At 35.4% G+C, this 72,089-nt stretch overlaps 1 protein-coding gene across 1 annotated transcript; it reads right to left on the reverse strand.

The window, feature by feature from the left end:
• Positions 1-27,405: 27,405 nt before the first annotated feature.
• LOC148948810 (protein CFDP2-like) lies at positions 27,406-27,933 on the reverse strand. The gene has a single exon (XM_089095024.1). The coding sequence runs from the start codon at positions 27,931-27,933 to the stop codon at positions 27,406-27,408; it is 528 nt and encodes a 175-aa protein (XP_088951150.1).
• Between the last annotated feature and the right edge of the window lie 44,156 nt (positions 27,934-72,089).

Genomic DNA, 72,089 nt, shown 5'->3' on the forward strand with positions numbered 1-72,089 from the left:
GAAAGACGCAATACCCTATTTATCCTGAAGCAGTTCAAGTCGTATGTTTACCAGGATATTTAATAAGTGCCATTTTTCACACCTCCCTCAGAACTTAATGTAAATAGAACTTTAAGTAAATACTTGCCTCCACCCCCTCCCCCCCCCAGAAAGTTTAGAAAGAAGCAAAATAGTGATTTCTTTGACAATCAACAAAAAAATTATATTCAGCTACCTCTGAGGGGAGCAGAGAAATTTAAAACAATGGTTGGGGCGGGAGGTTAATATTTTAATATCTCTGACACACACTCTTAGAGTGTTGAAAAAAATGGCGAAAAGAAAAGACAAAAAAATATTGGAAAGAAATAGGTAGATATTTCTTTAATAAGGTAGAAGGTAGAGGTAAAATACCTACATTTCTAAATTCAGACTGCACTTGTGTGCCTGAAGTTCCTGGCAATGCATGATGGGGGGTGGCCTCATGATCTTGAGTAGACGGGGCTGATGCATTATGAGAAGTCATCCACTCTCTTTTCATTTGTCTGCCAGGTTGTATAGAGGTTTGCGCAGAGCTGACACTGGCGTGAGAAGTTTCTGGTATTAAAAGTTGTTTGGTCATTAGATGTTTCAGGGCATGTGTAATGGAACCAGTATATATTATGATGGAAGGCCTTGTAGCTTGCATCGATGTGGCATAGTTACATCTCGCTCTCTTTTCAGGGGGAGAGTAATTGTAGGGATCCTCCTCCTCCTTAAAAAAGAAGAAAAATTTAGTATGGAAATAACAACCCCTCTTTTACAGATAAATTGCCCTCTTGAGTTGATTCTGATCTTTGTAGTGTTCTATCTATTAGTGCTTTAGAAATATTTAAAAAAGCTTCAAAAGTATAATTTTGTATATTTTTAGTTTGGGGGGAAGGGGGACTTCAAAAACATCTCCTCATAATGTAAATTACCCCCTAAAGTCGATTCTGATGTTTGTAACACTCTATGTCTTAGCGCTTTAGAAATATTTAAAAAGCTTCTAAAGTAAAATTTTGGAAAATTTGAGTTTTGGGGGAAGGGGAATTTCAAAAACATCTCCTTATAATATAAATTATCCTCTAAAGTCGATTCTGATATTTGTAGCGCTCTATGTCCTTTTTAAACAAAACTTAAATTTCTTCTCAAGAAAATATTTTGAATACGATTTGGATGTATATAAATTCCAAGTTTAGTGCACTATTCTTTTAGTTAACGATTTTAATAACAACTTTATCTCTATTTTCAATGTGTCTTGAATCAGACAAACACATGTGTTATTAATCTATGTGATAACACGAGCGTGCGAAGTCTGGTTCCAAAATCGACCCTTTTTGTAACACAGATGGTTCTATTTAAGCAGATAAAGAAAGCGCATTTTAATAGAATGAATGGGGAAACTGACATTTTCGAAGGAAAAGAACTATTTCTAATGAATTAAACTCGTAAACAGAGGAGGGGAGGGGGGATTAGGTTTACATAATAGAAAAAAGTGCGTATTTTACGTTTTCTAGCGACTATAATCTTCATATTGTAGGGTTTGTATTGTTGGGGGAAGGGCTATGCCCCCCTGAAATTTGAATTTACTGGAGAGATGGTAAAATTATTCTATTTGGAAATAAATTAAAAAATTTACTAAGCTGTACTCACATTATAAATCGAAGTGGGCATAACTTCAACATCAATAATATTTAGTGTATTATCCATGATATGTTAAAACATTATGGAAATTTAATCGTGATGCATGGCCATTATATACAAAATCTCAAGGACGAATGTAAATCACTTCTTTTTGTTTGAACCCAATCACCAATCAAGTTATCGTATATTGAGCAACCTCCGCTGTCTCTGATTGGCCCTAAAAACGGATGTTGCCTCAAAAACCACTCTGGTTGTGTTATATAATCTCGACTATACTCTCAAAACATGTTGGACCACTTTATAGGTTGCCAGCTTTTTTTAAAATGTGCATGTGAAACCGAAGTGTATATTCTTGTGCAATTGATATCAATAACAAAAAGCCAGTCTGGTTGTCTTATACAATCACAACCATACTCTCAAAGCGTTTTTGACCACTTTATAGGTAAAGGTTTGCCAGCTTATTTGCAATGTGCACGTGAAGCTATGCTGCATATTCTTGTACAGTTGATATCAATAACAAAAAGCCAGTGTGGTTGTCTTATACAATCACAACCATACTCTCAAAGCGTGTTTGACCACTTTATAGGTTTGCCAGCTTTTTTAAAATGTCCACGTGAAACTGTAGTGTCTCAGGCGTAGGTTTTCCTGTCCCGTTTCTTGTACCCTTTCATGTACCCCTCAAATCAGCACCTAGGTTACTACTATCGTATTGACTCAGCGGGCCTAGACTGTCGAGAGAGGGAAATGAAAGGCTCTAGTGCCCTTTCTAAGTGACACAAATAATTTGAGGGCAACTAGGCCACTCCCACACCACCTTTTTCCAAAACCGTCCGATCAAAATTCTGAGATAGTTTTTTTCTTCAGCATAGTTGAAAGGCCCAATAACTTGACTTTAAAGATAAAATGACCCCCTACAGCCCCCAGGGAAAGGTTTTTAAGCTATCAAATTTACACATTGTTTTATTTGCTATTGGGAATATGAATACGTTTTCGGGTGGGGAGGGGAGGAAGAATTTTTTGCTGGGAGGATTTTACACGGGGAGAATTTTCCATGGAGAGGGAAGTTTCCACGGGGTGAACTTTTCAGGGGAAATTTTACGCTTGGTAAATTTGCCAGAATTCCTATACGAAATTTCTTTAATTCTTGCTTTTTCTTTACCGATTCAATTTTAGGCGTGGAGATGTTAAGGGTATTTGTCCGGGTAAATTTTCGCCAGGATTGAATTGCTAAGAGGATATTTACGTGGGGAGGGAGTTTTTTGCGTGGAGGGCGGGCCAGGTATCCTGATGTTGTTAAAAAAACAATCAGATATCAAATTAAAAAACAAGTTTTTTTTCAACTGAAAGTAAGGTGCAACATTAAAACTTAATACGAACAGAAATTATTACGTATATAAGGGGATCGCCCCCTCCTCAACACCCCGCTCTTTACGCTAAAGTATAAATTTTGTCACAATTCTTTAAAAGCAGCTCCTGAAACACAAGGGTCGTTTAATTAGAACATTAAGTGACTTTTCTAAAGTGCCGAAAAACTGTAGCGTGAAGAGTAAAGTACTGAGGAGGGGACACCCCCCTTCATATACGTAATATTTTATTTTTTCGTTTTAAGTTTTAATGTTGCTCCTTACTTTCAGGCAAAAAAACTTTTTTTTTATTTAATGAAGCATAGAGACAAATATTTTTCTAAAGGCAATGTAAAAGTATGTCAATTAAAATAAAAGTGTATAAAAAAAAAAGTAAGTAACTACAAAAATTCATAAAACAATAGCCTACTTACAAAAACTAAGATATAAACTCCCAGCATTCAGTTCCATTGAGCAATGCCGAAGCGTTGGATGGATATTGTTTAACAATATCGACAGTTTTGAACTTAGTTATCAAACACCAAAATATTTAATGCCTTTACACTACTCAGTCTTTATAAAAAACCTTAATTGTTTATAAAAAAAATACTGAATTGTTTATAAAAAGTAACGCATTATCAAAGTAGTTTGTTCAAAGTAAAATATTAAAACTAAGATTAAGAAAGTCAAATAAAGATTTTTAATTTAATATTTTCAATTTAATTTTGAATACCACAAACCAATATATTTGACACCTTTATGCTTCATACCTGTAAAAAATTAAATATTTTTCAAATCGAAAACTAGATAGATAAAATCACTCCTGGAAAAACAAATAAATAATAATAAAATACAAAAAACGTATCCGTTCAGGAGGAAAATACTGAAATTCCCAATATTCCGTTCAGGGGAAACATTTCTGATGATAGTGGCTTCATAGATCAGCTCATGGGTACTCTGGCAATGCAAGCAAAAGTTGACGACATGTTTTTACCGAAATTGCCCCTTATTAATTTGTTTTCCTTGTGTTTTCTGTAATTATACGAACTTTCTTGTGTACTAATAACTGCACTAATTACTAATAAACACATACATATTTAGGATCACAATAAAAGCTGATTCTTTGATTGAATGTTATTAATAGTTAGGCTCTTACACAATAATTATAGGGTCAAAATCTGTTGGCAGGCAGTCAACAACAGTGGCGGACCCAGAGGGGGGCGAGGGGGCGCGCGCCCCTGAGCCTAGTCTAAAGTAGTGTAATTTACTTAATTAACTCAAGTTTGGGTTAATTAAACTTGCTCCTAGCACAAGTTTATGGGATCAACCTATTTTGCATCCCCCCCTAAGAAAATCCTGGATCTGCCCCTGGTCAACAACGGGGCAAAACACATTTTTCCCATGGTTTTTCCATATTATGCTTTTTTTCTTCTGGTTTCCTTATAATTACTTTATAGTCCCAAATTTCCAGAAGGCCATGGCCCCCTGCCACCCTGCCGGCACCCATGCACTAGCCCTTTCAATTTCCAATCAAATGAGCCGTTTTTGAAGTTTCTGCGACAACACTTTCTATGAAAACCTTATATGCACCCAGGTCATAACTTACAACCCTTGACATGAGGGCTCTGAGGGGGGTTATCATTCTCAAAACCTAATTTCCAAAACTTTCAACTACGTTGAAAAAATGGCTATCTCAAAATCTTGATTGGATGTGTTTGGGGAAATGGTTGGCGTGAGGGGGGGGGTTAATTGCCCACCAATTACTTTCAAATATTAAAAAGGGCACTAGCCATTTCATTTTCCAATCCAATAAGCCCTTTTTGAAGTTTCTAAGATAACGCTTTCTATAAAAACCTAACATGCCCTCAGAGCATAACTTACAACCCTTGCCCTGAAGGCCATGGGGGGGGGGGAGGGTTGTTATGCTCTAAGACCTAATTTCCAGAACTTTCAACTACGTTGAACAAATGGCTGTCTCAAAATTTTGATTGGATGTGTTTGGGGAAAAGGTGGGCGTGAGGGGGGGGGGCTAGTTGTCCTCCAATCAGTTTCGACTATCAAAAAGGGCACTAGCCATTTCAATTTCCAATTATTGAATGAGCCCATGTTGAAGTTTCTAAGACAACGCTTTTTATAAAAACCTTATATACCCCTAGGGCATAACTTATAACCCTTGCCCTGAGGGGTGTGTGAGGGGTTTGTCATCCTCAAAGACATCATTTTCAGAACTTTCAACTACGTTGAACAAAATGGCTATTTCAATATTTTGATTGGATGTGTTTGATGAAATGGTGGGCGTGAAGGGGGTTAGTTGCCCTCCAATCACTTTCGACTATTAAAAAGAGCACCAGCCCTTTCAATTTTCAGTTAACTGAGCCCTTTTGAAGTTTCTACGACAACGCTTTCTATAGAAACCTTATATACCCCCAGGGCCTAACTTAAAACCCTTTCCCTGAGGGTTGTGGGGGTGGGGGATGGTCATCCTCAAAGACCTAAATTCCAGAACTTTCAACTACGTTGAACAAAATATCGATCTCAAAATTTTTATTGGATGTGTTTGGGGAAAAGGTGGGCAGGAGAGGGGAGTTAGTTGCCCTCCAATCACTTTCGACTATTAAAAAGGACACTGGCCCTTTGAATTTCCAATCGAATGAGTTCTTTTTCAAGTTTCTACGACAAAGCTTTCAATAAAAACCTGATATGCCCCCAGGGTATAACTTACAACCTTTGCCCTGAAGACTGTGGGGAGAGGTTCCTTCGCAAAAACATAATTTCTAGATCTTTCAACTAAGTTGAACAAAATGGCTATCTCAGAGTTTTTATTGGATGTGTTTGGGGAAATGTTGGGCGTGGAAGAGGTGTTAGTTGTCTTCCAATCGCTTTCTGCTATTACAAAGGACACAAGCCCTTCCAATTTCCAATCGAATGAGCCCTTTTCGAAGTTTCTACGACAATTTTAGAAACGAAGTTTCTAAAACCAACTAAAAAAATAAATAAATAATGCATTGTGCCAACACCGTTCTTTACTTAGGCAGCGCTATTGCCCTGCCTATGATAATGGTCGAAACGACTTAATAAATGCACATGAAATTAAGTATTATACAAAAAGAAATCATAATTTGTCTGTTAAAAAGAAGTGGAATCAAATCTCATAGGGGTTAAATAAGAAAAACTTGGTTTTAGACGATTTTACACGAGAGAATGTTATTTAAGAGAATATTTCAAACGTAATTTCTAAGTTTTGTCTCGCGCATGCTGTTGGGGTTCCACCCCCTGTTTCTTTTCTTGTCAGATAAATGACCTGTTTTCGTCCCGTAACTACATTTGCTTAGATTGGCCTATAGTAAAATGACAATTTAAAGTCTCGTTGCCAAGCTATAGTTGTTTTGCAATAGGTAAGCTTTGAACCAAATTCTATTTTGGAATGGGTTTTGAATGGGGATTGAGAGGATTGGCTGGGCCAAGCGAAGGTCCATCCCTATGAACAGTTGCTGTAAAGAATATTATTTTTGAGTTAGTCTGCATTTAGATCCCGTTCGGGGAAGCATATATTTTTGGTTGTTATATGTGCCCGTTTGGAAGAATACAAGTAAGGCATTTTCTACAAACTGTGTACTAAATTTTCCCGGAACCCAGGCAGGGTGGGAATAGAGTTACGAGATACCGTCATTATTATATTGACAGGGGGGTTTGTTACCTCCAAGGAGAGAGTTGGAGATTTTCAGTGGTAACCCAGGGCGGGTACACTTGGCTTTAGAAAGTGGCCATTTGACCACTCGGTCACGTTTATCATACCCTGGGACAGGGTATACTGTAAATAGGGTAGCACCAAATCCGATATTTGCAGAACCAGTGTGGTAGACGCGGGCATCACATTATAATTTGGGGCCGGGGCCTTTCCCTCCAATAAGTGATGACACCCAAACATTACCATGCCAATACTGGTGGCGTTGTAGCTTACCACTATAACACTGGTGGCATCGTGGCCTACCGGTATAATATTGGTGGCTATCAACCCTAACACTGGTGGCAGCAGGAAAGGTCCCATCAGTAAACCTGATAGTAAAAGAATTCCGTGTTTTCGAGGAGACAAGTTGAGTTACCCTACATAGTAGCCTATTTTGGTTACGTATAAAAAAAATCGCAAAGAGAATTTTTTTATCTGGGCTGTGCCTAGTTGGGAAATAATAAGTAATAAAACTTAAGAATCAATAGATCACGCGAATAATTAACTTTTAAGATAAGGGAGGCTGCGCCGCCCTCGTAGAATCGACAAATTAAAAGGAAACAATTTTTAACGAAAAGATAAAAACAGACATTAGTAAAAGGATTTTTATTTGGATGGAAGACGTTAAGTAAACCTTGAAATAATGGTGGACAAACGGAGAATTCAGACAAGATCTACCGCGGTAAAACAAAAATCGAATTCAGACGCATCGCAATTATATGCGACTCCCACTTGAAATACCCTAAGAAAATCACCATCAGATAGAACCTTATATCACTCAGGGGGTGAAATAGACATTTCTGACACGTGTGAAGGGGAAATCTTCAAAACAAACACAATAATAGAGTAATCTCCGGTATAAACCGTGGAAGAAGAAAAGAGTTTAAGGCAGATTCAGAAGTAATTATTCCCATATAGAGAAACCCAGACAAAAGAACAAGTGGCGATAATACATGAAGAAAAATCATTACATGAAAGTAGGGGTAAAACCAAACCAACTCACTCTTCAGAGGAGGTACAAAAAGTAGGGGAGTTGCGGGTAAGAGAAAATATTATAGAACGAGCAGACGCAGAAAACGAGTATAGAGAATATAAAGACAGTGAGAATAATAGTAGGCCAAGTAGCAGGAGTAGTAGAAGCTCAATTTCCAGCAGGAGCTCGCGAAAAAGCACTCAAATAGATATGACACAACAACTATTAATATTTCATGGAGAAGGAGAGAATAGCCAGAGAACGAAAAGAGGAGGAAGATAGAAAAGAAAGAGAGAAAGAGAGGATAGCTAGAGAACGAAAGTAAGAGGCAGATAGGGAAGATAGAAGAAAACTAATGCAAATAATTGCAGGGAAAAACTACCAAGAGCAGCAAGGATCCTCCACAGTAAATTTAATGCATGCAATAAACTTTCAATCAATGAAAGAGAATAAAGATGTACATTTGTGCCTCTATCACTTTGAAAAAACCGCGGAATTAAATGGACTGCCAAGGAAATATTGGGTGACAAGAATACAGCCCCTCCTTAACTACAAAGCACAAATTGCATATAAAGCATTACCAATGCACTACTCGATGGATTTTGAAAGGGTAAAATAAGCCATTTTTGAAAAGTTTCAAGCCATTTTTGGAAAGATGCAAAGATTGTCAATTAGTCGCATACAAAAAACCAAATGAAAAAGTTCGAATGAAAAGAATGCCTATTTTCGGCAAACTGTTTGACAGAATTTCAATGTACATTGTAGGCCCACTCCCGAAATCCAGCGCGGAAAAGTAATTTATTCTAGTTTTTAATGATCTTGCTATAAGATACTAAGAAGCTATCGAAATGCGAATAAAAAAGTCACCCAAAATCGCAAAAGAATTAGCAAAATATGTCTTACGTCACGGAATCACAAAAGAGATTTTAAGAGAAAAAGAAACAAATTTCATAATAACATACATTCGAAAATTGCTCAAAACTCTCAGAATTAAGCATGCATTAGCTCCTTCATTCAATTCTCAGGCAAACGGAATTACAGAGAGTTTTACCAGAGCTCTAACTAGCAAGCTAAGACTTTTTGTAAAAGACGATGTAAACCAATGGGACAAAATGCTTCCTTATGTCCTTTTTGCATACAGAAAAACTCCACACCAAGCTACAGGGTTTTCGCCATTTGAATTACTATATGGGACAAACCCGAGGGTTGTGTTAGACATTTTAAAAGAATCATTGGAGAATGAGGAGAAAAACGAACAAACAGTGATAACCCACTTGCTATCAATACGAGAAAAACTGCATAAATACCATGAAATTGCCTAGCAAGCACAGGGGGAATATGCAAAAAAAAACGAAAATATGGTACGATAAATCCGCCCGAATACGCGAATTCGAGGAAGGGGATGAAGTCCTCATATTGCAACCGGACGGAAATAATAAATTGGAACTAAGATGAAAAGGACCATTCAAGGTGAAAAAGAAAATGAATGATGTAAATTATAGGCCTATGATAGAATTAGATGGAACAAGAAAAAAGGAAGAAGCTCACCATGTCAATTTATTGAGGAAATTTAATAGGGAGAATGAAAAGGGAAGCCACAAAGTTCCACAGAAGCGCTGCCTCATGATTTTGACCTCAGAAAATGACGAGGAAAGTGCACCCTTGGGTACAATAGACCCGGCGGAAACACATATAAATGCCATTGAAAGAGTTTCGTCGGAAACACATCTGAGCCAAATTCAGAAAGACCTATTAAAAAAATTATTCACGGAATTTTCAGATGTATTAACAGACCGAATCAGAAAAACAAAAATGTGGAACATAAAGTACCAGTAAAAGACAACAAACCAATAACACAATACCCGTACAGAATATCAGAAGCAAAAAGGAAAGAAATGAAAAAAGAAATAGACCGAATGCCCGATTTAGGGTTTATACAGCCATCCAATTGAAAATATGCAGCACCAGTTTTATTAGTCCCGAAGAAGGATGGCTCCATTTGCTTTAACGTGGACTGTAGAGAACTGAATGATATTTCCGAATTAGACGCATATCAAATACCCAGAATGAATGAAGTTCGAATTTCAAATGGCTCTACAAAATTTACATCAATTTTAGAGTTGAGAAGGGGATGTTGGCAGATAAAAATACACTCAGATGATTTAGCAAAAACAGATTTTATTACGCCTTTGGGGCTACACCAGTTAAGGTATATGTCTTGTTGACAAAAAGGGGCACCAGAAACATTACAAAGACTAGTAGATTGTATCTGAAAACCATTACCATACACAAAAGCCTACTTAGATGACATTATAGTATTTTCAAACTCGTTCAATAAACATATAACTCATGTGGAACAAGTGTTGAACAGACTGAGGAGAGCAGGATAGACTCTGAATGTAGACAAATGTAAGTTGGTAAAGTCAGAGACAGAATACCTGGGACACGAAATAGGGCACGGTACCATAACCCCATTAAGGGAAAAAACAGAAAAAAATAGAAACGCAGCGGTCCAAAATACAAAGAAAAAGGTTAGTAATTTTTGAGGTTGGTGGGATATTACCGAAAAATTATACCAAATTTTGTAAAAATTGCTACACCTTTGACGGAGTTAACAAGGAAGGGGTGCATTTGATACACTGAAAGATGCTCTTTGTAACGAAAGAATACTGAGAAATCCAGATTTTCCCTTACCATTTGTGCTACAAACTGACAGTTCAGATTACGGATTAGGGGCAGTTTTATCTCAAAATTTTGAAGATGGGGAACATCCAATCATATTTATATCCAGAAAATTTTCAAAAGCAGAATTAAATTATAGCACGATTGAAAAAGAATGTCTTGTAATATAATTAAAAATTAAAGAATACCTCGAAAGAAAAAAAAAGAAAATAAGAATTTCAGACTATATGAAAATGAGAGGAGGAGGTTTTCCCAACAAGAGGAAATATTATAAAATTTCAGGAAATCAGGAGTTAGTAGTAAAATTTGAAAAAAAAGATAATAAAAGACGTGGATGATGGAAAAGTGGGAGATCTAGAGGGGAGAATACTTGTGCTAATTGAAACATGTAATAGGTTTGTTAATACTTGAGGTTGCCGTTTTTTAGTAATAAATAATTAGTAAAATAAAAAAAATCCCAATAGCTTCAAAGAAAAACTTTTCCTCATTCTTACAAAGGGGGAGCAGATCAATTTATCGCACCTTTAGGGTTAGGGGGAAATCATGTATGGACATTCTCATTTTTAATAAGAAAAGTGCTTTGGTAGACCCAGGTGCGTTTATTTCACCTCCCATATTTCTAGGTAAAACAGGTGGGCAGACTTCCAGCGGAAACGATGGAATTTAGTGAAGCCCTATTCCAGCCATTTGCACTTCGCATGGAAGTGACCTTTCACATAGCATTTTTTGGTGTTAAGTTAGAATTTTCGTGTACTCTGTCAGCAACCAGACCGCTCTTTACTACTAATGGCTTGCGAGACCATGTTAAACCTTCAGGGAGTGTTAGGGAGGCCATGTGTACCTAAAAATTTGACTTATGGGGAAGAGGTGTAGGGGAAAGGTCTAAAGATTTTGGTCTCTATACTCTGTTTAAAAATATTGGCACTATGAGCTCTGTTAGACTGGAATCGATTTCCGGTAAAGCAGCAACGTATACAAAAAAAAATCATGTGTACTCAGAATTTCAAAATAATATTTCCGGATTATCTCAGGAGCAGCTTGAAGGATCAAGTTGAAATTTTTAGAGTTTGCTGGGGGACCTCAAACTTAGACTCGTGGGAAAGAACAAAGGTATGCCGAAAGAAACCATGTAAATAGGCTATTAAATGGCATATCTGCAATAATTTGGCAATGACTCATGGGAATCGGGCTGAAACTTACGGAGTATTGGAGGGAAGACAAGGGAGGCCAACATTATGTTTAAGGAAAGGGACAAGAATGTCAAAACATTTTAGTTCCTAATGATTGATTTGTTTAAAAAAGGCTGGCTATATTTACTTAAAAGTTTAAAACTGAAGCTATTGATTCGATGAACTGTAAGCTATTCAACTAAGCTATCGAAAACTGTAGGCTATTGAGACCCTTGTGCATACGAATAACTTGAAAAAGCAATTATGTCGCCAGAAAACGACCCCTAAAGGTTTTTTCAGGTCAATTGAGGCAGTCCAGTCATCGTATTTGAATGTCTTTGATCATTCTAGACCCAAAACACTAAAAGATTCGGGAGGCACAAGAAAGAGACTCCAAGTTTTGTCTCCCCAATCCGCTTGAAAACAGAATTAACAAGTTTCTTGACAACATGGATCCAAATGCAGAAAAATGATTTGAAACTAATTCTGGCTATATCGGTTGATGATGATAAAAAATGACGCCACATTTTTTCGACTCTGACAGGATTAATTAAAAAAAAAAAAGTTTTTCCGAGGGAAGCAAAGAGCGAAGTTGAAACTTAAAACGGATAAAAATTATTAATTCACAGCCTATTGAATATATATTGATGTAACTAGTAAAAATAAACCAACTAATTATGTTTCCCTATGCTTTCATGGTTATACAAAACTAGCGCTTTACTGAAAACACAAAAGTCAAGCATAAAAACAGGATTATTGAATTAAGAGTAAAAAGTGAGTATGTAGCCTGACAACATTAAACGAATCTATAAAGCTTTTCATAGTCATACAATATTTGTATTATTAATAAGTTTCAGGATACAATTACAATTTGTCTAAAAACACGAGCGTAAAACTAAATATTTTTTAATAGCCACAAAGTAATTAAGCAGCCTACAGAAATATTGAATTGATTTATCAAGCAGTATTTTGCTCTCACCAGCTATTATACCAATAGTGGGTAATATGCATTCTTAAATTGTAAGAAATATGCTTTAGTATCACTGGAAATGAAGATCAAATAAGACATAATAAGAACTCTGGAAATCCGATTATTTCTCTCTATACAAGAGTGCATTTCAAGCTATGATACAAATTCTAAAGACTAATACTATCAAGATGGCCTTAATTTGAACCTTTGTACAAACTAATCATGACATGTCCTTTTAAGAACCAAAACGACAGCCAGTCATTCAACAGAGCCATTGTGCAGAAGTGATACCAAATTAAATGTAAAAAAAATAAAGAAAATCCTAAAATGGATTGTTGCTTTATCTTAATATGGATTGATCCTAAAAGGGATTGATAATATTTTGGTTCTATAAAAGGTTTCCTTAATTGGTTTGTTTTTACTGTACCAAAACTCCTATATTATTTTGTGTTTTCAGTAAAGCGGTAGTTTTGTATAATTATAAAAGCATAGGGAAATATTATTAGTTTGTTTATTTGTACTAGTTATATTAATATATATTAAATAGGCTGTGAAGTAAGTAGAAAGGGGTCAGGAGGTGCCGTACTAATCACGTGGTTTATGGTTTTCTCACTGAGAATGAAAAAATAGAATTTTTCTCACTTGAAAAAACAGAAATTTTCTTACTTTTATGGACTTTTCTTGGACGGTTATGTGTGTTGGTCAATTTATTTGATGTTTTTTATGGATGTCAACATCAATTTATGTCTGTTTTATGGTTTTTGTCAGTGAGAATGAAAAAACAGGAATTTTCTCACATTAATGGATGTCAACAGCAATTTATGTCTGTTTTATGGTTTTTGTCAGTGATAATGAAAAAACAACGACGAGTACAGCAATTTATGGATGTTTTATGATTTTTGTCAGTGAGAATGGAAAAACAGGATTTTTCTCACTTTGATGGATGTTTTCTGGATTATTGAGTCTAACGGGTACCGGAGTCAATGACCTCTTCTTTCAAGATCTTGTTTTGTTGTTTTGGCCAAGTGCATGCTCGAGGCGAATGTCAAGGTGTCCAGGAATAGGAAACAGTTAGATCACGTGTTTCCTTTTCAGCCAATCAGCGAGTCGGATACATCTCCTTTCTCAACCAATCAGAGCCTCGCTTGCATATGGTTTTCCCCGTTACATAACAATTCACCCTTGAGATTTCATATATAACGGACATGCATTGTGATTAAATTATCAGAAAGTATTGTGACACAATGGATATAACACTAAATATTATTGATGAGGTTGAAGCCTTGACAACCACAATTAGCGATGTGAGTACATTTTTAATTTTTATTTTCAAAATAAAATTATTTTTCTTGGTCACCCTCCAGTATATCTAAGTCCCCCCCCCCACAAAACAAAACACCACCATGCTATCTTTATACTCGATATAAAACATAAAATATGTTCTTTTTACCACATAAACCAAACCCATCCCCCATTGTTTTACAATGATAATTCTCATAATAGAAATAATTCTCTTTTTCGATAAATTTTGGCTTTTCTGTATTGTAATATTTTCTCTAACTGAGACATCCGTCGCTCTGTTGTTATTAACCCGCTCTGGTTTGACATAAGGCTCTCCAGCGCGAGGTTAAAATTAGCTGTCACCCTTTTTAAAGCACTTCCTGTAAAAGGTTTCTCAGATCAAGTGCAGGCCTATGCAATCTCTATTTGAAGAAGTGAAACGAGTTATTTTCAAATTAAGGTCTAACAATATATTTAGGACATTGGCGAAAGGCGGGAGGGGGCCATGCCTCAATTCTATCGCCATCATTTTAAATGAAAAAAACAAAACTGTTTCTTCGCGTTAGGACAGTAAGAGGACCGAGGGTTTCTAAGAAAAAAAAGATAGCTTTATTATGTGTACATTTACATCCAAGATTGTAATTTAGGCATATAAGCTGCTAGGCTAAAAATCTTTTTTCTATTTTAAAGGCCTATAGACGGGAAACATTTAAACAAATTTCTCAACAAGGTAAAAATAGGGTCATATCTTGCAAATTTTACCTTTTGCTTTGCTTTTGGCGTAGGGGGGCTTTCTTAGTGATAAATGCGTTCTAGACAAAATTATGGTTAGGGGGTACTAATTTTCCTTCTGTAAAAAAGGAGGAAATTATTTTCCATACTAACGTTTTTCTCTTCTTTAAGGCAAATTGTGAAGAATGCCCGTCGCCTCCCAGTAAGAGAGCTAGGGTCCAAGATAAAACCCATGTGAGGGCGTCAGTTATATAATATGGCCGCTGTCCGATGCCCTCTAGCTCTACACTGCCTGCCCAAGCTTCATCTGCACAGGTAACAATACAGCCAGGCTGAAAACCCAAAAGAGAGTGGATGGCTGCTTTCAATGCCGCAGTTGTGGAAAATTGTGAGGTAGCTTGCCCGTCATCCTCTTATCCTAAATTGTCGAGGGTCTCAGGAACTACACAAAATCATGAGGTTGCCCTCCAACACACGCTACCCGGACCATCTGGCACCCAAGTGCAGCCAGGATTTGCAAATGTGAGCATTTTTACCTCTACTTATAGAAATATATATCTATTTCTTCCAATGTTTTTTTTTAGTCTTTTCTTTTGACTATTTTTCAACACTGTGTAAAAGTGTCTCTCAGAGATATATAAATATTAACCCCTCGCCCCAACCATTGTTTTAAATTTCTCTGCTCCCCCTCCCGCAGAGATATCTAAATATATTTTTTTTGTTTTTGCATGTCAAACCGCTCTTTTTCTAATCTTTGGTATTTTCTCTGTTCCCCCACTGTTGCTATCTCTTCGATATCTCATAATAATATTTTTAGGTAATTTCTAGTTTACTGCTATCTCTCCACTATGAAAATCAAAATGCTATTTTTCACAATTGAATATTATAGTTTTATGGGAAGGACAGAGATTATCCCATTTATCTCTTTGCACATATTGATTCTAATTTGCGTAATATTTTTGACAGCTTACAACTTGCCAAGAATTTAGGGGGAAACATTGACAATATGAGTTAACGGTTTCCTATTTAATTGTGTTTTCCTGCTGAATAGTCTTGTAACAGAACAGAGGTGGCTTACAATAATTAAGCTATTGAGTCCTAGACAGCCTGTTGGGAATTAGAGAGAGAAAGAAACGAATTATGGTCTAACAATATTTTTTTTAGGACATTATGTAAACGACTGGGAGCTGCGGAGCCCGGGAAGCGCTATGGCGCCCGAGAAGCGCAGTGGGAAGTGCCGCGGGAAGCGCTGCGGGAAGCGCTGCGGGAAGCGCTGCGGAACGCGCTGCGGGACGCGCTGCGGGGCCGGCTCGGAGGGGGAACATTAAATAGTGGAAATTGAGGGGAGTTGTTTGAACAAAATCAAATTTTGTTCTTTTATGTAAAGCGGCGTTTTAGATTGTAAATATCTTATGTTAAGTTGGAAATTGGAACTTTCAGAATATCGATAGAGCGGGAAATTAAATGCTACTAAGCACATTTAAAATAATATGTAAATAATAATCCAAATTTTAACAGTAGGGATGATTTGAACAATTTGAAAATAAGCTATTTTTCATTTATAGGTTGCTTTGGTCCCATATTCCTTGTCACCGTCCTCATCAGTTGGAGGAGAGGACGCACCGGTGGACTTCCACAGCAATTCACCTTTGAGTGATAATTCATTGGAAATACTGTCATTTAATATTGATTAGGTTTTAGCTGATTTTTTAAATGTAGATTATAGCGCAGTTGGGCAGGGGGACTTACCTTTGCTAAGTCCAAACACACTACAGCTTTTAAATGATTTTACAAATGAACTAACTGGGAAACCTCCTCCTCCTCCAACCTCCGATACCCTAACTAATCCACTTCAAACAAATGAAATGGAGCATTCGCATACCCCAAATATTGAACAAAATGGGAAAGGGGGAGGGGGTGTTGATGATATACAAGAGGGGGAGGGGGTAATGTCCAATTTACAACATTTCCAGACTTTCAGCTGTCAAATTCGATATTAAATACAATAGCTGTTTACACTGCAACTTTTGGGGATCCATTTAATTCGCTTTTGTGTGGTAATTTTGTCTTTGACCCCGTAGAAATTGTGCATGAATATGTTGATAGAATTCGTGCACTGCTGGAGAACCAAATTCAATTGTGGGGAGGGGGAGGTATTCAATTAAGGTTTCAATTGTTTTAAAGGTGTTCTATTTAAATGAGGGGAAAAGCGAAGTTTATCACCATTATATACATTCCGAGATGCGTTTGATCTATCAAAATTTAGAGAATTTTGAGGGTGCCTTTTGCGAGTTGGTAGGTCAAATTATTGCGCATCTTGAGAATTATAACGAAAATGTAAGCGGCTCTGTAGTTCTTTATGTTGAAAATTTAAGTGTGAATATCTGTAAATTTAAGAAAGATTTTATTTTAAGAGGGGGGGCAGGTGGGGGGACTGATAGGTCAGTAGTTTTAAATTATAATCCAGATCTAGTAGGATGTCGTGGTGTCCAGCGGATTTGTTTTGAAACAGGTCAAAAGTTCTTCAAGTACGCTTTCCTCATTTAAGCATTCGAGCCTCTAGCACGTGACGCTACCAAGACGAATTTAGACGATTGGGCTGTACATGGGAAAGAAGGCTCCAATTTTCACATTGTAGATTTCTCTTGTTTAGAATGAAAATACCCAGTAACGCTAAGATCCATTCATATTTTTGAAAGGGCTAACGTCCATTTAAATATCAGCATTACGCTGGTTCAGTAAGATACTGAAAATGAATATGAGATTCTTTCAAAAAAGAAGGGGGTTCTTTTTCCACTAAAAGGCCCGTCAATTGAATTAGTCAAACACTGGGTTTGGTTGTTTTATACACCCCCATCTCGTAATCCCGTTAATTCAACTGGCCAGTTTACCCCGATTACAGACATCAGTAGAGTTCTGGGGGAGGGTAAGAATAAGGGGGTACGTTTCTATTCTCCAACATGCCTCTCTAGATTTTGGACTGAATTAAAGTTGCAAAATCACATGAAGCATTGTAGACGGCATGGCTGCCAGACAGTGGAAACGGTTTCAGGGGATAGGGCCATTTTACGTTCTAAAAATTTTCAAAACACCCTCCTCCAGTGCAACAATATATCTTTAGACTGTGAAGCTAAGCTGGTGGAGGTGAATGATCCTCGAATTCCAAACCAAATCAAAGAACATCAAGCTATTGCAGTGTCCTATGCTCATGCGCAAAGAGATAGTTCTAACACCATGCGGTTGTTAGAAATAGTAGAAACATTGGATGAGGGGCACGAGTTCATGGTCAAGGCACTGACTAAACTAATTGGCACAGCTAATGGCACTATTTCTCGTTTGAGAAATACCCATTACCCAATGGTGTTGGGTAATGGGGATCGTCTCGCGATTAAAAATCAAAAAATATGTTGGGTTTGTAAGGGGGAGTTTGTAGAGGAGGATAAGGGGACTAAAGGGAAAAGAGGGGAGAGGGGGAGAGTCAGAGACCATAATCACTTATGGCAGGAAATATCCTCTGGGGGTAGTAATTTTAGAGGGGTTGTGCATCAATCGTGTAACTTAAATGTTAGCCAGCAGTTCTTTATCCCTGTTTTTATTCACAACTCAAAATATGACTTAAAATTTATTCTACCGGCACTGGCACGTATGCACAGGGAGGGAGGGGGAGTAGACAGTCCATGGGTAAATAGTTCATTTACCTATAACATTATTCCCAAAGCGGCCGAGAAGTTGTTGCTTCTCGAGCTAAAATGGTAGGTAGTAAATAATGGGCATACGTGCTGGAATAAAATCATGTTTTAAGATTCCTTTAGTTTTTTTCCCAAGGTATTTAGTCATTTGATTCAAGTGCAGAAAAGCGACAATTTTGATAGCTTTCCTATGCTTAAACAGCACTTTCCAGACAGTGAAATGTATGAGCTGTGGACCTGCAAAGGTATATACGCATACGACAATTACTTTTCTGGCGCTCGCTTAAGCGAGATGAAACGACCTCCAATTGAAACTTTTTACAATTCACTGACCAGCAGTGAATGCACAGCCGAGGAATATGAGTTTGCCAAGAAGGTGTGGTCTAAGGGGGATTGTAAAAATGGGTGGGATTATTGTAGACTGTACTTGGCCAGTCACGTTTTAACTCTGTTGGATATAGTCTGCAAGAACACAGATCAAATCTATTCAGAGTTCGGGTTAGATATAGGCTACTATTTCTCCACACCCCATTTGGTGATGGATTTGATTTTAAAAATTGGTAGGGAGGAAATAGGCCAAATCACAGATGTAGATCAGCACCTTTTTGTCGAGTGTTCAATGAGGGGTGGGTATGTTTTTCATGGTGACCGCGTCTTGTCAACCGATCCGAGCGGACAAAATAGCACCGGTGCAAAGTCACATGCAGTGTTCTTGGACATGAACTCATTGTACCCCTCGGCAATGTCTCACTACTCTTTGCCGTGTGGGAACTATCAATGGCTTGAGAATCTTTGTGAGTTCCCCAACATTACCACCATCAAGGACAATGGGCCACTAGGAGGGTTCTTTTAAATGGACGGGCACATTCCTCTGGCGCTTCATGACTCAGTAAAAGATTTTGTTTTCCCCTCTATTAATCGACCCGTGAGCAGAGACTCACCGAAACCCTACAATCCATCATTGGTTGAGGATATGAGGATGCCCTGGACCCCCTCTAAGAAAAAACTGATTGCTGATTTGGACCCTAAGGAGAATATCGTTGTTCACCATGTGCTTTTGCACTGGATGGTGAACAATGGCTTCAAGATCACCAAAATACATAGGGTCCTGCAGTTCAATCCGCGACCATATTTAAAGACATTTATCGACACTTTTGTTGATAAACGCTCTAGGGCAAACTCCAAGGTAGCGAAGGAAATGTACAAACTGATTCTAAATTCAGCGTTTGGCAAAATGTGTGAAAGCGTACGTAACAGATATCGCTGCGATGTCGTGACTGACCCTCTAGAGTCTGCACGAATTATTGCCGATCCCAATTTTACATCGTTCACGGGCAGAGAGGCTGCCATGGTTCTTCTACACAGGCGAAAGCGAAATGTGGTACTGAACAAGAATATAGCAGGAGGTAGTTCAGTACTGGAAATTTCCAAAAAGCTCCTGTTGTCGTTTTTTTACAATTTTTGCAAGGTGCAATGGCCACGGGAGGGGGAGGTTCAAGTTTACTATGGGGATACAGATTCTCTGCTGTTAAAGGTAAATGGGACTGAAGATTTATTGGGTGATCTAGAAAAGGGGGAACACATCAGCTTGCGGATGAATCTCATCAACTGGAATCCTTCCCTATATGACAAGTTGGTGAAACGTCAAGCCCCAAACGATCTATTAATTTTAAAATAAGAGACGGAGAGTGATTTGATATCAAGGAGGAAGTTCCCGGGCCCCAAAGTTTATTGATTTGCAACTCATAGTGGGGATGAAAAAATAGCATGTAAATGGATACCTAAACATTTTGTAAAGAGCAATTTCAACATGAGCGTGTACAGAGACTGTGTAGAAAGTAGCCTAGTGCCGAGAGCACAAGTGCTTGCAATTCGCTCTCTACAGTATAGAAATTATACTGTAAGAGTGGAAAAAAATGCAATATCGTGTATATCCGACAAAGTCTATGTGCTCGAGAATGGTGTGAGTGTCCTGCCTCATGGCCACTACCGTATTTCAGACCGAGTTGAATGCATAGACTATCGCAATCAACTTGGTCTGGATAAATTAACCTAACCAACTAACCCAACCACTAACCACCAACCCGTTCATAAATTAACTAACCACCCAACCCGTTCATAAATTAACTAATCTAACCTCAACTAACCCAACCACTAACCTGCCGCAGTGACGACATTAATTGTACTGTTTTTTTTTCCATCGCGGCTCCCGGGGGGTGGGGGTCCCTTCCCGCGGCTGGTCCACGGGGGGTGGGGGGGGTCCCGTCCGCAGCTCCCGGGGGGAGGGGGCCATTTAAATTCATAATGTTCCACTGTGCTAGTTCATGTTCCAAGTGTTGTTGTTGATGTATAGAAAAGTGTGCGTTTGCTACTAATTTACATAAAGTGTTGTTCTTGCTGTTGTTCATGTTGATGGACAAAAAAAAGTGTTTTAAGACAATAAGTGTTGTTCATGTTGATGGACAAAAAGTGTTTAAAGGCTATAAGTGTTGTTCTTGATGGACAAAAAGTGTTTTTATTTATGTTGTACATAAAGTGTCATTTTTATCATTGTTCATGTTGAACAAATAGAGTTTTCATGTTGCCGAAATAAATGCCATGAAATATTGTTTTTTTTTGTTGTTCTTGTTAACGTACTAGATAGATCTATGGAAAAATTATTGCTACTACTTATTCATAGGACACATATGATTTACAGTTAGTTATAGTCCGACTGTTGTCAACAGCAGCAGCATGTATCAATTTAAAACACCCTTCAGATCGTTTCTGTGTGGTCCCTCAATGTCGGGGAAAACAACACTTTTGACTGAAATAATTAAAGATTGCAAAAAACTTTTTTTGGAAAAGCCGAAAAAAATCTACTATTGGTATAGTATTTGGCGGGAGTCCTACGATAAAATAAAAGCTAGTGTCACAACTATACCAATGAAATTCATACGGAGAATTGTTGTTTTCAATAGTATTGAATCGAACTCGTGGCTGATTATTGATGATTTGGCTGAATCCATTGAACAGTTCTCACAGGAAATGCTACAACTGTTCACTGTTCGCTCTCACCATGAACACATTTCCATAACCCTAGTTCTACACAATCTGTTTCATCAGAGCAAATGTATGCGAAACCTTGCATTGAATTGCACTATCTATATTATCTATCGAGTTGTTCGTGATTCTAGCTCGCTCATAACTCTCAATAAACAGATATACCCCGGAGCTCCTAAATTTTTGTTCTCAGCGTACACTCAGGCCACTAACAAGCCCTAAATTTATATATTACTGGATCTTAATCAGAGTACATCCGAGTAGCTACGCGTAGTCACCGACATTTTCGACAATGAAATTACAGTACATCTTCCAGTGAACCGTAGACAAGGCTATTAGTTTCAATTATGACACTGAAGAAATTACACGAACAACCGCATTTATTTTCCGTTTTAAGCACTTCAAAACCCTTGCTTAGGAAGGCCAAACTCAAACATGGTGTTGACAATGATTTCATTAATCTAATATCTGAACTTTGTTTTAATTTACCTGAGGGCAATGTTCAACTGCCAGAAGGTTAGATAGCAGAAAAAGCAACATCGTTCCACTGTACGTGCCTTGGTTTTTAAGAACATGTGACAATTATTTAAAACAACACGGCTCGTTCAAGCAGGTGGTAGCTTTTTCAAACTTTTACTGCCAATAATTGCAGGACTTGTAAATAGTTTTCTCTTGAGAGAAAATGACTAAACCCTATAAATTGACACCATTTGAATTTGTCCTCTCAACCGTAAAACATTTTGAAGACAATCTAAGCAAATTCATTAATGATGAGAATATTGCCGATGACAAAAAACTGCTTTTACTTCAAGATGCATTGCGACGTGTGGACAAGCATAAACCTTATCGTGAGAGACCCGCCACTGATCCCTTTAAACAGGAAACATCTCCTCAAGATTCTGCAGCAGCATCAAAGGAGAAAGAATTGAATTCAATTGTATTGAAAATTGGAAACCTATTGCCAGTGACCTATCGAGAACAGAGTAAAAGAGTATGATCTTATCTCATGTTTGAAACTGTCGATGATCATCAAGTTCAAGTCGATAGCACAGGGAAGCAAATTATAATTCAGGGAAAAAGTTATAATCTAATTTATTTAATTTGTAATATTGTGATGAATCTTAAAGAACTTATCAATTGACATTAATCTATACACCTTTCTATGTGTCTGAAACTTTCCCAAAAGTCTTATTGGCAATAAGCAAATTCTTAAGAGACTAAGAGATTATAGTCCTCCAACAACACCAGCACCAACACCACCATTTAAAAAAGAAAAAGAAGATTCAATATTTGAAAATATTAGCAGCAGCAGCACTGATTTTACAACACCTGTGGCTGCTAGTCAAAAGCGAAGACGAATTGATTCACCCTCCAGTGTGCAAAAGGGGAGTGGACATTACACTACGTGTTTGCGTTCAAAATGGATGAAGTTCTGAAAGGTGTCTATGAAAATATTGGTGAAGTGGGAAGTTTAAGTTCTCCCAAAACGCTTTATAAAGTTGTCTCCGGCAGCACATTAGAAAAAGCAAAAGAGTATCTAGATAATGAACCGAGTTACACACTGCATCGAAATCACAGGCTTCGCGGCAAACAATATCGACAAACTAAAGCCTTTTTCCCTCTGCATATAATGCAAACGGATCTTTTAACTTTAGACGCAGTTCAACAGCGTCACAATGCACCCTACAAATATATTCTGGTGGCAATCAGTGTCTTTAGTCGCTATGCCTATGTCATTCCATTACGATCAAAGAGAGGTGTTGAAGTTGCTTGGGCCATTGAAAGTATTCTTGAACAGGATTCGTATAGAAAAATTCAATCGGATCGTGGCAGTGAATTTGTTAATCCCCATGTGCAAAAGGTTCTATTGAAATATAATACAACACTTTATCATAGTCACAGCCCGATAAAGGCTGCATTGGCTGAACGATTAATAAGAACGATTCGTCTATTAATTTCAAGATATTGTACACTGAAAAATACATCTGCTTTTATTCATGATTTAGATAAAATCATGCAGATAACAATGACTTGAATAGAACAAGTGATTTTTGGACGAAACTCTCCCCCACCATCAAATTCGACGACAATTGAAAGTATGAAGTGGCTCTTGTCGACTACATTCTCAAAAATACCTACGACGTCCTGAGAAAATATCGTAAATATGAAATAAAAATTAGACCCTATGATTGGCCGCCACCATCCTCAAGTGATCAAGAACAAATTCAAAAAATCAATTGGGTGGATTATCCATATATTGAATTACCCTACGAGGATCTCACCTGTATGAATGATTTATGTCGTTCTATTAATAAAAGAATTTCCGCTCGTAAAAAAGGAGCTTTTCATTTCAACTATTCAAAGGAGGAGGGCAAGATCTACATTAGTTCACCTATTGCCAGCGAAAAGGTTATTCTCAATGATAACCTAAAGGATGTTCTTGGCTTTAAGCTCAATATAATCAATGGTAAAAGTTCCGGAAACACTAATTTCATTTTTGCTCACTACCCGCCTGCCTTCTCCACAGACACTTGTATATTTCTCTACGCTTCATTTGTGGAAACATCTCGGGTTGGTAATTCAAATGTTCCCCTCCTACGAGTTCTTGAACGAAAAACCAATCAAGAGCATATTCATCACTACACTATAAAGCATCTTCAGTATATTCTCGTAAACACTTCCTATTTGGAACTCTGTCAGTTAACACTAAGAGATTAATTGGGGATCCCCTAGCAATTTAGAAAGGTTTGGCTGTGATAACATGTCATTTTCGTCCCATAGTTCGACAGCAAGATGTCTAATAAAAAAGTGGTATTCACTTGTCCTGATATTGACTGCTATGTTAATACTCTAGGCCCAAGACAACAGGGCAATGGAATGGACTATTACAAAGGTCGCTCGTCAATGTCTGGCTACAGTCTTGGCAGTTGGTTTGCTAAGCTGTTTCACTCTTCACTACCACTGGCTAGAAAATATCTTGTACCGGCTGCGATAGATTTTGCATCCTCTACACTATACGATTGGGGCTCTGGCAAGGATTTAAAAAAAAGTGCTACGGAAAATCTTAGGTCCAGTGCGCGAACCTTTGGCGAGAGATTAAAAAAAAATGGAAAAGGCTTAAAAAGGTCAAGAAACAATGCATCACTCATCAGTCTCCACTCAGGTCGGAAACGAAAGACATCATCCCTCTTGTTAAAGAAAAGAAGGAAAAAACCGACACGTAGTGTAAACAGAAGAAGCCCCAGGAAGAAAATTGTTAGATCGAAACTAAATTTCTTATCTGAAAGTGTCCTACTTGTCGCATTAAGATTCTCCACCTTCAATCACCGCCTCATTTAATCTGTTCAATGCGGAAAATGTTGAAGTCAGTGTTAAGCGTAGAAAATCTGAAAAATACTATCCTCTATAACCGCATTCTGAAGATACAAACTTTAATATTTATTCCAATGAAGTCTACTTTATGGACATGTCTTCAATATTTATAGATTTACAAATGAGAGTCCGTAAATCCGATAATACAATGCCAATTCGGGCTTATGGAATATCCTATGAAAAGTTTATATTACATAATTTATTTCGTCAAATTAGTGTCTACATCAATTGCACGCTTGTTATCACAAGCAACAATCTCTCAAATTGTACAAGCTATATGAAATTCATGCTGATCACACCCAAGTCATACAAGGAATTGAGAGGCACCTCCTTTGTATTTAAATATATTAATAATGCTGATAGTACAGATGCACTTAAAAATGCTACAACTAGTGAATTACATCTAGTTGGAAAAATATATCATGAAATATTTAATATACCCAAATGGCTGCCGCCTAATGTTATAGTGGATATAAAACTGACTCTTGCACACTCCTATTTCATATTTAGAAAAGAACTTGTCGTCAATCCTGATGTAAGTCTCTCTCTCGCCTCAGCAATACCTTATGTACAAAAACAACTGGTTATGATTTCTGTTGCTTTGGTAGTCGAAAAACTGAGAGCCAAGGGAAACATTATTAAACTACTTGTTCCTCAAAAAATACCAATGAACGTCATATTGCCAAAGGATCACGCTCCTTCATCGACTCACCCTTTATCAATGGCAAAATTTCATCAAAACTCGCTTTGGCATTTGTAAAAAGCGCTAGTGCAATAGGATCGTGGACTGAATGCCCACATAAATTCGAGATGTTTGGACTTTCATCTCTTGTGTGCAAAGTAAACGGTATTACTTTTACTTACTTAACTCCCATCCGGCCGGATTGGCCGACTCGGGGCTTCTCCTCTGACTGAACTATGGCAAAGCTTCTTATACGATTCCCTGTTCGCTGCAGTCCGAAGGAGTACCGACAGGGGATGGCTGGGAAAGTTTTCCCTCCAGCGCTTGGGAGGTCGTCCTTTTGGGCGGGAGGCATCAATCCTTCCTTCAAACGCAATTTTTGGAAGTTGGGCTGGGGACATCCGCTGAACGTGGCCTAACCATCGAAGCTGTTGAAGCTGGATGGTCTGCATGATGGTCTGGGAATAGTTGAGCGAAGACAATAGCCGTTCGTTTGATATTCGGTCACGGTAGGTGATACCAGCAAGCTTCTTGAGGGATTTCGTTTCAAAGGCCGCCAACCGGCGTTTGTCTTCTGCTTTCAAGGTCCATGTCTCTGCTCCGTACGTTGCTACTGGAACCACAACAGCTCGAAAAAGGCGTGTTTTTAGTTTCATCGACAGATGTTTGTTTTTCCAGATCGATCGCAATGACTTGAAGCAGACTGAGGCAAGGGCGAGGCGTCGTGTAATGTCTTTTGAAGAGTCGTTTTCGGACGTCAGCTCACTTCCTAGGTAAAAGAAATTGTCAACCCACTCGATCTGTTCCCCCTGGATCATAATTTTGCTGGGTTGAAGGCCTGTATCTGTATGCCGCGTTACCTTCATGACTTTTGTCTTGTTAGCATTGATTTTCATCCCAAAGGAACTAGCTGCATGATCAATATCGTTAGCGCTTGATTCCAGTTCCTCTAGTTGTTCGTTTAGGCGATTATTGTCATCGGCGTCTGCAAGCAAGTCAAAGAGGTGTCCACTTATGAGGGCTCCCGTGTCATTGGGCACCAGTGCCAGTACATCATTCAGGAATAGGCAGAACAGAGTGGGGGAGAGTAGGCATCCTTGCAGCACTCCTGAAGAGGTTGAGAATTCTTCAGTAAAGCCTTCGCTGGTCTGCACCATGCTTCTCGACTTCTCGTACATGCTCTTGACAATGTCAATAATGTCAGTGGGAATACCGTAGTGTGCCAGGATGTGCCATAGGCCATCTCGCCAAATTAGATCGAAAGCTTGTTTGAAATCGATAAACAGCTGGTATAGCTCTTTCCCGAATTCCAGGTATCTTTCCATAATCTGTCTGATCACAAAAATTTGGTCTATGGTGGATCGGTTTTGACGGAAGCCAGCTTGATATTCAGGGATTACTTGTCTTGTCAGGTTTCTGATCCGATCAAGGAGAATTTTCGTAAGGATTTTAGCTGGTTGGCAAGTAAGCAATATGGGTCTGTAGTTTTCGCAGTTACTTTTAGATCCTTTCTTGTGCAAGGGCACTATGACAGATTTCGACCAAGACTCGGGGAAGTATTTTATTTCCCATACAGCTGTTACTATTTTGTGGTAAAGATCAACGACGATATCAGATTCCACTTTTAGCAGTTCTGCCTGTATACCGTCTATTCCGGGTGCCTTATTTGACTTGAGGGATTTGAGTGCGGCTTCTACTTCTGACCTTAAGGGTGGTGGGGGTGGTTCCTCATCTCTGTGTGCTGGGAACTTTCGAAGCACTTCAGGATCCGGGTTTACTGTGAGATTAAGCTTTTCCAGGAAGTGTTCTTTCCAGCGATATCGGATTCCGGCACAAGTAGTGATTTTGTGTCCATTTTTATCTAAGAGATCGAGGCACTTCGCTTCTTCGTGGTTTGTCAGCTCTCTAGCACGTTTGAACATAAGGTGTGAGTTACCCCTATGGGAGCCCTCCTCACACTGCCTAAATTTTTCAGTAATCATGTCTTTTAGTGCTTGGTGGGTTTTCTTCTCAATTTGACGTTTAAGGTTTTTGAATCTATCCTTGCTTTCCCGATCTTGCTTGTTTTGGAGAGTTCGTTTCTCGGTACACATATCAATAATCTACTGGGTAATCCATGGCTTGTCTTCTGCAGATTTACAGCCGAGGACGAGCTCAGCTGTCTCGCATACGGCCAGGCTGCTTTGCGAAACAAGTAGATCGATGTCGGCTGGACTCAGCAGATCAGGTGTTTCTTGCAAGGTCTTTGACAGTCGTTCGTTGAGCTGCATTCTGTACTCTTGTCTCGTCTTAAGGTCTTTAAGGGCTTCTATCCGGAGTCTTGGAACTTTTTGTTTCGGCTTGACAACGGCCTTAAATCTTAGGCAAAGCGATGACATGAGGAGATTGTGATCACTATCAAAGTCCCCACCTCCTAGCGTCACTGTGTCTGTGAATGAAGATTTCCATCGGCTGGATACCAGTATATAATCTGTCATGTTGGCAGTCCTTCCATCGGGGGACCACCACGTGACTTTTCTCTTTCGTCTGTGCTTGAACATTGTGTCTGTGATAAAAAGCTCGTTATCTCGGCAGAATTCAGTGAGTCGTTCTCCTCTGCCGTTGATCTGTCCGATCTCAAACTTGCCCATGACACCTTCGTTTCCGCTATTGTCACTCCCCACGATGGCATTGAAGTCCCCGAGGACTAACACGATGTCTTTCTTCGGAATGGTGTCGACAAGGCTCTAGAGCTGAGAGTAGAAATCTGCTGACTCTTCGTCCGACCTTGATGAATCCGGAGCATAGACCTGTACCACGGAGAGGTTTTTGAACTTGCTTTTGAGTCGGATCATCATTAATCTCTCCGAGACAGACACCACTGATAGAAGAGATTTCCTTGCTGCTTTTGTCAGCAAAAAGTCGACTCCTTGTCTGTGTGTGCCATCTTGTCTTCCAGAGAGCAAGAGGGTTGCATCTCCTATCTGTTCTCTGCTGATACCTGGTAGATGAGTCTTTGAGAGGCCAATGATGTCCCAGTTGTAGCAGTTTGCTTCATGGAGGAGCATGTCTTTCTTTCCTGGTTTCAAAAGTGTCTGAAGATTTAACGTGCCGATTCTGGTGGTGATTTTTGTAGATAAAACCGGTCTAGCGTCCGTTTGTGACGGACTTGTCAAACGTTGCCTTGATTCGTTTCCAACGCTGTTGGCTGTCAATACATCGATTGCCCCGGATGCGGTAGCTTGTCCGTCGGTTTCCCCGGACGCGGTAGCTTGTCCGTCGGTTTCCCCGTACGTGGTAGCCCTATTTCGTGTTCTCATTGATTGCCTAGTCATAATTCATAAAGAGGAAAAGTTTCATGGCTAGCTTTTGAAGCAACGGCAAGCCAATCCTCTCTGCTTCTAGCCGGGACCATTGACACCCTGGAGTGTGTCTTCCGTTCTTCGCAGTTGTCCTCGCTGGGAAGATAATCCCACTGGGCATCACGGCGTCACCAAGCAATTTATCCCATTACTGGGGGTGAGTTTAACGTCTTCGGGACATATCCACGCGCCGGTAGGCCCAGCAAGATCGCTATCAGAGGGGCTCACCTCCTCCTCTGTCCGTATTTATATCCCCCAGACAAGGGTGCACCGGTTATTTAAGACCCCCAGAGACTGGGTCCCCCCTTGGTCCGCGCCCTCTTATTTAACATCCGAGGGTATCCACCATATCTGAAGGATGCTCCCCTATCCGCCACCTGGGGACGCGCCTGAGTTGCTTGAGGGAAGCACCTGAGAAGCTACTCAGGAATCTCAGGATCCCACTCTACAATCTAACTTTTGATAAATCCTATAGAACATTGTATGAGTTGACCATGCAAACCCTAGATCATGATTCGCAACTATTTGAAAATGGTATAACCGAAGATATGTTTGCTAAAACACATGGTATCATTGTACTGGATTTGTCTGGAACACAAGATATGAGTATAGTACGTACGGGGAGTGTGCGTTTGGAGTGTACATTTGCCAACCCATTGGCTGAGATTATTGCACTAATCTCACTAAATCAATATGAAACCTATTGGGAAATCACTCACGAAGGCAGTGTTCTACTAGACTTGGCGCCATAAACTCCAGTCAAATAATCAATGTATTTAATATGGACCCCTACATGTCCCAGTACAAATCCTATTGTCTACCCTCGGACTTTCTTGGAAAAATTCAAAGTGTCAACAATATCTTGATTATTGTTAATAGCAGTCCGTCGACTGTGCTGACGGGTCATTGGCTGTGCATCTGTCAAACAATGAAGACGATTGAATTTTTTGATCCTCTTGGTCTACCCTATACATTTTACACACCTCACATCAGCAACTATATTGAGAGCAGTGGGAAAACTATTATTCAAAATCGGAAGAGGGGGCAGGATCGAACGACTAAAAGCTGTGGCTTCCATGCACTACTATATTTTGTGTTCCAATGTCGCGGCTATACTTACAAGCAGTTTCTCCACATTTATAGTGACAATCCACGTATGAACGAATTTCTAGTGGAAAATATCCTCTCAGACCTATACAGTATTGATTTCAGTGCCCTAAGAGTAAAGTGCTTAAAAAATGTTTGTGAATTTGTTTATTAATAAAATGCATATATATATACAACAATGTCTTTAAATCTTCACTTTAGATTTCTTCATCTTCGATGTATAGGCAACTGTCGTGAACCACTAATGCCGGTAAATCATTTGTATTCACTGTATATTGATCTTGATTGACTGCAATGTCAGGGTCACATTTTCTACAGTATAATGTAACTTCACTCTTGTCATATCTCTTTGTATTGTCAATGATACTCTTTGCATTCATATTGTGAAATTAACGTGTTTCAATCTGTCTATTTGAAGAAATATCACATACAGTGTTTTCAAATGGTGAATCACATTCGGTAACTGCCAAATAAAAATCACTTGGTTTATAGTCATAGTAGGCTGTGTCATTACAACGATGACGTAGAAACCAAATTATCTTGTTACCCCAACAGTTGAATCGTAGACCAGAATCCTCTTCCCAGAATAATTTAAATCCACGACAATACCAATCTCGTAGAAATAAACTAAAATCACGTTTGGAATTCTTTCCGATCATAGCGGGGTAAGTATTCTCCCACTGATCACATTTATCATACTGACAATTGGAGCACAGATGCCCTCTAGGTTGAGAGTCAAACACTTCCTCAAGAAATGAATTACATCCTATAATTTGTACTGCATAGCCTCTATGAAATTTGCATGGATTACATAATTTACACTTTTTACATTAGTCATCAATAATTGTTCAATTCTCACATTGAGTCCAACTGCCAAGAGCGTACACGCACAATGGGCATATATAAAACATTTTTTTTTTTGGTTTCCAATGTCAACTCACTTACAGCTAAAACAAAACTGATCGTCCCCGCTCGATAAATTCAGTGAGGGGAATGTGGTGAGGAGTAACTCTGTTACGTTACCTCTTTTGGGGGGGGGGTCATTTACAATGAATACATTGGCAATGATTTCAAAAATGCATTCACAATATTATTATGTCTTTTTCCAATTAATGCATCAATGAAATGCGTATGTGCATTTGAGCCATATTTCAAAAGTTTTAAAAAATATTACAATGGGGGGGAACCACTTCTCATTATATTGTCAAGTGTTCCCTGATGAGAGAATATCCTGCGTTGAAGAGATAACTCGCGAAAATCATCATCCAAAATCAAATGTTTTTCCATAGACACTAGATTTAATCTAATTCTCTCTTTCTCAAATTTATTCATTTTTCAAACCTTTCACTCTGACTGTTGACTCAAGAGTGAGCCTGATTCGTTAGCTCTAACCTAACCTGCCCCGAAAAGAAAGGGAACATTTTCGATTTCGAAACAATTTTATTGAATAATTACAACCACAACAAAAATACTAAGCATGTACAATTAGCGATAGAGTTTATTGACTTCGATATGTTTCTCAAACGCACTTAAAGCACATAGAAGTCTATTCACATGAGCTATATCAGCTTTTGCAGCGAAACATAATTGATCCTCCATTTTAAATTTGCTCAAGGGTATCACATATCTTGCATATACTTCATCCCATTCCAGACAAAGCCGTGATCCTCTCGTGATTTCCAGCGCAATATTTGGTGCTCTTGTATTATTACTATCAACTCCATTATCAACTTCTAATAGTGTAAACATTCCACTCATCAACACACAAATATATATCCAAATGAGTAAAGTCAAACTGTTCTCACTCCTTTGAATTCTATTCACAGACTAATAAAAACTATAGCAAAAATCCTTTCCTCATATACCCTCCGCCGCTAATATGTAAGCGAGCCTCTGATTGGCTGAGAAGGGGGATGTATCCGACTCGCTGATTGGCTGAGAAGGAAACACGTGATCTTGTTTTTGAAACATCCAATCAAAATGAGAAAAATCCTGTGTTTCCATTATCACTGACATAAACCATAAAACATCCATAAATTGATGAACTCATCGTTGTTTTTTCATTCTCACTGACAAAACAATAAAAAAAATATAAATTGCTTTTTACATCCATCAAATTTATAAAGATCCTTTTTTTTCATTATCAATGACAAAAACAAAAAAAATAAAAAAAATTTATTTGGACATAAGTTAAAAACATAAAATAAATTGACCAACACTCATAAACGTCCAAAAAAACATCCATCAAATTGATAAAAATACTTTTTTTTCAAGTGATAAAAATCATTTTTTTTAATTCTCAATGAGATCACCATAAACCACGTGGTACGTACCGGACCTCCTGACCCATTTCTACTGAAGTAATGATTTTTGTCCGTTTTAAGTTTCAACTTTGCTCTTCGCTTCCCTCGGAAAAACTTGATGTTTTTTCATGTTTTTTCTCACTGTGGATGTTTTTTCATGGTTTTTCTCACTGTTGCTGGATGTCAACATGGGGGGACATGATTTATGGATGTTTTTATGGTTTTTCTCACTGAGGATGTTTTTTCATGGTTTTTCTCACTTTGATGTTTTTCAGGGTTTTTCTCACTGTGGATGATTTTTCATGGTTTTTCTCACTGTTGCTGGATGTTAACATAAGTTCAACAACATTGCTGAATGTAGACATCTGGTTATTGGATGATTGTTTGATGGTTATGTCTGTAGGTCAATTTATTTGTTGTTTTCTTGGATGTCAACATAAGCCCAACAACTACTTGGATGTAGACATCTGGTTATTGGATGATTGTTTGATGGTTATGAGTGTTGGTCAATTTGTTTGTTGTTTTCTTGGATGTCAACAAAAGTTCACATCAACAATTGCTGGATTGAGCGAGTCTAACGGGACAGGGTCAATGACACCCTTTTCAAGGTCAAGTTGTTTGTTGTTTCTAAGCGTATAGATTGAGTCTAACGGGACAAGATCACATGTCTCTTTCAAAGCCAATCAAGGAGTTACGTAAAGTTTCCATTTACATCACAATTCACCCTTGAGATTTATTGTTTTTATTAGTGTGTTAATAGAAGTTCACTAAGTCTATAGTTAGCAGTGTGATAACATGAGTGAACAAATTCAGTTAGAAATATACTTTTATTGCAATTGTCCTATATGTAAAGGATATTATCATCATTCTGAACATTCTCATGAACCTACTACACGTTTAGACAGTGTAGACGTAGGGATAAAGGAGAAAAATCTGGAGGAAATAAGGAGAAAAACCATACATGATACGGAGAGAAATTTATACAGATTGCAAGCAAACTCGCATAAAACAAGGTTTGATGTGACAGAAAAGGAAGATCGAAAGAAGAGACTGGGAAAAGAGGGCTTTCTCTACAGAGATACCTCAAAATATAGCATAAAAGACAATGATGAAAACTATAAGAAAACGTGAATAGTGCAAGATATAGCAGTGAATATTATAATGAATATGATCTAAGAGAAGGGAAAAGTGGCAATTTAAGAGACAACATAAGATTTTATTCAATGGAATGGATTTTAAACATCAAAAATCATTCTGCAAGAGTTCTCATATACCATTTTACAATAAATCTCATTATTGATTTGATTGATAAGTTATGTATCGTAACCTTGCAATAAATTTGTTTGTACTATATTACTTTTCTCCTACTCGATAAGCCTAGAGTACGAATGCCAACAGAGACTTCTGTACATGAATAGTTCAGATTGAATAGATCACCCTTTAGGGTGTTATCAATCCTCAGACAAGTTTTCTATCAAAGATAAAAATAAATCATTCTTCTAATCTTTATTCTTTTGATATATCAATATTTATAATAGTTTTTATATACACAATCTCGGGTTCAATTACTTGAATCTCGTCTTCTTCTTCAATTACCAATATATCTAGCAGAGGGGGCGGTATACATACAATCTTGGGTTCAATTGCTCGAACCTCGTCTTCTTAATTTACCATTACATCTAGCAGATTGGGCATCTCCTCAAATAAATCATCTCGTATTCTTATGGGCAAACTACCAACCAACCGCTCATCGTCCTCTATACAGAGTCGGCCCGAAGGTCCCCGCCGTACCAAATACTCCGATGTGAATGATAGACAATCTTCTGTATAGTGGATCTCCATTATATCATCAGTACTATCTTCATTACTGTTAAAAAGAAGGAACTCTTCTTCAGATTCAGTTAAAATCCATGCGTCCCATATTTTCTCTCCCTCTTGGATATACTCGGGGAAGTTCTATAAATGTAATAAACAGGATTATTTAATATTTTTCTTTATATCCAAAATTTTCATGTCTGTAATTCATCAATTAGCTAGATATCTAAATTTTGAATTCTTTTTTTATACATACGGGACGAAATTTTATGTCCTGGATAAAAGCCTCTATGAGATTTAATGTCTTTAGTAAAACCTAGAAAAAACCTTTTTTTTTCACAATGGATATTTTTCAAAGAAAAGTAAAGAGCTGCTACACTAAATCAAAGATTAGCAGAAATAATGTTGAATAATTGTTCAAACGTAAATTTTCTGTAAACTTACTTCTACTGGTATATTTGTTAGAGTGACAAAAACTTTATTTTTTTCCACAAAGGACATTTTTCAACTAAAAGTAAAGAGTTGCTACACTAAATCAAAGATGAGCGGAAATAATGTTGAATAATTGTTCAAACGTTTCTGTAAACTGACTTCTAATGATATATTTGTTAGAGTGACAAAATCTTTTTTTTCCACAAAGGACATTTTTCGACTAAAAGTAAAGAGCTGCTTCACTAAATGAAAGATGAGCAGAAATAAAGTCGAATAATTGTTCAAACGTAAATTTTCTGTAAATTTACTTCTAATGTTATATTTGTTAGAGTGACAAAAAATTTTTTCCCACAAAGGATATTTTTCAACTAAAAGTAAAGAGCTGCTACACTAAATTAAAAATGAGCAGAAATAATGGTGAATAATTGTTCAAATGTAAATTTTCTGTAAACTTACTTCTAACAATATATTTATTAGAGTGACAAAAACTTTTTTTTCCACAAAGGATATTTTTCAACTAAAAGTAAAGAGCTGCTACAATAAATCAAAGATGAGTAGAAATAATGTTGAATAATTTTTCAAACGTAAATTTTCTTTACTTCTAATGGTATATTTGTTAGAGTGGCAGAAACTTTTTTTCCACAAAGGATATTTTTCAACTAAAAGTAAAGAGCTGCTGCATTAAATCAAAGATAAACAGAAATAAAGTCCAATAATTGTTCAAACGTAAATTTTCTATAAACTTACTTCTAATGTTATATTTGTTAGAGTGACAAAAACTTTTTTTCCACAAAGGATATTTTTCAAAGAAAAGTAAAAAGTTGCTACACTAAATCACAGATGAGCAGAAAAAATGTCGAATAATTGTTCAAACGTAAATTTTTTGCAAACTTACTTCTAATAGTATATTTGTTAGAGTGACAAAAACTATTTTTTCCACAAGAGGTTATTTTTTAACTAAAAGTAAAGAGCTGCTACACTAAATCAAAGATGAACAGAAATAATTTCGAATAATTGTTCAAACTTAAATTTTCTTTAAAGTAACTTCTAATGGTATATTTATTAGAGTGAAAAAAAAATTTTTTCCACAACGGATTTTTTTCGCCCAAAACTAAAGACTTGCTACATTAAATCAAAGATAAGCAGAAAAAATGTTGAATAGTTGTTCAAACATAAGTTTTCTGTGGACTTAATTCTACTGGTGTATTTTTTAGATTGACAGAAACTTTTTTTCCACATGAGGATTTTTTCAACTAAAAGTAAAGAGCTGCTACACTAAATCAAAGACGAGCGGATAATGTTGAATAATTGGTCAAACATAAATTTTCTGTAAACTTACTTCTAAAGGTATATTTGTTAGTGACAAAAACTTTTTTTCCACAAAGGATATTTTTCAACTAAAAGTAAAGAGCTGCTACACTAAATCAAAGATGAGCAGAAATAATGTCGAAAATTTTTCAAACGTAAATTTTCTGTAAACTTACATCTAATGATATATTTGTTAGAGTGACAAAAACTTTTTTCCGCAAGAGGACATTTTTCAACTACGCGTAAAGAGCTGCTACACTAAATCAAAGATGAGCAGAAATAATGTCAAATAATTGTTCAAACGTAAATTTTCCGAAAACTTACTTCTAATGGTATATTTGTTAGAGTGACAAAAACTTTTTTCCGCAATGGATATTTTTCAACTAAATGTAAAGAGCTGCTACACTAAATCAAAGATGAGCAGAAATAATGTCGAATAATTGTTCAAAAGTAAATTTTCTGTAAACTTACTTCTAATGATATATTTTTAGAGTGACAAAAACTTTTTTTTCCACAAGAGGTTATTTTTCAACTAAAAGTAAAGAGCTGCACCACTCAATCAAAGATGAACAGAAATAATGTCGAAAATTGTTCAAACGTAAATTTTCTGTAAACTTACTTCTAATGGTATATTTTTTAGAGTGACAAAAAATATTTTTCCACAAAGGACATTTTTCAACTAAAAGTAAAGAGCTGCTACATTAAATCAAAAATGAGCAGAAATAAATTTGAATAATTTTTTAAGCCTATATTTTCCCAAACTATGAGATTACATTTTCTTGAACCAGAGAAATGTATAGTCATATGATTTTATTGTAACAGCCACTATACTTTGTAAAATTCATTATTTCATGTTTCATCTCTTTAAAATTTCCTGAAAGTTTCAAATTAATATACATAATCATACAGGAGTTTGGATTTCATTACGGAGTTCTGAAAGAAAAGTAAAATCTTCAACGTGAAATAAAAAATACAATTTAAACTTACATTAGCCATTGAAGGAACGGTGACTTCATTTGGGATATTCATTACTATATTTATATGTATCTTTATTTCAATATGCACTGAAGTTAAAACCATCAAACACCAAATAATATACGGTAATAACGGTATATTTCTTTCAATAATTAAATTAACAAATGTTATTTAGAAGTACAGAACAAGTTCATATAGGACTGCATTTATTTTGCAAATGACCTTCACAGCCCCTTCTCAATGAAACAGTTATATCAAATCTGATAACATATTAAAATGACATTGAGAAAAAGAAGCATTCTAATGTCGCATTGGAAATTAATAACAGTATGCCATCGTATGACTTGTTTTTCAGAAATAAAGTCGCATCTATTGTTCACGAGTGACAATTAATATATCAAATGACATTGAGAAAAAATTTTCATTTATGCGTGAGAGAACCACCATCCTCCCTAAAAAAGCTAAGAACTTTTCATTTATTCACAAATAATTTCTTTTAGATGTATTAAAAATCTATAAAGGGCGTTTTGCATGAATAGAAATCACATAAGGTTGTTTCCACGAACTGTTTGAAATTTGCTATTCACGTGATTCCTAAACACATTTTCCCGCGTGCACTGGAAAATTACAATGCATGTAACTGTTTATTTTCCCACAAAAGAGCTCGTAAGAAATCGTGCGTAATCTGAACAATTTCTAAGGTATGTTGGAACTAGTGGTTACTGTTTTACGGTTTTCAAAGCAATAAGAATTCCGTATTTTTAAAACCAACAGTGATAAATGTTTTTTCTTTGCAGGTGAAAATTCTCGGTGAGCGATGAAATTTCACAAAAATTGTGGCATTTTCGGAGCATTGTAGAAAAATTCACTTCCAATTGCAAACTTTCATGTGGAACATGTAAAATCTAATTTTAAATTGTTGGCTTGAGTTTGGCATGCATGTAAAGGCCAAACATATTTCAGGTTGACTGTGCTTGACATTGAAAAATATGTTCAATAAAATTACCCGTAATGGCATAAAGTTTGACAAGGTTTTAGATGTCACACATAGCACAAGTTGACTGAGCTTGAATTTGATAAATATTTTCGATATAATTAGACAAATATGACGGTATGGTTCCAACAATATGCGAAAATTGCACTCCAATTGCAAATTTGCATTGTGAATATAAAATTTTGATGTTTCAATTGCAAATTTTCATGTGGAACATGTAAAATCTAATTTTAAATTGTTGGTTTAAGTTTGGCATGCTTGTAAAGGTCAAACATATTTCAGGTTGACTAGGCTTGACATTGAAAAATATGTTCAATAAATTTACCCGTAATAGCATAAAGTTTGACAAGGTTTTGGATGTCACACATTTGAATTTGATAAATATTTTCCATATAATTAGGCAAATATGGCGGTATTGTCCCAGCAATATGTGAAAATTGCACTCCAATTGCAAATTTTGCATTGTGAATGTAAAATTTTGATGGGAATCGTTAGGCTAGGTTAGGTTAGGTTATGCTAACCTAACCTAACGGTTCCCATCAAAACCAACAATTTAAAATTAGAGTTTACATGTTCCACATGAAAATTTTCAATTGAAAATGATTTTTTCTGGAATGCTCTGAAAATTCCACAACTTTTGTGAAATTTCATCGCTCACCGAGAATTTTCACCTGCGAAGAAAAAACTTTTATCACTATTGGTTTTAAAAATACGGAATTCTTATTACTTCGAAAACAGTAGAGATGGGGGTGCCAGTCCTACTGGCACACCATTTATGGGCATAGAACCACGTGGTTTATGGATTTTGTCAGTGAGAATTTGAAAAACAGGAATTTTGTCACATTTATGGATGGTTTTATGGATTTTGTCAGTGAGAATGAAAAAACAGGAACTTTGTCACATTTATGTCTGTTTTCATGGGTGGTTATGTGTGTTGATTATTTGATGGTTTTATGGATTTTGTCAGTGAGAATGAAAATACAGGAATTTTCTCACTTGAAAAACCAGGAATTTTGTCTGTTTTATGGACTTTGTCAGTGAGAATGAAAAAACAGTAAGTTTGTCACATTTATGTGTGTTTTCATGGATGGTTATGTGTGTTGATTATTTGATGTTTTTATGGATTATTGAGTCTAATGGGGGCAGGTCAATGACACTTCCTTCTTGTTGTTGTCCGATGCAAATGCCAAGGTCAATGTTGTTTTGAACAGAGTCATTAGAGAGAACACGTGGTTAATGGGGTCAATGTTCTTGTTGTTATTCGAGGCAAAATGTCAAGGTCAATGTTATTGTTGTTGTTTTGGACACGCTCTTAGCGAATGTCAATGTTGTTGTTATTCGAGCCAAATGTTGTTGTCGTTCGAAGCAAAGTTAATGACACTTCCTTCCTGTTCGAGGCAGATGTTTTGATCCGGACATAGTATCTGTTGTTGTTATTTGAGCCAAATGTTGTTGTCGTTCGAAGCAAAGCTAATGACATTTCCTTCCTGTTCGAGGCAGATGTTATGATCCGGAAATAGTATTTGTTGTTGTTTCCGAGCCAAATGTTACGAGTTCCCGGGAAACAGCTAGATCCCACTTCTCAGCCAATCAGCGAGTCGGTTACATCCCCCTTCTCAGCCAATCAGAGGGCTTGTTTACATCTCCTTCTAAGTCAATCAGGGGGGACGGAAATATTAGAAAAGAGGATTGCAGGTTGGGTTAGTTTAGATTTTTAGTTTATTATTTTATTACCGATTTAGTTTAGATTTTTAGTTTATTTTAAGTTTATTTATTTTAGTTTTAGATTAGTGTTTAGTTTAGAGTTTTTGTTTAGCTAGAGTTTTACTAAAGAGTTTTAGTTTGAGTTTTAATTTTTAGTTAGTTTAGTTTAGTTTAGATTTTTAGTTTATTTTTAGTTTAATGTTTAGTTTTAGTTTAGATTTTTAGTTTAGAGTTTTTGTTTAGCTAGAGTTTTACTAAAGAGTTTTAGTTTAGTCTAGTTTTAGTTAAGAGTTTAGAGTTTTACCTTAGAGTCCTAGCTTAGAGTTTTTGTTGGAGTTTTTGTTTAGCTAGAGTTTTACTAAAGAGTTTTAGTTTGAGTTTTATTTTTTAGTTAGTTTAGTATAGTTTGGAGTTTTAGTTTAGTTTTAGTTTAATGTTTAGTTTTAGTTTAGATTTTTAGTTTATTTTAAGTTTAGTTTAGATTTTTAGTTTAGTTCTAGTTTAGTTTTAGTTTAGTGTTATAATTTATATTTTTAGTTTTAGTTTAGTTTAGATGTTTAGTTAGTTTAGTAGTTTGGAGTTTAGAGTTTAGTTTTAGTTAGTTAGACAGTTTAAATTTTTAGTTAGTTTAGTAGTTTAGTTTTAGTTTAGTTTAGATTTTTAGTTTAGTTCTAGTTTAGTTTTAGTTTAGTGTTGTAATTTGTATTTTTAGTTAGAGTTTGAATTTAGCAGTTTAGTTTAGTTTTAGTTTAATGTTTAGTAGTTTAGATTTTTAGTTAGATTTTAAGTTTAATTTATTTTAGTTTTAGATTAGTGTTTAATTTTAGTTTAACGTTTAGTTTTATTTTAGAGCTTTAACTAGATTTTCAGTTTAGATTTTAGTTAGTTTTAGTGTAGAATTTTTAGTTAGTTTAGTAGTTTAGATTTTAGTTAGTTTATTAGTTTAGTTTTTAGTTTAGTATTAGTTAGTTTAGTTTTAGTTTAGAATTTTAGTTTAGCTGGAGTTTTATTTTAGAGCTTTAACTAGATTTTCAGTTTAGATTTTAGTTAGTTTTAGTGTAGAATTTTTAGTTAGTTTAGTAGTTTAGATTTTAGTTAGTTTATTAGTTTAGTTTTTAGTTTAGTATTAGTTAGTATAGTTTTAGTTTAGAATTTTAGTTTAGCTAGAGTTTTAGTTTAGTTTAGATTTTTAGTTCGTTTAGTTTAGTTTTAGTTTAGTGTTAGTTTAGTGTTCAGTTTTAGTTTAGAATTTTAGTTAGTTTAAAAGTTTAGAGTTTAGTTTTAGTTTAGTAGTTAAGTTTAATGTTTAGTTTTATTTTAGTTTTAGTTAGATTCTCAGTTTAATTTAGTTTAGTTTTAGACTAGTGTTTATTTTTAGTGTAGAATTTTTTTGTTAGTTTAGTAATTTAGATCTTAGTTAGTTTAGTAGTTAGATTTTAGTTAGTTTAGTTTTAGTTAGTTTAGTTTTAGATTAGAGTTTTAGTTAGAGTTTTTGTTTAGCTAGAGTTTTACTAAAGAGTTTTAGTTTGAGTTTTAATTTTTAGTTAGTTTAGTTTAGTTTAGATTTTTAGTTTAGTTTTAGTTTAATGTTTAGTTTTAGTTTAGATTTTTAGTTTATTTTAAGTTTAGTTTGGATTTTTAGTTTAGTTCTAGTTTAGTTTTAGTTTAGTGTTATAATTTATATTTTTAGTTAGAGTTTTAGTTTAGATTTTTAGTTCGTTTAGTTTAGTTTTAGTTTAGTTTAGATGTTTAGTTAGTTTAGTAGTTTAGAGTTTAGAGTTTAGTTTTAGTTAGTTAGACAGTTTAAATTTTTAGTTAGTTTAGTAGTTTAGTTTTAGTTTAGTTTAGATTTTTAGTTTAGTTCTAGTTTAGTTTTAGTTTAGTTTAGATTTTAGTTAGCTAGACAGTTTAAATTTTTAGTTCGTTTAGTTTAGTTTTAGTTTATTTTAGATTTTAGTTAGATTTTTAGTTTAGTTCTAGTTTAGTTTTAGTTTAGTGTTATAATTTATATTTTTAGTTAGAGTTTTAATTTAGCAGTTTAGTTTAGCTAGAGTTTTAGTTAGAGTTATAGTTTAGATTTTTAGTTCGTTTAGTTCTAGTTTAGTTTTAGTTTAGTGTTCAGTTTTAGTTTAGAATTTTAGTTAGTTTAAAAGTTTAGAGTTTAGTTTTAGTTTAGTAGTTAAGTTTAGCTAGAGTTTTATTTTAGTTTTAGTTAGATTCTCAGTTTAATTTAGTTTAGTTTTGACTAGTGTTTATTTTTAGTGTAGAATTTTTTGTTAGTTTAGTAGTTTAGATCTTAGTTAGTTTAGTAGTTAGATCTTAGTTAGTTTAGTTTTAGATTAGTGTTTAGTTTAGAGTTTTTGTTTAGCTAGAGTTTTACTAAAGAGTTTTAGTTTGAGTTTAGATTTTTAGTTAGTTTAGTAGTTTGGAGTTTAGAGTTTAGTTTTAGTTTAGTAGTTTAGTTTAGTTTTAGTTTAGTGTAGTTTAGTTTAGTTTTAGTTTAGTTTTAGTTTAGTGTTATATTTCGTTTAGTTTTAGTTCAGTTTTAGTTTAAAGTTTTTAGCTAGAGTTTAATTTTAGTTTAGTAGTTAAGTTTAGTTTTAGTTTAACGTTTAGTTTTATTTAAGAGCTTTAACTAGATTTTCAGTTTAATTATTTTATTTTTATTTTAGTAATTAAGTTTAGTTTTAGTTTAAGTGTATTTTTATTTCAGAGCTTTAGCTAGATTTTCAGTTTAATTTAGTTTTGTTTTAGGTTAGTGTTCAGTTTTTGTTTAGAATTTTAGTTAGTTTAAAAGTTTAGAGTTTAGTTTTAGTTTTTTAGTTAAGTTTCAGTTTAATGTTTAGTTAGATTTTCAGTTTAGATTTTTAGTTCGTTTAGTTTTAGTTTAGTTTAGATTTTTAGTTTAGTTCTAGTTTAGTTTTAGTTTAATGTTTAGTTTTCTTTAGATTTTTAGTTAGATTTTCAGTTTAGTTTATTTTAGTTTTAGATTAGTGTTCAGTTTTAGTTTAACAATTAGTTTTATTTAGAGTTTTAGCTAGATTTTTAGTTCGTTTAGTTTAGTTTTAGTTTATTTTAGATTTTTAGTTAGTTTAGTAGTTTAGAGTTTAGAGTTTAGTTTTAGTTAGTTAGACAGTTTAAATTTTTAGTTAGTTTAGTAGTTTAGTTTTAGTTTAGATTTTTAGTTTAGAGTTTTTGTTTAGCTAGAGTTTTAGTTAGAGTTTTAATGTAGTAGATTAGTTTGGTTTTAGTTTTAGATTAGTGTTTAGATTAGTGTTTAGTTTTAGTTTATAGCTAAAAGTGTTGTTTCCACCGACATTGAGGGTCCACACAGAAACGATCTGAATTGTTTTTTTAAATTGATACATGCTGTTGACAACAGTCGGACTATGACTAACTGTAAATCATATGTGCCCAATGAATAAGTAGTAATTTTGCCGTCTATTCAAGAAGAACAAAAACAATATTTCATGGCAACATTTATTACAGCAACATGAAAACTCTTGTTCTACATGAACAATGATAACACTTTTTGTAAAACACTTTTCTCTACAACACTTTCTGTACAACACCTTTCTGTACAGCACTTTTTGTAGAACACTTTTTGTACTACACTTTTCTGTACAACACCTTTGTCCATCTACAGCACTTTTGTACAACACTTTTCTATACAACACTTTTCTATACAACACTTTTCTATACAATAAACAACACTTGGAACTAGCACAGTTGAACATTAGAGTGATTGGTGGCCCCCCAACCCCGGGAGCCGGCCTTTGGAAGGGTCCCCCACCCCCCGGGAGCCGCGATGGAAAAATAGTTGTCGTCACTGCTATGGGTTAGTGGATGGATTAGTGGTTAAGGTAGTGAGATTGGGTTACTTAATTCATGAACGGGTTGAGCGGTTAGTTAATTTATGAAAGGTTGAGTGATTAGTCAGATTAGGTTAGTTTATCCAGACCAAGTTGATTACGATAGTCTACGCATTCAACTCGATCTGAAATACGATAGTGACCATGAGGCAGGACACTCACACCATTCTCGAGCACATAGACCTTGTCGGATATACACGACATTGCATTTTTCTCCACTCTCACAGTATAATTTCTATACTGTAGAGAGCGAATTGCAAGCACTTGTGCTCTTGGCACTAGGCTACTTTCTACACAGTCTTTGCATACGCTCATGTTAAAATTGCTCTTTACAAAGTGTGTAGGCACCCCTTTACATGTTTTCTTTTCATCCCCACTATGTGTTTCCACGCAATAGACTTTGGGACCCGGGAACACCCCCCTAGATATCAAATCACTCCCCGTTTCAGATTTTAATTTTAATAGTTGGTTGGGGGCTTGACGTTTCACCAGCTCGGGATAGAGGGATGGATTCCAGTTGGTGAAATCCATCCGCGAGCTGATGTGCACCCCATTTTGCAAATTGCCCAATAAATCTTCAGTTTTTACTTTTAGTAGCAGAGAATATATGTCCCCATAGTATACTTGAACCTCCCCCTCCCGTGGCCATTGTACCTTGGAAAGATTGTAATAGAAGGAAAACATGAGCTTTTTTGAAATTTCTATTACTGAACTACCTCCTGCAATATTCTTGTTCAGTACTACGTTTCGCTTTTTTCTGTGTAGAAGAACCATGCCGGCCTCTATGCTCGTGAATGATGTAAAATTAGGGTCGGCAATAATTCGTGCACACTCTAGAGGGTCAGTCACGACGTCGCAGCGAGATCTGTTACGTACGCTTTCACACATTTTGCCAAACGCCGAATTTAGAATGAGCTTGTACAATTCCTTCTCCACCTTTGAATTTGCCCTAGAACGTTTATCAACAAAAGTATCGATAAACGTTTTCAAATAAGGTTTCTGATTAAACTGAAGGACCCTATGTATTTTGGTGATTTTGAAACCATTGTTCACCATCCAGTGCAAAAGCACATGGTGAACAACGATATTCTCTTTAGGGTCCAAATCAGCAATCAGTTTCTGTTTAGAGGGAGTCCAATGCATCCCCATATCCTCAACCAATGATCGATTGTAGGGACTCAGCGAGTCCCTGGTCACTGGTCGATTGATACAGGGAAAAACAAAATCTTTGAGTGAGTCGTGAAGCGCCAGCGGAATGTGACCGTCAATTTCAAAGAACCATCCTAGTGGCCCATTGTCCTTAACGCTGTTAATGTCAGGGAAATCACAAGGATTCTCAATCCATTGATAGGTCCCAAACGGCAGAGAGTAGTAGGACATTGTCGAGGGGTATAATGTATTTATGTCAAAGAACACTCCATTTGACTTTACACCTGTGCTTTGTCCACTCGGATCGGTTGATAAGACGCGGTCCCCATGAAAACATACCCTCCCCTCATTGAACGCTCTACAAAAAGGTGTTGATCTACATCGGTGATTAGGCCTATTTCCTCCCTGCTAATTTTTAAAATTAAATCCATTACTAAATGTGGTGTAGAAAAATAATATCCTATATCTAGTCCAAACTCTGAATAGATCTGGTCTGTATTCTTACAGACTATATCCAACAGAGTTTGAACGTCACTGGCAAAGTACAGTCTACAATAATCCCAACCATTCTTACAATTCCCCTTAGCCAACACCTTCTTGGCAAACTCGTACTCCTCGACAGTGCATTCACTGTTGGTGAGTGAATTGTGAAAAGCTTCAATTGGAGGTAGTTTCTCCTCGCTTAAGCGAGCGCCAGAACAGTAATAATCATATGCATATACACCTTTGCTGGTTAATAAGTCATACATTTCACTGTCTGGAAAGTGCTGTTTAAGGAGGGGAACTATCAAATTCGTCGCTTGTTGTACTTGAATGAATTGAATTAGAGATTTGGGGAAAAAACTATAGGAATCTAAAAAACCTAATTTTATTCCAGCACGTACGCTCATTATCCACTACCTGCCATTTCAGTTCGAGAAGCAATAGCTTCTCGGCCGATTTGGGAATGATGTTGTAGGTAAATGAATTATATACCCATGGGCTATCTACTCCCCCTCCCTCCCTATGCATACGTGCCAGTGCCGGTAAAATAAATTTTAAGTCATAATTAGAGTCATGAATAAAAACTGGGATAAAAAACTGTTGGCTAACGTTTAAGTTACATGATTGATGCGCTACCCCTCTAAAATTACTGCCCCCAGATGATATTTCTTGCCACAAATGATCGTGGTCTCTGACTTTCCCTCTCCCCCCACTTTTCCCATTATCCTCCTCTACAAACTCTCCCGAGCAAACCCAACATATTTTGTGATTTTTAATCGCGAGACGATCCTCTGCAGACAGCACCATTGGATAATGTGTATTTCTCAAACGAGAAATAGCACCATTAGCCGTGCCAATCAGTTTAGTCAATGCCCTGACCATGCACTCATCGCCCTCATCCAATGTTTCCACTATTTCTAACAACCGCATGGTGTTAGAATTGTCTCTTTGTGCATGGGCATAGGAGACTGCAATAGCCTGGTGTTCTTTGATACGGTTTGGATATTGTGGGTCATTCACCTCCACCAGCTTAGCTTTGCAGTCTAAAGATATTTTGTTGCATTGGAGGAGGGTATTTTGAAAATTTGTAAAACGTAGAATGGCCCTACCCCCTGAAACGGTTTCCACTGTCTGATAACCATGCTGTCTACAATACTTCATGTGACCCCGTAGTTTTATATCACTACGGAATTGTGACAGGCATGTTGGGCAGTAGAAACGGGTCCCCCTATGCTTACCACCCCCCAGAACTCTACTAATGTCAGTGATCGGATTAAAATGACCGATTGCATTTGGTTGACTAGGTGGCATGTAAAGCAACCAAACCCAGTGTTTAACCAAATCAACTGACGGGCCCCTGACGGGGAATACCACCCCCTTCTTTTTAGAACGAGCCCCATCTTCAAATTCTGTTTCGTATTGTACCACAGTAACGCCAATATTTAAATGTGCATTGGCCCTTTCAAACACGTCAATGGATCTTAGCGTTACTGGGTATTTTCCTTCTAAGCATAAGAAATCTACTACTGGGAAAAGGGAGCCTTCCTTCCCATGTACAGCCCAGCCATCTAAATTCGTCTTAGTAGCGTCATCTGCTAGAGGCTGAAAGGCTGATATGAGGAAAGCATACTTGAAACACATTTGATCTGTTTGAAAACGGATCTTCTGGACACCTTGACAACCTACTAGATCTGGATATATTTTAAGACTATTGCTCTTTCCCCACCCCCTCTTAAAATAAAATCCTTCTTAAATTTACAAATATTTACACTTAAATTTTCAATAAATAAAACTACAGACCCACTCCCATTTTCATTATAGTTCTCGAGATGCGCTATAATTTGCCCTACCCACTCACTAAAAACTCCCTCAAAATTTTCTAAATTTGGATAAATTACACGCATCTCGGAATGTATAAAATGATAGTAAACCTCGCATTTCCCCTCATTAAAATAAAAAACCTTGAAAACAACAGAAACCTTAATTGAATCCCGGACCCCCCACAATTGAATTTGGTTCTCCAGTAGTGCACGAATTTTATCTACATATCCATGCACACTCTCTACTGGATCAAAAACAAAATTTCCCCCCATAAGTGTATTAAATGGATCCCCAAACTTTGCAGTGAAAACAACTATATTATTCAAAATCGTATTGGACAGCTGAAAGTCTGGGAATGATGTATCCCCTCCCCCTACTTGTTCAACAATATTTGGACTCTGTTCCACTTCAGTTGTTTGAAGCGGACCCGTTATGGTATCGGAGGCTGGAGGAGGGTTCCCAGTAAAATCGTCTAAAATTTGCAAGGTATTTTGGCTCAAGTCTACCAGTTCAACTGCGCTATTATCTACTTTAAAAAAATCATCTAAAAACTCATCAATATTGTCAGGTACTTCAATGCTATCGTCCCATAGTGAATTGTTGGGGGACTCCAAAGATGCATCTTCTTCTCCTTCTCCAACTGACGAGCAGGGGGGAGATGGCGAGTATGGAACCAATGCAATCTATAAATGAAAAATAGCTTATTTTCAAAGTGTTCAAATCGCCCCTACTGCTTTTAAAATTTGGATTATTATTGCTTAATAACATTTGGTTAATTCAACTGAAGATATTCTAAGATATGACATAAGATTTTTTTTCATTTTTTTTTGAAGATTTTTTTTTTTTTTTTTTGGGGGGGGGGATCTCTGCAGCACTTTCCTGGCCCGCGGCGCTTCCCTGACCCGTGGCGCTTCCCCCGGCGCTTCCCAGACTCGTGGCGCATCCCTGTGGCGCTTCTCGGGGCCCGGATCGCTTCCCGCGATGCTTCTCGAGCCCGTGGCGCCTCCCTGACCCGTGGCGCGCCCCCCGGCGCTTCCCTAACTCGTGGCGCATCCCTGTGGCGCTTCTCGGGGCCTGCATCGCTTCCCGCGATGCTTCACGACCCCGTGGCGCCTCCCGGACCCGTGGCGCTTCCCCCGGTGCTTCCCTGACTCGTGGCGCAACCCTGTGGCGCGTCTCGGGGCCCGCATTGCTTCCCGCGATGCTTCTCGACCCCGTGGCGCCTCCCTGACCCGTGGCGCTTCCCCCGGCGCTTCCCTAACCTTGTCCCACAGCGCTTCCCAGACCCACTGGCTCCGCGCCTCCCACAACTCTTCCCAGCCCCCTCCAAAATTTTTCTCTAATTCCATACAGGTTCAGTAAACACATGAGTTTAATTATGGAGGTAAGATGAACGAGTTTGAACTTCAAAATGTCGAGAACCTTTAACCCGGTTTCCCCTCGCTAAAATCTTTGGCACGAAGAAATATCCTTGCGCAAATTACGGGATCCATATGTGACAAATAGAATAATCTCTCTCAGTTCCTTCTCTTAAAACATTGTGATAATCAATTGAGGAAAAAAGGGGATTTTGAGTTTCAAATGGTGAGCATTAATTTAAATTACCTAAAAATATTCGCTTATGAGATAGCGGCGAAGCGATAGGGGTGAATGCATAGAAAATAGCAAAGATTAGAAAAAGAGCAGTTTGACAAGCAAAAAAATATATTTAGATATCTCTGAGGGAGGGCAGAGAAAATAAGGGTTGGGAGGGGGGTTAATATTTTAATAAATCTCTGAGATATACTTTTACACAGTGTTGAAAAATCGGTTTGTTTAGATATTTCTTGGTCCTGAATGATAGAAAAAAGTGAAAAGATAAAAGTAAAGAGTAAAAGGCTCTCTAGCAGCTAAAAAATAGCTTACTTGATTGAAAAAAATACTCACGTCTTCAAATTGATCAATCACGCGATAAAAAGCTGCAAGCTTGACTATTACCTGAGAGGGAGCCATTGGTTGGTCTATGACTTGCTTGAAGGAGCCAACCCTTCTATCTTGTATGGAAGGATTAGGACTTGACGGAGAGTGCACTGACGCTTGATGGGGAGCTCATAGCTCAGATATTACGTGAGAAGGAGCCAATGTTTGGCCTACGGCTTGTCTTGAAGGCCCAGGTAACGTCTGTTGGAGGGTGGAGGGGCCGACGTTAATTTCTTGTGCAGGAGCTGTGACTTGCGTAGCCGGGACAGGGGCTTGCATGGATGGCTGCACTTGGGTAGGCAGTGTGGAGCTGGGGGGCTTCGGCCAGCGACCATATTGGACAACTGTCGCCTTCGCAGGGGGCGCATTATTGACCCTCGCTTTCTTGGAAGAAGGGGGCACGCATTCTTCGCTATTTGCGTCAGCCATAGCTCTCATCAATGTTGTGCCCGCAAATTCTTCATAATTTGCCTTAAAGAAGAGAAGAAATTAGTATCAAAATAATTTCTCCCTTTTTAAAGAAAGAAAGTTATTAAACATAATTTTGTTTAGTTTATCACTAAAAAAGCAAAAAGTAAAAATTTCGCGAGAAATATAGTTGGCTTAGAAATCAAACGTTTTTATTAGACAATCAGTAGTCTATAGCAATAGGATAGAAATCATTGTTTCTATTTTTACCATTTAAATGTTCCAGTCTATATGCTTTAAATTAGATTGTTAACCCATCGACCTGTAGGCCTATATTTCGCAAACATAGGTTAAAAATGCTATTCAATTTACGCATAATATAAGCTTTATGCAACTCCTACGGACTTTTCTTTCTAGCCTTGCATATCAAAGTTATAAAGCATAATTTTCACGCACCCCTCCTGGGAATATAAAAGAAACTTTATCGAAAGAAAGCCTGAAAAAAATTAAAAGCATGCCTATAGACGCAACGCATATATTTACACATTAGTTTTCTTGTCAATGGGCGTATGTGTCTACACACAGAATCCCCCTTCACATAATTTACTTACAACGAAGCTGTTAGAAGCAATGTATTGCCCCCTCTCACATAATATTCTATTGTTAGATCTTAATTTGAAAATAATCTCTTTCTCTTCTCCAAATAGTGCATTGTCTCTGCACCAAATTATTGCTTAAAACCGTTTTAATTTTGACAGAGAAACCCTTTGGCTTCGCGTTTGTAAGCCGGAAGAGGGTGACTGCTAATTTTAACCTTGCATAGAGCCTTGTGTCAAAACCAGAGCGGCATTTTCATTAAAGATTGACAAAAGTAAGTGATCGCTTTTAGCTGGAAATATTAAAGGAAAGAATCTAGCAAAATGCTATTTCTTTTTGTGAGAATTTGGGGGATTTAGCTGGAAATATAAAGGGAAGGGAATTTATCAAAAAGTATTTCTTTTTGCGATGGGGTTGTAAGACTAGGGGGGGGTTAGGTTTTGAGGGTAATGGAATATATTTACATTGATTATATTAATGTTTGTATAGTTTGTTGTGGGGGTTGAGGGTAAAGGAATATATTTACATTGAGTATAAAGATTGTATGGTTTGTTGGGGGGGATTTAGCTGGAAATATAGAGGGAAGGAATTTAACGAAATGCTATTTCTTTTTGCGATGAGGTTGTAAGGTTAGGGGGGGGGGGGTTAGGTTTTGAGGGTAAAGGAATATATTTACATTGATTATATTAATGTTTGTATAGTTTGTTGTGGGGGGGGGTTGAGGGTAAAGGAATATATTTACGTTTTGTATTGAGTATGGTTTGTTGGGGGGGGGGGGATTTAGCTGGAAATATAGAGGGAAGGAATTTAACGAAATTGTATTTCTTTTTGCGATGGGGTTGTAAGACTAGGGGGGTTAGGTTTTGGGGGTAAAGGGGTATATTCACGTTTTCTATAAAGATTGTATAGTTTGTTGGCTGGGGGGGGGGGTTGAGGGTAAAGGAATATATTTACATTGAGTATAAATATTGTATGGTTTGTTGGGGGGGGGATTTAGCTGGAAATATAGAGGGCAGGAATTTATCGAAATGCTATTTCTTTTTGCGAGAATTTGGGGGGGGGGGGAGGGGGTAGGTTTTGAGGGTAGAGGAATATATTTACATTGAGTATAAAGATTGTATAGTTTGTTGGGGGGGGGGATTTAGCTGGAAATATAGAGGGCAGGAATTTATTTACATTGAGTATAAAGATTGTATGGTTTGTTGGCGGGGGGGGGGTTGAGGGTAAAGGAATATATTTACATTGAGTATAAATATTGTATGGTTTGTTGGGGGGGGGATTTAGCTGGAAATATAGAGGGCAGGAATTTATCGAAATGCTATTTCTTTTTTGCGAGAATTTGGGGGGAGGGGGTAGGTTTTGAGGGTAAAGGAATATATTTACATTGAGTATAAATATTGTATGGTTTGTTGGGGGGATTTAGCTGGAAATATAGAAGGCAGGAATTTATTTACATTGAGTATAAAGATTGTATGGTTTGTTGGGGGGGGGATTTGAGGGTAGAGGAATATATTTACATTGAGTATAAATATTGTATGGTTTGTTGGGGGGGGGATTTAGCTGGAAATATAGAGGGCAGGAATTTATCGAAATGCTATTTCTTTTTGCGAGAATTTGGGGGGGAGGGGGTAGGTTTTGAGGGTAGAGGAATATATTTACATTGAGTATAAATATTGTATGGTTTGTTGGGGGTTGGGGATTTAGCTGGAAATATAGAGGGCAGGAATTTATTTACATTGAGTATAAAGATTGTATGGTTTGTTGGGGGGGGGGGGGGTTGAGGGTAGAGGAATGCATTTATGTTTTAGCTGAATATACTAAAGGGTGACCAAGGAAAATTCTTTTGAAAATAAAAATGTACTTACATTGGAAATTGCGGCTGCCAATGCTTCTAGCTCATCAAATTTATCCATTGTGTCACAATAGTTTCTGATAATTGAATCGCATTGCATGTCTGTTATATACGAAATATCTCGGTCAAATTGTTGTGTAAACAAAACCCTCTGATTGGTTGAGAAGGGGAAGGTAACTGACTCGCTGATTGGCTGAGAAGGGGGATATAACTGTTTCCTGGGAACTCGTAACATTTGGTTCGGAAACAACAATAACAAATACAATTTCCGGGTCATAACATCTGCCTCAAACAGGAAGGAAGTGTCATTAACTTTGCTTCGAACGACAACAACATCTGGCTCGAATAACAATAACAAATGCTATTTCCAGATCATAACATCTGCCTCGAACAGGAAGGAAGTGTCATTAACTTTGCTTCGAACGACAACAACATTTGGCTCGAATAACAACAACATTGACATTCGCTAAGAGCGTGTCCAAAACAACAACAATAACATTGACCTTGACATTTTGCCTCGAATAACAACAAGAACATTGACCCCATTAACCACGTGTTCTCTCTAATGACTCTGTTCAAAACAACATTGACCTTGGCATTTGCATCGGGCAACAACAAGAAGGAAGTGTCATTGACCTGCCCCCATTAGACTCAATAATCCATAAAAACATCAAATAATCAACACACATAACCATCCATGAAACCACACATAAATGTGACAAAATTCCTGTTTTTTCATTCTCACTGACAAAGTCCATGAAACAGACAAAATTCCTGGTTTTTCAAGTGACAAACTTCCTGTTTTTTCATTCTCACTGAGAAAGTCCATAAAACCATCAAATAATCAACACACATAACCATCCATGAAAACAGACATAAATGTGACAAACTTCCTGTTTTTTCATTCTCACTGAGAAAGTCCATAAAACCATCCATAAATGTGACAAAATTCCTGTTTTTCAAATTCTCACTGAGAAAGTCCATAAACCACGTGGCTCTAAGCCCATATATGGTGTGCCAGTCGGAGTAGCACCCCAATCTCTACTGAAAACCGTAGAACAGTAACCACTAGTTCCGACATACCTTAGAAATTGTTCAGATTACGCACGATTTCTTACGAGCTCTTTTTTGGGAAAATAAACAGTAACATGCATTGTAATTTTCCAGTGCACGCGAGAAAACGTGTTTAGGAATAGAGAATTTCAAACTGTTCGTGGAAATAACCTTATGTGATTTCTATTCCTAATGCAAAACGCCCTTTATAGATTTCTAATACATGTAAACGAAATTATTTATGAATAAATAAAAAGTTTTTACATTTTTTGGGAGGGATGGTGGTTCTCTCACGCATAAAGGACAATTTTTTCTCAATGTCATTTAATATGTTAATTATCCCTCGTGAACAATAGATGCAACTTTATTTCTGAAAAACAAGTCATACAATGGCATAGTGTTATTAATTTCCAATGCGATATTAGAATGCTTCTTTTTCTCAATGTCATTTTAATATGTTATCAGATTTGATTTAACTGTTTCATTGAGAGGGGGCTGTGAAAGTCATTTGTAAAATGAATGAAGTCCTATATGAACTTGTTTTGTACTTCTAAATAACATTTGTTAATTTAATTATTGAAAGAAATATACCGTTATTACCGTATATTATTTGGTGTTTGATGGTTTTAACTTCAGTGCATATTGAAATAAAGATATATATATAAATATAGTAATGAATATCCCAAATGAAGTTCAATGGCTAATGTAAGTTTAAATTTTATTTTTTATTTCACGTTGAAGATTCTACTTTTACTTTCAGAACTCCGTAATGAAATCAAAACTCCCGTATGATTGTGTATACTAATTTGAAACTTTCAGAAAATTTTAAAGATGAAACATGAAATAATGAATTTTATAAAGTATAGCGGCTTTTACAATAAAATCATATGACTATACATTTTTCTGGTTAAAAAAATGTAATCTCATAGTTTGGGAAAATTTACGCTTAAACAATTATTCGAATTTATTTCTGCTAATCTTTGATTTAATGTAGCAGCTCTTTACTTTTAGTTGAAAAATGTCCTTTGCGGAAAAAAAAATTGTCACTCTAACAAATATACCATTAGAAGTAAGTATACAGAAAATTTACGTTCGAACAATTATTCGACGTTATTTCCGTTCATCTTTGATTTAGTGTAGCAGCTCTTTAATTTTAGTTGAAAAATAACCTCTTGTGGAAAAAAAAGTTTTTGTCACTCTAAAAATATATCATTAGAAGTAAGTTCACAAAAAATTTACGTTTGAACAATTATTCAACATTATTTCTGCTAATCTTTGATTTAGTGTAGCAGATCTTTACTTTTAGTTGAACAATGTCCTTTGTGGAAAAAAGCTTTTGTCACTCTAACAAATATACCATTAGAAGTAAGATCACAGAAAATTTACGTTTGAAGAATTATTCGACATTATTTCTGTTCATCATTGATTTAGTTTAGCAGCTCTTTACTTTTAGTTGAAAAATATCCTTTGTGGAAAAAAAAGTTTTTGTTACTCTAATGAATATACCATTAGAAGTAATTTTATAGAAAATTTACGTTTGAACAATTATTCGACATTATTTCTGTTCATCTTTGATTTAGTGCAGCAGCTCTTTACTTTTAGTTGAAAAATATCCTTTGTGGAAAAAAAAGTTTTTGTCGCTCTAACAAATATAGTAAGTTTACAGAAAATTTACGTTTGAACAGTTATTCGACATTATTTCTGCTCATCTTTGATTTAGTGTAGCAGCTCTTTACTTTTAGTTGCAAAATGTCCTCTTATGGAAAAAAAGTTTTTGTCACTAACAAATATATCATTAGAAGTAAGTTTACAGAAAATTTATGTTTGAAGAATTATTCGACATTATTTCTGTTCATCTTTGATTTAGTGTAGTAGCTCTTTACTTTTAGTTGAAAAATGTCCTCTTGTGTAAACAAAGTTTTTTTCACTCAAACAAATAAAAAATTAGAAGTAAGTTTATAGAAAATATACGTTTGAAAAATAATTCGGCATTATTTCTTCTCATCTTTGATTTAATGTAGCAGCTCTTTACTTTTAGTTGAAAAATATCCTCTTGTGGAAAAAAAAGTTTTTGTCACTCTAACAAATATTGTTTATTAGAAGTAAGTTTACAGAAAAATTAAGTTTGAACAATTATTCAACATTATTTCCGCTCATCTTTGATTTAGTGTAGCAGCTCTTTACTTTTAGTTGAAAAATAACCTCTTGTGGAAAAAGAGTTTTTGTAACTCTAACAAATATATCATTAGAAGTAAGTTTACAGAAAATTTATGTTTGAAGAATTTTTCGACATTATTTCTGTTCATCTTTGATTTAGTGCAGCAGCACTTTACTTTTAGGTGAAAAATGTCCTTTGTGGAAAAAAAAGTTTTTGTCACTCTAACAAATATACCATTAGAAGTAAGTTTATAGAAAATTTATGTTTGAACAATTATTCGACGTTATTTCTGCTCATCTTTGATTTAGTGTAGCAGTTCTTTACTTTTAGTTGAAAAATATCCTCTTGTGGAAAAAAAAGTTTTTGTCACTCTAAAAAATATACCATTAGAAGTAAGTTTACACAAAATTTACGTTTGAAGAATTATTCGGCATTATTTCTGCTCATCTTTTATTTAGTGTAGCAGCTCTTTACTTTTAGTTGAAAAATATCCTCTTGTGGAAAAACAAGTTTTGTCACTCCACAAAATATACCATTAGAAGTAAGTTTACAGAAAATTTAGGTTTGAAGAATTATTCGACATTATATCTGCTTATCTTTGATTTAGTGTAGCAGCTCTTTACTTTTCTTTGAAAAATATCCTCTTGTGGAAAAAAAGATTTCGTCACTGTAACAAATATATCATTAGAAGTAAGTTTAGAGAAAATTTATGTTTGAACAATTACTCGACATTATTTCCGTTCATCTTTGATTTAGTGTAGCAGCTCTTTACTTTTAGTTGAAAAATATCCTTTGTGGAAAAAAAGTTTTTGTCACTCTAGAAAATGTACCATTAGAAGTAAAGAAAATTTACGTTTGAACAATTGTTCGACATTATTTCTACCCATCTTTGATTTAGTGTAGCAGCTCTTTACTTTTAGTCGAAAAATATGCTTTGTGAAAAAAAAAATTTGTCACACTAAAAAATATATTATTAGAAGTAATTTTACAGAAATTTTTTGTTTGAATAATTATTCGACTTTATTTCTGCTCATCTTTGATTTAGTGTAGCAGCTCTTTACTTTAAGTTGAAAAATATCCTTTGTGGAAAAAAAGTTTTTGTCACTCTAACAAATATAAAATTAGAAGTAAGTTTACAGAAAATTTACGTTTGAACAATTATTCGACTTTATTTCTGCTATTCGACATTATTTCTGTTCATCTTTGATTTAGTGTAGCAGCTCTTTACTTTTAGCCGAGAAATATCCTTTGTTGAAAAAAAGTTTTTGTCACTCTAGCAAATGTACCATTAGAAGTAAAGAAAATTTACGTTTGAACAATTATTCGGCATTATTTCTACTCATCTTTGATTTAGTGTAGCAGCTCTTTACTTTTAGTTGAAAAATATCCTTTGTGAAAAAAAAAGTTTTGTCACACTAAAAAATATATTATTAGAAGTAAGTTTACTGAAAATTTTTGCTTGAATAATTATTCGACTTTATTTCTGCTCATCTTTGATTTAGTGTAGCAGCTCTTTACTTATAGTTGAAAAATATCCTTTGTTGGAAAAAACGTTTCTGTAACTCTAACAAATATAGCATTAGAAGAAAATTTACAGAAAATTTACACTTGAACAATTATTCGACTTTATTTCTGCTCATCTTTATTTTAGTGAAGCAGCTCTTTACTTTTGGTTGAAAAATGTCCTTTGTGGAAAAAAATTTGTCACTCTAACAAATATACCATTAGAAGTAAGTTTACACAAAATTTACGTTTGAAGAATTATTTGACATTATTTCTGCTCATCTTTGATTTAGTGTAGCAGCTCTTTACTTATAGTTGAAAAATAACCTCTTGTGGAAAAAAAAATTTGTCACTCTTACAAATATACGATTAGAAGTAAGTTTACAGAAAACTTACGTTTGAACAACTATTCGACATTATTTCTGCTCATCTTTGATTTAGTGTAGCAACTCTTTACTTTTAGTTGAAAAATGTCGTTTGTGGAAAAAATGTTTTTGTCACTCTAACAAATATAACATTAGAAGTAAGTTTACTGAAAATTTACTTTTGAACAATTATTCTACATTATTTCTGCTCATCTTTGATTTAATGTAGCAGCTCTTTACATTTAGTTGAAAAATGTCCTTTGTTGAAAAAAAAAATTTTTGTCACTCTAACAAATATATCGTTAGAAGTAAGTTTACAGAAAATTTACGTTTGAAGAATTATTCGACATTATTGATTTAGTGTAGCAGATTTTTACTTTTCTTTGAAAAATATCCATTGTGGAAAAAAAAGTTTTTTTCCAGGTTTTACTAAAGACATTAAATCTCATAGAGGCTTTTATCAAGGACATAAAATCTCGTCCCGTATGTATACAAAAAAATCAAAATTTAGATATCTAGCTAATTGATGAATTTTAGACATGAAAAATATGGATATAAAGAAAAATATTACGTAATCCTGTTTATTACATTTATAGAACATCCCCGAGTATGTCCAAGAGAGAGAGAACATATGGGACGCATGGATCTTAACTGAATCTGAAGAAGAGTTCCACCTTTTTAACAGTAATGAAGATAGTACTGATAATATAATGGAGATCCACTATACAGAAGATGGTCTATCATACACATTGGAGGATTTGGTACGGCAGGGACCTTCGGGCCGAATCTGTATAGAGGACGATGAGCGGTTAGTTGGTAGTTTGCCCATAAGAATACGAGGGGATTTATTTTAGGAGATGCCCAATCTGCTAGATATAATGGTAAATGAAGAAGACGAGGTTCGAGTAATTGAATCCGAGATTGTATGTATACCGCCCCCTCTGCTAGATACATTGGTAATTGAAGAAGAAGACGAGATTCAAGTAATTGAACCCAAGATTGTGTATATAAAAACTATTATAAATATTGATATATCAAAAGAATAAAGATTAGAAGAATGATTTATTTTTTATCTTTGATAGAAAACTTGTCTGAGGATTGATAACACCCTAAAGGGTGATCTATTCAATCTGAACTATTCATGTACAGAAGTCTTTGTTGGCATTCGTACTCTAGGCTTATCGAGTAGAAGAAAATTAATATAGTACAAACAAATTTATTGCAAGGTTACGATACATAACTTATCAATGAAATCAATAATGAGATTTATTGTAAAATGGTATATGAGAACTCTTCCAGAACGATTTTTGGTGTTTCAAATCCATTCCATTGAATAAACTCTTATGTTTTTTCTTAAATGGCCACTTTTTCCCTTCTCTTAGATCATATTCATTATAATATTCACTGCTATATCTTGCACTATGCACGTTTTTCTTCGAGTTTTCATCATTGTCTTTTATAATATATTTTGTGGGATCTCTGTAGAGAAAGCCCTCTTTTCCCAGTCTCTTCTTTCGATCTTCCTTTTCTGTCATATCAAACCTTGTTTTATGCGAGTTTGCTTGCAATCTGTATAAATTTCTCTCTATATCATGTATGATTTTTTTCCTTATTTCCTCCTGATTTTTCTCCTCTATCCCTACGTCTACATTGTCTAAACGTGTAGTAGGTTCATGAGAATCATGATAATGTCCTTTACATATAGAACAATTGCAATAAAAGGACATTTCTAACTCAATTTGTTCACTCATGTTATCACACTGCTAACTATAGACTTAGTGAACTTCTATTCACACACTAATAAAAACTATAAATCTCAAGGGTGAGTTGTGATGTAAATGGAAACTTTACGTAACTCCCTGATTGGCTTAGAAAGAGACACGTGATCTTATCCCACTAGACTCGATCAATACGCTTAGAAACAACAAACAAATTGACCTTGAAAGAGGTGTCATTGACCCTGTCCCGTTAGACTCGATCAATCCAGCAATCGTTGATGTGAACTTTTGTTGACATCCAAGAAAACAACAAACAAATTGACCAACACTCATAACCATCAGATCATCCAATAACCAGATGTCTACATCCAAGTTGTTGTTGGACTTATGTTGACATCCAAGAAAACAACAAATAAATTGACCAACAGACGTAACCATCAAACAATCATCCAATAACCAGATGTATACATTCAGCAATGTTGTTGAACTTATGTTGACATCCAGCAACAGTGAGAAAAATCATGAAAAAACATCCACAGTGGGAAAAACCATGAAAAACATCAAAGTGAGAAAAACCATGAAAAAACATCCTCAGTGAGAAAAACCATAAAAACATGCATAAATCATGTCCCCCCATGTTGACACCCAGCAACAGTGAGAAAACCCATGAAAAAACATCCACAGTGAGAAAAACCATGAAAAAACATCAAAGTGAGAAAAATCATGAAAAAACTCCCTCAGTGAGAAAAACCATAAAAACATGCATAAATTATGTACGTACCGGACTGGTACCCCCTTCCCTACATGTATGCTCGTTTTAAGTTTTAGTGTCACTTCTTAGTTTGACGTTACAACTTATTTTTAATATCGTATCTAAGCACCTCCAATGTAGGTGAGACAAAGCAGCTTTAAACAATATAACAAGTAACTTTTGCACCTAAGAAAAATTTTATTGTGTAGCATAAAGTCCACTGTTCATACCTCATGACAACATACATTTTTTTCAGGAACGTTTGTTTTTCGATGAGCAAAAAGCTGTTTTTACTCGGCCGACTTCGCCTGAAAAAGCTATAATGAAGACAGGGCTTTATAAATCACCTACTGAATAGCAGAAACTAGAAGGCTTCTGTAACAAAAGAAAGCTGTTTAAGGGCTCATTTAAAAGCTTACATTTATACTTAATCGCTTTTTATAAATTTGCCTAGATAGCAATTCCCACAAAGTGCACTTCGGTTGTTTCCCCAACTTTTTTTAAATGAAACAAGTGCCTTTTCCAATGAAATTACCAAAAAAAGGTGATTTCAAAACCTAAACTAAGGGGGCAAGGACTTGCCTTCCTCTCAGTAACCGCCGTTAGAACTACCAAACAGGCTTCATCACAGAGTGAAGTTTCAAGGTTCAATTAAAAACTGTTGATCATTCAAGCTTAATTTTTTGGTAGATGTTTAGTTAGAAAGTTATTAGTAATACTCAATTTGTTTTCGCAAGAATCTTTTACTTTTAATATGGCTAGTTGAATTATGAAACTTACTAAGAGGGTCTGGATTGGGATTACATGCGAGGGGATCTTATAAGCCTCCAGTTAAGGGCTTTTGACCATAATTATTGCAATGGTAGAGTTTTATGCTTCCAAACTCTTCCACTTAAGAAGTGGTACCAAAAGTGTCGTTTTTATTACTATATTGCACTTTTGGATGGTAAAATTAATAAAAAGCACGTACATATGAGTAATAGGTTTAAAATCTGCCTTCCCGGGATAAGCCTTAAAAATGAGTGTCATTAAACATCAATTTTTAAAGTTCTGCTAGTCCAATAGCCCCACACTGTAAATAAAATCTTTTGATATTTAACAAAAATTATTTGTAATGTTTTTCAACAACAAAATTTGAATTTCAACAGCTGGAATTGAATATTGGAGACTATTTTGGAATTCCATGGTCATTATTAAATGTCCAAATTGTTGACAAAACAAAAATGTCGAATTCCCATACCCGAATTGAATTTTTAGTTTGTTTACAAAACAACATGTTGTATTTTAAAATCCTTATTGGATTTCCATCTTGTTTGCTGAATTTCCTGTTCTTTTATTGGATTTCCATCACTACCGTTGTTCAATTTCCTAGGTCTACAGTCTAATATCTAGTTATCAGGATTCAGTTTCCCTTTCTTTTTTTCTGAAGCATCAATAAATACAAAAAAATGATCTCATTTATTTTGCAAGAACAGAAAATTACAACAAAAAATTTCTCCCAGATAATGACACCTCTTAACGGCTGCATTTTTTTCATGGTGGAAATCAGTAAATCAATGGCGTAGTAGCAGGCCGACAAGAAGACACTTGAGTAAGAAATGTCTTCCAATCAGGAAAACAGTGACACTCGGACCTGAAGTGAAGATGAAATCAAATCGAGGCACAAATAAAAGAAAGACTTCCGCTCTTTTATCTACCTCCAGAGGTGAACGGTTGCAATAATAATTCCACGAATCCTGTCTTTTCTGAATAGCTTTGACTTACTCATCAGATCTCATCAAATCTCTTGTTCGCCGCCTCATAAAATCTGTGCTTCATAGAATCGAAACTTTACAAAATAGATCTTCTGCTTAGATGAAGTACAATAAGATTGCTTTCGGCTTCATAATTTCGCTGAATCCCAATTTCTAAGGCGTAAAAGATATACACACATTTCCTAAATTTTTAAAAAGAAAAAACATTGATACGACTTAAAATTCTACTCAAATAACAGGAATTGCATTTTTGGAACCAAACCTTGAGAAAAAGAAACTGATAACTGAAAATTAAGGTAAAATGTTGTTTTGTCATAATTTCAATAAGTATAGGACCTGTCCTATATCAATAAGTATAGGGTATGTAGGCAAATTTAAGGACCCTCTAGAGGGAGGAGTGGAAGTAGGTACTTCAAAAAACCTTCCCGGGGCATACTTTGATACTTGTATAAAATCTGGAACACATGCGCTATATTATATAGGGAAGATGCGGGTTTCTTTCAATAGAAAAATGGATTGTAAAGCGTGGTTTATTATTGCGTTTACAATATTTAAACTATTGTTTAATGGGGTTTAGGGGGGAAAAGGTACCTAGGTTTTGGTTATGTACTTAATATTTACTATGCTTTACCCCCCCCCCCTAATGGGCAAATATATGGCTAAATTTTGCTTAAAAACCATTACATGTTTATCATATTTTGTTTTATTTTATTAGCAGTAATCAAATTTTATTTTTCGCTCATGTTCCAGATAGTAAATAAGTACCCATACTTTAGGCTGTAGACCTATCTCTGAAAGTTCCATTTCCCTAACCTAACCCCTTTCCAAGATAGCTAAAAGTAGCTAAAGTAGAATTGGTACTGTTCTATTAGCTGCAAACCACGCAAGATAGATGATAAAAGAAACTAGTCAAACAGGTTCTCTCAACGGAGAATTGGATTGCAAACAGTGGTTCCTAACTGCTTTTGCAATATTTCTTCTTGCACTTCTTGCATAGTTTACAGCTAATAGAACAGTACCGTAGAATTTCACCGAATTTTTTTTTATTTATAAAAATGTACTATATTAAACATTTTGGGAAACATAAGACACAAGTTATCAATATTAATAAACTAAACTGAATACTTACCATCACAATCAGAATGTCTTCTCTCTCTGATCTGAATGCCCCTTAGGTAAATTCATCTCTTCGTCGTTTGAAGGTCTTAACATTAAATCTACTTCTGTATTACACGTTTGTAGATAGTTGAAGATGATTTTTTTTGTTTGTCAAATTTATCTTAAATCATAACATTCAAAAACAAGATAAGAGACAAATTAGGTCTTGGGAGGAGGTTTAGTTGTCCTCCAATCTTTACGGTGTCTTAAAAAGGATACTAGAACAAAAAAACAACAAATAGAAACGCATCCGTGATCAGTCTTCTGGAAAAATATAAATTCCACATTTGTCCAGATAGGAGATCATAACCCCAACAATAACATTTTCTGATACGCTGAATCTGAAGGTCTGATTTACATTAAGATTTAATGACTTTTTGGGGGGCGTTTCTCCCTTTTTCGAAAATCAGGCTCCCTGTTTTCAAAATCCCTTTTTGTTCTGAGGCTTGGAGCCTTTGGTGGGTTAATATTAAACGTAATGAATTCATATATTTGCAATCTGCATAAAAACCCAGTTCTTATCAATTGTTATCAAAATTCTATTTTTGAGTTTCGGTTACAATTGAGCTGAGTCACTCCTTAATTACAGTTTAACACTATGAACTGTTTGATAAAACTTATTGGGCAAAAGTCTTATTTTTTAATTAATCCTGTAGCAAACAGGAGTTTTTGAAGCACGATTCATGCAATTAAAGTGTAGTATGTCTGAGTCCAGTTGAAATGTGCACCATTTTAGAAAATTCTTTTTTTGGGGGAAGCTTTTGGTTCCTTTAATTGTACGTAAAAGACAAAAAAAAAATGCCCTTACATGTGTCTTCTTTTCTTCGATATATTCACTTACTTGGTTATTCAGCGTAAGCAGCAAATTTATGGAAAATCCAGGGAAGAATTTTTTTGAAACGCTTTTTGGGTCTCATTACAAAAATGACGTTCATCGCAAAAACATAAGTTGTTCCCACAAAAGGATTTTCGTTCCTAATTAGAAAAAATTGAATTCAGAAATCAATATATTTTCACCGTTAGTACTGTTAAGGTTAGGGTAGCATCTTAAGAAATTTTCTACCTACAGAAACTCACAAAAACTGTATTTAAAAAAAGCGATTGTAAAAGTTAAAAGATAATTTTTGTACATAAATTTCTGCGTGTTCATTTTGCAGACAAGAAAGCTCAACTTATTTCAAAGCACAAATATATTTTCTTAGTTTTATAATTATCTTTTTATACTCAAAATTCAATTAGCATTCCCCTTTTTCTGCTATAATTCAAATATTTGAATTGAACATATACTGAACGTATTACTTTCAATGGTCCTATAGTCAAATTTAAAATGATATTCAAGAAACTTCAAAGTACTGATGAAGTTCAAACCGTGTTGATTGATGTAGCCTGTTTACGGTGAAAATTACATTTTTTTTTCTACTGAAAAGTAAATAAATCTTAATAATTTGAATAATTTGTTGGAATTCAATAAGCAAGTCACAATTCCAACAGAAAAATTCGATTTTTTTGTGACTTGTTTGAATTCAATAAGCAAGTCACAACACAAACAGAAAAATTGGATTTTTTTTTTATTTGTTTGAATTGGAGCAAAACGTTTTGTTGGAAATAATTTTTTTTTTACACTTCAGCTTTTCCACTTGAGACACGACACCAAAGGTGCCTTTTTTAGTGTCATTTGAACTTGATTATGGTGGAATTTATATGAAAGACTTAGATATGTGCAATATCTTTTATATGAGCTATAAAAGATCTACCAACGATGTTCTGGTAGCCTGCTAGTGCCACCCTTTTAGAAATAGCACAAAAAGTGCCATTTTAGTGCCATATGGCACTTGCAGATGGCAGAATTTGTAAAAAGCACGTAGATATGAGAAATATCTTTTGAATGAGCCATTAAGAATCTCTTTATGATGTTCTGGTAGCCCGCTAGACCTGTTGAAAAAAAAAAAAACGAGAGACAGATCAGTGCTACAGATGCAAAAATGTGATTTTCCTTGTTGTTCAGGGAGGAGGACTGTAACTTCCCTGTACAAGGTTTTGACCATGTCGATTCCAATGGTACACTTTTCATTTTATATGACGCCACTTTTGAGGGATGTGAGGCTTTTTTTCAAAATAACTATAAAATTCTCTTCGCAATAAACTTTTACTTTTAAGACGAACCAAAATAATAGTTACAATTCCTGAGTCAGTGTCGGATGGGAATTTTTTTCACAAGGCAGTTTTTTTTCAAATCCTGTCTTTTAAATTTTAACTACTATGGGCTGTGGTCCGCTCTTTACTAGGTTGCAGCTACAGTTGCAACCATGATACGTTGCCGGGACATGCTTAAAAAAATGAGCCTAGGAAATGACTGAAAAAAACAACTGCGGATGCCGATATTCCCGATACGATACATGCGATACCAATAAGCACGTTACCGATACGCGCGATATCGATACGCCTGATACCACATACAGCGATTCCCCAGGGACTATGGAGGGCCACATCATCATGAAAACCATATATATATATATTGGACCTTTGAACTATATTAAACAAAATGGCTATCTCAAAATTTTTATAGGACTAGTTGGTGGGAGGGGCCAGTAGGGAGGGGGGGCTATTTGCCACCAATATTTTTCGTCACTTAAAAAGGGCACTTACAAATTTAATTACCTTTCGAATGAGCTATTACACACCTCTCTATGATGCTCTGGCCACCCCCCAGCCCTTCTAGAAAAAAAAGAAAGAAACAAATAAAGGGACACAGACCAGTGCTACCCGTGCAAAAAAAGTCATTTTCATTGGTGTTCATGGTGAAGGACTGTAATTATCCTACAAAAAGTTTTAGACCATGCTGATTTCAATGGTGCATTTTTTATTTCGATTTGACGCAATTTTCAAGGGGTTTCAGGCTCTTTTTCGAAATCACTATAAATTTATTTTCGCAATAAACTTTATACTGATTCAGTGTCAAATGGCAAATTTTTCTCACCAGACAGATTTTTTGAAAACACGTTTTTCAACTTTTGATTAATATGGGCTGTGGTTCGCTCTTTACTAGGTCGCAGCTGCCGCTGCAACCATGATTAAAACTTACAGGTGTGTAGACTGGTCCTGCTAGATCTCATTGAACACATACATATTTTGAATATTCTTTTTTTTCTTTTTTTTGCGTGACATCTGAAACCAGGTCAACAAATCTTGCCGATTCAGGATGGTCCAGTGTACACTACATGTAAGCGGGGACCTTAATATAAGGGGATGTCAATGAACACTAAGTCGACGGGACTAAAATTGTTGTACTCATGCTCAAATTTGTTGTGTCTCGGATCGACTAGCAAGCAGCATGGTATGAATGCTGGGGGAAAGTCTCGAATCGACTTGCTAGTCTCGGATCGACTAGCAAGTAGCAGGGTATGAATGCTGGGGCAAACGAATCTGCGGGGGAAAAAAAATGTTTTAAAAAAATGCGTTTTACTGACCTGTGAAACCAAAAGTAAGACATTCACTGTTTTTCTCCGCTCGGCATGAAATTTTTAGGGTAAGTAGATTGGACCAAGGGACTTTAATTAGGAAAATAAGTTTTGGAAGAAAAATGTGGTTACACCAGTTTTTGGTTCTGATAAGTTTTGTTTCTTACGCATGTTTACTTTAAAATTTTTGACCATTTAGACACTTCAACTAAAACTTCAGAACCAATGGAATTTCATTATGACAAGAAATTAAGGAAATAAATCTGGCTGTATTGATTCTTGATGCCCTTTTATTACATAACAAAATGAATCTCTTTTCAATAAATGACCTTGACGTGCAGGACGTTCATGGCCTAGTCTTGAAAACAAACAAACAGTTACAGCAAAACCCTTTTTCGGATTTTTTTTTTCTTATAGATATTGGTTAATGTTAGTTTTTTTTTTTTTTACAAACCTTTAGGAAATGATATTTCCCTTTCTCTTCTTGGGCATAATATCCCTAATGACGTTGTTTATTAAAGATAGAAAAACAACTGTAGCCTATATAATAAGAATGAACTTTTCATTTTTTTTCTTGTTTTTTTTTTCTTTTTTTTTATCGTTAAGCGTTGAATTTATGTTATAAGCCGAAAAAATAAAAAGTGCAAACTGTATAAATAGGAATTTTCTGAAACACACATGAAAAGCAAACTAAACTCAATTGCCTAATTTTACAGTTGTAGGTGACACTGATATTGATATCTGTAGGTATCAAATAGAAAAACCACAAGTTTTTTTTAAACTGAAAGTAAGAAGCGACATTAAGACTTAGAACGAAAAGAAATTATGTTGTATATGAATGGGGCTGCCCCCTCCTTTAGCGTACAAATAAACATACAAATAGGAATAAGTCCATTTATTTACACAGTGAAAACAGGTACAAAAGTCTAGATGCTTCGATTACATATTCAGTAATCGTCATCAGTAGAAATATACATCAGTAGATGTATTTCTACTGATGGCGATTGCTGAATATGTAATCGAAATATCTAGACTTGTGTACCCGTTTTACTGTCTAAATAAATGGACTTGTCCCCGTCTCAACGTTTATTTGTTCTTCATAGAAAGGCAGTGTTTTTGTTCGTCATAGAAAGGCAGCATGGTCTGAAAATAGCAAACCTAATTTATTAACGCCGAGAAAACTTCAGCTTAATCATTGTTTAGGGACAATTTGTTCGATACGGTCATCCCTGGGCCAAAGAAATGAAAAAAAACACGCATCCAGGATCCACAAAATACGCACCTCCACGTTTTTGTAAATAGGAGCTTGAAACCACTACAGTAGGGTTCTGTGATACGCTGAACCTTATGGTGGGATTTTCGTTAAGACTCCTTGACTTTTAGGGAATGTTTTTCCCCTCTTTTCTCAAACAAGGTAAATTTTCTCAGGCTCGTATCTTTGATGGGTAATACTAAATTAATAAATCTCGTATGTTTGGAATCACCATAATAAGTGTATTCTTTCTATATATCTATTGATATAGAAATTCCATTTTTTAGAGACTCGGATACTATTGAGCCGTGTCGTTCCTTAGGCCTACTGCAGTTAGTTCGTCGCCGCGAATTGCTTGATCCTCTTAAACAGATGCAACTTTAATTTGTTTGTGCTCTCCAACTTCAGCTATTGTTTGTTCGAGCATAATACTTTTTATTATTATTACGAAAATGATATAAACTAGGCCAATGAGAATTTTCTTTAAATTTATTGTTTAGCTCTACTTGCCATATGTTAAGGTCTCAAAAGTAGTATTGTTGTGGTATGTATTTAAATTGTAATTAGGAATTAACTGACACTGCTACAGTATTTATTACCTTTACTCTAGTCTCGAAAAGTTAAACGGTACCAAGTAAAACTAAAAACCTACAAGCTGAGAAGCGTAGCATATAATTTATTAATTACACCTAAAATAACCTACTAGTATAAAGATAAACCACAGGAACTTGATTAATTAGGACGCAGCTATGACATGCTTATGTTCGCATTTGAATTATTTTTTAATGAAAGCCTAGGGGTTAGCCAACTCCAAACCCTACTTATACCTTTTTTACCAAAAAGGGGAAAGAACATCTTAAATAGCCATAGCTACAGCCTTTTATAGAAAACTACGGCTCTCAGCCCCCACCTCCCCCCAGTGTTAAGAAAAATTATTACTGCGCTCATGGTTGTAAGTATCTTTTTTTCAACTGTTATTGAACATTTATAAGGGTAGTTACAAAAGCGTGATGATTTAAAGCAAAACCGTGTCATAAGGCCCACGGCCATAAGGTCATAATAACTATGATTTGGTGAAATGGCAACCTTCTTTGGTCCCTAATTAAAGGACTTTTTTTTAATATGTTTGATAGAATTATAAGAGATCAAAGTAAACTAAAAAGAGTTATAAGCGCAAGAAACGCGTTTCAAAACTGTGCAAAAAATATTTTTTGGGAAGATAATTGAGCTAAAGAAAATAATAATGTACAATGTGCAACAGTATTGCCCTGATTAGGGATGCTATGGAATTTGTTTGAATTCGATATTCAAGTTTTTTATAAAGTATGAAGCTGAAAAACTGTGAATTCACAAAGCTTTTTGAAAGAAAAACATTGACTTATTCCTTTGTAAACGTTACAAGTAACTAGGGGAAAGCAAAAAGGGAAAGCAATTGATGTTTGCTTCATTCCTTTCAGTCCTGCAATCGTTGTACAATTGTATTTGATAAAAAACAAGCTTTTTTCTGCCAGAGAAAAAACAACGCGTATGCGTCACTTTTCTTCTCTGGAAAAACAAGAAATTTCATATTTTGTAGATAGTGGCTTAGGGTTCACATCAGAGTTGCCACCGTCAATAGGATTTTACTAGATCTAGTAAAAAAAAAATAATCAAGTAAATTTAGAGGATCTAGTAAATTTCCCGAAATCTAGTAAAAAGTCATGATTTATACGCACTCCATCTAAGCATTAAGCACTCCATCGCCTGAATTGCTTCGTGATTATGTACAGATTTTGAAAATCCTATTGTTTATCCTCCTATAGTAAAAATCGATGTTTGATGGTGCGCGTGCGGCTGCCACCGCACGCGCAAAAATTTTTTTGAGCATTTAGTAAAAACAAATGCGATTTAGTAAATTTTTCCTCTCAGATTAAGTAAATTCTTCCAGGTCAGGGTGGCAACCATGGTTCACATAGGCCTAAATATCGAATTTCAGTGCATAATTTTTGTCAAGATCACACCCCTGTTTCTAGAATCATGTAAATTTCCGTTTGTCAATAGCTTTAGCTCAACAACTTTAAAATCAATACATTCCATAGATTTAGAATAAGCATAAATAGCAGATTATTTTTTGTGATATTCATTGCTGAAAAGTCAATCTTTTCAAATATTTCTAAGGAGGGAGAGGAGGTGGTCCAAAATATCAAAATGAATTTAAGGGTCTTCATTTCAGCGGTTTTTAAGAAGGATTCCTTGAGAAAATATTTTATTCTCCTCCCCTTTTGAGCATTATTTATGCTGCACTAAAATTAGTCTGCAGTAAGAGGGAGGCTGTCACCCCGCAGCACCTATATTGCAGACTTAATCTAAATATATTTGATATTAGAGTTTATTAAACCCACACCCTCCTTCTATATTTATCTGAAGGTTCTTTGAAATTCGGAAAATTTGGGCGTTAAAATCTATTTTTGAGGCCCCCCCTATCCACAGGCTTATGCTCTTGTCCTCCTTCATTATGGAGAGTTCTTTCAGCCAAAATTATTGTTTTCCTCCACATATGGCAGTAAACGCCACTTTTCAGTTGCACAATCTCTTTTTCTGCTTAACAATGGCACTAGAATTTTCTATTTCTGTTTGAGTGAGATCTATCCTGGTATTCTAAGTCAAATTTTCTCAGGTGTTTTGGTTATATTGGGTAGCTGTCAACTTAAAAAAAAAAAATATTAAATATTTTTTTGTTGCTTGACATCGTTTCCGCTAATAGCCCTACTTCGAGCTTACAGTTAAAAAGAAAAATTTGGTCTTTAATTTGTTTTTGGTAAAACTGCTTTCTTTTTGCCATACTACTTACACATTTTTATTTAAGCTAATAACCTTAACAAAAACATATTATTTAGGAGCAAAATACATTATGTTCTTCCAATTCTTCGCAGATGCTGCTCCAGATAATCGATTAGATATACAAGAGGAGTATATAAGAAGTGGAATCACAAAACCTCCTGCTAAGGGTTTTAGACCATGGATATTAAATCGGTATCCTTTTTATGCTTCCCTGCCTTTCAATCGAGAAATTGCACCAAATACTGTAATTTTTGATGCCATGCGGCACTTACAAATATCATTATCGAAGAAAAATTATGAAAAAAGCACGCCAATATGATTAATACCTTTTAAATTAGCCATTAAGCATATCTCTACGATGCTGTTGTAGCCTGCTTGTCCTGGTACAAAAAAAAAAACAGTTCAGTCCTATCCATGCGAAAAAGTGATTTTCCTTGTTGTTTAAGCTGGTTGTAACAATTCTGCACAAGGTGTTATATCAGGGTGATCCCAATGGTGAACTTTTCATGTCGATCCTCCACTGTTTCCGCGAAATTTCCAGCTCTATTTCGAAATTTCCATAAATTTGTTTTTAGAACAAATTATTCAGATTAACCAAAATAGTAGTTACCGATCCTGAATCAGCTTCAAATGGCAGTTTTATATAGACCCTTTTTTTACAAAACGCGTTTTAAAACTCTTGGTCATTGTTAACCGTGGTTTGCTCTTTGCTAGGTTGCAGCTATCGCTGCAATCTTGATTCTTGCCTAAATGTTTCCAAAAGATTTTCCGAACGGTCGACATTACAAGCTAGTTTCGTCATCTTAGCTCTGTTAGGACTCATATTGAGAATTTCTTTAGAAATAGGGCAACGTGCGCAGTCGAAGAATATTAATATAGTTGCAATATAATAGACCTTTTGAAACTGGCGCAGGAGGCTTGTTGGACTATCGCCAGAATTTGATATCATAATGACTTGATTTTAAAAATATTCGAGAAGGATCGTTGCTATGACTATTTGAACTTATAAGCGAACTATATAAATTGACTGAAAGGGATAAAAGACCAGTGTTTTGGATTTAAAAAAGTTTTATTTAGCCGAAAATAAGCCCATAAAAAAGCTGCATTTTTCAGGGGCGCACTTTAACTAAAAGCTCAAGGGTTTTTTTTAAGTATCATTATATGTACAAAAAAAAAAAAAAAAAAAAAGTAGGCCTACTATATACATGTCATAGGTGGCAAGAACAATATGGGTTAAACATTGCATGTTATGTGAGCCAACTTTCTGAATCCTTTGAGCTCCATCAAGATAAAATTTAACGTATTTTAATTCTGCAAAGAAAGTGTTTTACCAAGCAGTTATTTCCGTTGATCCAAAAATAAGGCAAATTTCTCAGTGCATTGACTTCAATAAACTAAATATAAACATACAGTGAAAAGATTCGCAAAATACCCCATTGATGAAGCGACAAGCATTGTTCTTTACACTGTTTATATTAATAATAAAGAAGTTTTTTTTAACTTAACGTGATGGATTCTAAACGCCATAAAGAGATACTCTCTTTGGTGCTGCTACATATTAAATTTTGTGCATCTAAAGTGTGTGACAGCCTTAAGAGTAAGTTTTCTTTTTACTGATTTTCAAGTTTTCGTTTTAAGAGTTAAATTGACTAAATCATGTGCACCCATACTACGAATCGAAAATCTGAAAAATAGTTTAAACCACACACACACACATAAATATATATATATATATATATATATATATATATATATATATATATATATATATATATATATATATATATATATATATATATATATATATATATATATATATATATATATATATATATATATATATATATATATATATATATATATATATATATATATATATATTATATATATTTATATATATATATATATATATATATATATATATATATATATATATATATATATATATATATATATATATATATATATGGTACTTATGCATTATACGGACCCACCGCTATATACTGTATATGAAAACCAGACATGGAGACCTGTCAAACGCGTATTTGCTATCTAAATTGATTGCAAAACGTGGTTTCTTATCGAGTTTACAATATATAAACGATTGTTTTTTGGGGTTTAGGGGGGAAAAAGGTACCTAGGTTAGGCTACGTATTTAGTATATGCTATGCTTTACACCCCTCCCTAATTTGCAAATATATAGCCCAAATTTGTTTCTAAACTATTAATATTCATCCTATTTTATTTCATTTCATTAGCATTAACCAAACTTGACTTCTTTCGTAGGCCCGTATAATGTATATGTACCAAATATATTTATATATATATATATATATATATATATATATATATATATATATATATATATATATATATATATATATATATATATATATATATATATATATATATATATATATATATATATATATATATATATATATATATATATATATATATATATATATATATATATATATATATATATATATATATATATATATATATATATATATATATATATATATATATATATATATATATATATATATATATATATATATATATATATATATAGTATATATATGGTACTTATGCATTATACGGGCCCACCGCTATATACTGTATAAGAAAACCAGACATGGAGACCCGTCAAACGGGTATTTGCTATCTAAA

This window comes from Artemia sp. Qi Xiang Cuo, chromosome 9, assembly GCF_049724085.1.
Source record: "Artemia sp. Qi Xiang Cuo chromosome 9, ASM4972408v1, whole genome shotgun sequence".
Lineage (NCBI taxonomy): Eukaryota > Metazoa > Arthropoda > Branchiopoda > Anostraca > Artemiidae > Artemia > Artemia sp. Qi Xiang Cuo.

Excerpts from the sequence above, each read along its gene's own strand:
- LOC148948810 (XM_089095024.1), bottom strand. The coding sequence starts at position 27,933 with ATGGGCAAGTTTGAGATCGGACAGATCAACGGCAGAGGAGAACGACTC.